The following is a 70993-nucleotide window of genomic DNA, read 5'->3' as shown; positions in this document are numbered from 1 at the left end:
TGGGGTGCACCGCCCACCCATGTGGATGTGTTCGCCAGTCTGGAAGCTCTCTGAACCTTGTGCTTTTGGGGTTTGACAGTGGCTTCATCACATAGGTATCATTTGACTCTCATTTTCCCTCCCTCCGCCTTCTCAAGAGAATGAAAATTGCAAGCTCTTCTAATCATGGCTGGATCTTTCCAGTGACCAGCCTCCACCCAGGTGCCATCCAGGAGTTCACCCAAAGTTAACCTGGTTAGAACAAAAGACACTCCTCTTATCACCCAGGAAATTATAAGGGTTTTAAGACCCTGTGCCAGGAACCAGGGGCAGAGACCAGTATATGTTTTTCTAGTATCTCACAGGAGAATTAATGATACAATGAACCAGGAACAGGGGCAGAGCCAGTATATGTTTTCTAGTATCTCACAGGAGAATTAATGATACAATGATGCTACGTCCCCTTTCAGTGAGGTAGGCATACAGTAGGTACTGAATACAAACTTTGAAATACCTACCAAGTCTTCATATGCCTCATCCGTGACATGTTTTGTGAAGATGGTGTATGGGGTAGGGATACAGATAGTTGATAGGACAGGCAATTTCTAAAACGTAAATTCTACAGTTCCACTTGAAATGCACTGTGGTAGCTCATATACAAAACAATTTTCCAGCTTAGGATCACAGGGGAAAAGTGCTGAGATCAGAGAATCAGGACAGTCAATGTAGGGAAATCAAACTCCATTTCCACGGCGGTAACCACCCGTCAGCCACAGTGAGGTATGAGCACACTGGGAGGGAATTGTGTTTCTTGCTGTTCAGTTCACCATGATGTCACTAAGGGGGATTGCAAAAGCACCCAGTTCCAAGCAGAATAGAAAAGCTGTCCAAGTGGTGCAAATGTTGTTTAAAATCCTCGTCATCAGCCGTGAGAAATTCCCTGCAGTCACATCAAAGAATAGAATAGTTTTCAGAGATGGTTTTTATTGCTAAGCTGTTATACAAACATGCTTTCACCCAAATAGAGCAAAGACTCGGCAATTTCCTGAAAATCAGAGCTTGGAAATCACGTTCCCCAGAATACTTATAACTACTGTTAGCAATCCACTTATCAGCATTTCAATATGCGTCTGGAGGGGGGAAGAGCAGCCAACCAGCACAAGCCCGTATCAACACTTAGTGGAGCTACTACTTTTTCTCAAGTTAATTAAAAAATCTGACTTAATAAAGAAAGTTGTCTGATGGCTTGTACCTTTTTTAAAGATTGGATTGGGGCGCCTGGGTGGCGCAGTCGGTTAAGCGTCCGACTTCAGCCAGGTCACGATCTCGCGGTCCGTGAGTTTGAGCCCCGCGTCGGGCTCTGGGCTGATGGCTCGGAGCCTGGAGCCTGTTTCCGATTCTGTGTCTCCCTCTCTCTCTGCCCCTCCCCCGTTCATGCTCTGTCTCTCTCTGTCCCAAAAATAAATAAACGTTGAAAAAAAAAATTAAAAAAAAAAAAAACAAAGATTGGATAAAACTTAGAATTTATTTATGCCTTTACATTATCGTATTTTAAGCCCTGACCTACTATATGGAAATGAAACCTGAGATGCGATAAGTAATAGGTGATCGTGTTTTCCTCACCAGAATATTTGGGTTGAATAAAAAAATTGACACGCTGTTATTTTTTTTTCCTGTTTTAATCAACGCCCGTCTGTTTAGAATGTATGAAATTCAGTTTATTCCAGGGTCTCTACCACCATCATGCTCATCATGAGAGCTTGTTTTAGAACATGTTGATAACAAGTTTGCTGACACATTAACTTTATGAAATCAGAGTGAAAAGTTGGGGTGATCTATGCATCTGGTGCTGATACTGCTAACTTGCTCTGGTTATACTTGGTTAATACTTCCAGTGGACAACTTTGCAGTTGGTAGGGGGCTGAAATCCTTTCCACCAGTCTTAAAAATAATTCATTTTATTAAAAAAAAGTTTTAAAAGTTTATTTATTTTGAGAGAGAGAGGGAGTGAGCAGGGGAGGGGCAGAGAGAGAGAAAATCCCAAGCAGGCTCCAGACTGTCAATGCAGAGCCTGACATGGGGCGGGAACCCATGAACCCCAAGATCATGATCTCAGCCGAAATCAAGAGTCGGATATTTAACCGACCGAGCCCTCCATTGTAGATTCAAATAAAAATTACCATCTCTCTACTTTAGATATCCTATGTATTAAAATTTTTTTAATGTTTATTTATTTTTGAGAGAGAGAGAGAGAGAGAGAGAGAGAGAGAGAGAGAGAGATGAGTGGGGGAGGGGCCTCCAGGTTCTCAGCTGTCAGCACAGAGCCCGATGCGGGGCTCAAACTCATCAACTGTGAGATCATGACCTGAGCCAAAGTCGGATGCTTAGCCGACTGAGCCACCCAGGTGCCCCTAGATATCCTATATATTTTAAATGGTACAACTCCCTGTAACAGTGGGATACACAGCATACAAAGAAATGGACGATTCATATGTTTATTAGGGGCATTAGTAAAGCTACATTCTATGCTTTTAGCACCGACTGGGTGCCAGGAACTTTGGGTTTATTATCGTGATCCTCACAAGTCCATGGGGACAGTTTATTGGCTGGGGAAACGGAGGGTCAGGAAAGGAGAGGAAATTTGCCCAAGATTTCACTGCTAAAGTGGCCAGAGACATTATTGTAAGATACTCCTATGCTGCTGTTGTTTGACACAGAGAAGCTACCCATCAGGGTGAAAAGGAAATAAGAGAAGAAAGGATTGGAAAGGAAGAAATAAAACTGTTCACATATGATCTAAATATCTACTTAAATAATCCAGTAGAAGTAATAAGTAGACTCAGCAAGATTTTGCTGGATATGAGATCACTTAAAAGAAATCAATGGTGGGGGGCGGTGCCTGGGTGGCTCATTCGGTTAAGCATCTGACTCTTGATTTTGGCTCAGGTCATGATCTCATGGTTTGTGAGTTTGAGCCCTGGATCAGGCTCTATGCTGACAGTGTGGAGCCTGCTTGGGATTCTCTATATCCCTTTCTCTCTCTGCCATGCTTGTATGCTCTCTCTCTCTCTCTCTCTCTCAAAAAGAATTCACATACGTAAAAAAAACATTAGAGTGGTTAAGAGCGGCACAGGTGTGTGTGCAAGTGTGTTTAAGTAGGAAAAGGGATCAAAAAGGAAAAAAAAACAAGAAAGGGTTTTGCACTAATCCGTGATGATAGTACATCTTAACTGGGGAACCAGAGGGCATTTCTCTAGTTACAGGCTTAGATCTTTGAGACCAGATGGAGAAAGGCCTTGACCCAGACAAGTAGGGAACCAACTACTCTGGAAAGGAGAAGCTTAGCAATATAATATCTGAGATGAGGAAGGTCCGACAAAGCAATCAATTAATCCATTGAGGAATACTTAGAATTTAAAAGAGCCAGAGGGACTGGCCATAGGAAATGAAACCAAAGTTCCTTGACTGTTTTCTGTGTGTCAGGCACTACTAGGCATTATTTCATTTAATGCTGACACTAACCACAGAAGGTGCTAATGTTTGCTCCTATTTTATAGGTGAGAAAATTGAGTTTGGGAAAATGTCTTTTTCACTTAGGATTGGTTTTAGCGACAGGTACCAGTGGCTTGGACCCACAGGACATTTTAAATTTCATTAGCAAGATTTCTAGAAGTAGGTAGTCTCAAGATTGCTCAGAGGCCCAACAAGATCATCAAAGACACTGTCTCTGTCTTTCTGCTGCTGTCCTCAGTGTAAGGGCTCGTGTCCTAGGCTAGTCTCCCATTATACCTTCTGGTGTCCCAGTCTCACCTGAGAGCCTCTAAAGCAAGATGTCAGAGAAGGGGTCAAAAGCTTTTTTTTTCTCACAAGCCCCTCTGTTATCACGGAGGGAGAGAAACCTTTCTGGGAAATCCTCAACGGCCTTTCCAGAACTAGATCATGTGCTCACATTTAAACCAATTGCTGGAAAAAGAGAATACTGGCCATGATTATTTTAGGAATGGGCGTGTGACCTACGTTTATCTAATGAGATACAATTTGGGGACTTGTGTTAGAGCTCTTGGGTACTAAAGAATTGCTCTTCCCATTAGGGTTGCTGAGAGGGTAGGATCTCCCAGTTTGACGCTGGGGCTTTGGCCCACCATCTTGCCACCATGATAAGCAGAGAGAACCTGCCAGAGAATGCATCCAGTGTGCAGGAAAGCAGAGGTAGGAGACAGAGTGGGATCTCAATGGTGACACGTTCCCTCCCTGAGCGAGGGAACTGCTGTCACTTGCTACTGGACTTCTTATAAAAGAAAACTGACTGTGGATATAATCCCATGCTAATGTAATCATAATTATTGCAATACAGGAGTATTGGAAATGAATATCTGTATTAGTTAGGATTCTTCTGAGAAATTAAGATGAGACATATCTTTCCTGTTGAATAGGGCAAGAGAGACAGATTTGTTGTAAGGAACTGGCTCATGACATTGTGGTGGCTGAAAAGTCTGACATTTGCAGGGCAAGCTGGAAGGCTGGATGTTGAGGCAAGAGTTGATGTTGCAGTCTTGAGTCCAAGGCTGGAAACTCAGGGGGAATTTTTGTGTTGCACTCTGGAGGCAGAATTCCTTTTCTTTGGGGGACCTCAGTCTGGACTTAAGGTCTTCACCTGGTTGGATGAGGCCCACACTATGAAGGTTAATGCGTCTTACTCAAAATCTACTGATTTAAATGTTAATCTCACCTAGGGGTGCCTGGGTGGCTCAGTCTGTTAAGTATCCGACTTCAGCTCAGGTCATGATCTCACAGTTCGTGGGTTTGAGCTCTATGCTGGGCTCTGTGCTGACAGCTCAGAGCCTGGAGCCTACTTCAGATTCTGTGTCTCACTCTCTCTCTGCCCCTCCCCCATTCACACCGTCTCTCAAAAATAAACATTAAAAAAAATAATAAATGTTAATCGCATCTAATACCTTCACAGCAACATCTGCACCGATGTGTGGCCGAACAGCTGGACGCCATAGCCTAGTCAAGTTGATGCGTAAAAGTAACCATCATGGGGCACCTGGGTGGCTCAGTCAGTTCAGCGTCTGACTTTGGCTCAGGTCATGATCTCACGGTTAGTGAGTTCTAGCCCTGCATCAGGCTCTGTGCTGACAGCTCAGAGCCTGGAGCCTGCTTCGGATTCTGTCTTTCTCTCTCTCTCTCTCTGCCCCTCCCCTGCTCACGCTCTCTCTCTCTCTCAAAAATAAACGCTAACAAATCTTTTTAAAAGTAATATAGGCTGTTATAGGCTGAGTTGTGTCCCTGCCCCTCCAGCCCCCAACTCATATGTTGAAGTCCTAACCTCCTGTACCTCATTATCTCCAACTGTACTTGGAAAGAATGTCTTTAAAGAGGTAATTTAGTTAAAATGAGGTCTTTAGGGTGGGTCCTAATTCATTATGACCGGTGTTGTTATGAGAGGATTTGGAAAAGACCTGTGCATGCACAGAGGAACAACTGAACCCCAAAGTGAATACAAAGTGAGGAGGCAGCCATCTGCCAGCGAAGGAGAGCAGCCTCAGAAGAAACCAGGCCTGCTGATACCTTGACCTTGGACTTCTGGCCTCCAGACTGTGAGACAGTACATTTCTGCTGTCGAAGCCTCCCACTCTGTGCTACTGTGATACAACAGTGAACTAATATAATATCAGACAGAACTGAGAAGAGCTGATCTTTTATGCAGGATTTCTTGGAGCAGCTATGAGGAGGTGAGGAGAACAGAAAATGGGGTTTGATATTCCAGACCCACTGGGTCCCCTCAGGGGTCCAGGTGACAGGAACTCTCTGCCAGGGAGGAGGGCTCACATTCTGGGGTTTCTGTGAATCCTGGCTGAATGGGAAGCCCCCTCCCACACACCCACCAGGTACTGGGAACCTGGGCTTGGAAAAATCTGGCGTCTCTGGGCTTAAGGCTGGGGCAGCCTCTTGCTTTCCAGAGTGGGAATTGCCTCTCCTTGCTGGGAGCTTAGGAGCAAGGGGCTTCTCCCCAGTCCAGGGCTGACCTTATGTGGGGAGGGACCCAGTAAATATTGCTCTCCCTGCCCACGTTTCCTGGGTGGGATTGGAGTCCACTAATTAGTTTCACATAGGTAAACAAGCATGGCAGACGTGTGTACGTTTGATTAGTCATTTACACCTTACTGAAATAAAAATGCAAATCTAGTTTGCTTAGTTACAACTAGCTAAAAAGTGCACAGGAAAGGAGGGCCTCACCTCCAATGGCCTTGTGATGGGAGAAGTCCCTATTCCTGAGGGGAGCATGCTGTCTCTCTGTGCAGCAACAGGGCCAGCCCTGGGCCCCACCATTCCCCAGCCTCAGCCTGACCCCTCTTGCTCTGTTCCCCAAGGTTCCCCATCTCCCCTTGTGCATCCTGTGGTGAGCTATTCAGAAATCTAGAGAACATTCAGGATGACCTTATATGGACGAAAAGAGGTTATGGGCTGAGGTTAAAAACCAAAGCCCAAAAAACATTCTCCTTCCCGGCTGGCCCAGAGCCCCCTGGGGGGATTTGTGGGAACTCTAATGGCGGCATGGAATGTTCCCTGAGCAGTCCTCGGGAAGGGGCATGTTCTGTGCCTCCTAGAGAGTTCTCATCTTGTTTAGTCTAAGAAACACCTCATGACAACAGCCTTCTTCTCTCTGTTCTGCATTAAGGAACCTGAAGCTCAGAGAGCCTGTGTTCAAGGTCAGTGCCTGGATCAGAATTCTCGGTCGGGTCTGCCCCCAAACCCTTCTGGGCTTCATCCTCTACGTAGAGTTGTTGTGAGAGGATCACAGAGCCACTGGAAGGTGGAGTCAGAGGATGGTAGACCTCAGGAAGGTGAGGTCTGGTGGGGATGGGTGGGGGGGGGGGGGGAGAGAGGGCTCAGTAGTGATGAAGTGACTTGGCCAAGGACCCATAGCTGTTATGTGACAAAGTAGTCTCTACCTGTGTTGACAAAGCAGACTTGGAGCCCAGGGAGTGTCCCCCACTCCAAACTGCTGTTGCTGACCTCTGTATGACCAGGGCAGGACCTGACAGTGCCCCCAGATGATTCCGATCTGTCACCACAAGTTTCCAAACCAGGAAGGAAAAGATCATGGAGGACAGACAACAAAGACTGGAATGATTTTTGTCGTCTCTTAATTAGGTATAAAATAAAGCTAGATAAAACTGTTGATGCTTACAGCTCTTATACACCTGTAACCTCCCCCACCCCGCTCCAAAGTTATAAATTAAAAGCAAAAGGAAGTGCATAGGCACAACATCTAAATAAACGGTATTATTTTGATGGGATTTATGGTCAGGCTCTACTAAAAATAAATCACGATTGCTGGCTTAATAATGGAAAGACGTAGCCTCGGGTCTGGTTTCTGTATTTCCACTTCATATTCCCAATGCAGAGACTCTCTCTTCTCATAAGAATAGTCACAAATGGTATCAGTCGCACCCAAGCTGTATTTGCTAGTGCTGGACAATCAGACACTGTATAACCACCAGTGAGCCAGTGAGCAATTCTCAACTGCTGATGGTAATGAGGTTTTAATGAAGTGAATCATTATTTTAATGATCTGTAGATCACTTACGTTCACTAAAAGATATGGTTAGCCTTACTAAAGTCTATTTTATTTTAGAGAGAGAGGGCATGAGCTGGGGAGAGGGGCAGAGAGAGAGCATCTTAAGCAGGCTCCCTGCTCAGCTCGGAGCCTGATGTGGGGCTCGATCCCACGACCCTGGGATCATGAACTGAGCCGAAATCAAGAGTCAGATGCTCAACCCACTGAGCCACCCAGAAGCCCTAAAATCTACTTTAATTTTTTTTGACGTTTTTATTTATTTTTGAGACAGAGAGAGACAGAGCATGAGAGGGGGAGGGGCAGAGAGAGAGGGAGACACAGAATCGGAAACAGGCTCCAGGCTCTGAGCCATCAGCACAGAGCCTGATGCAGGGCTCGAACTCACGGACCGTGAGATCGTGACCTGAGCCGAAGTCGGATGCTCAACCAACTGAGCCACCCAGGCGCCCCCCTAAAATCTACTTTAAATGGGAGGGGCGCCTGGGTGGCTCAGTCAGTTAAGCGTCTGACTTCGGCTCAGGTCACGATCTCACGGTTCATGGGGTCGAGCCCCACGTCAAGCTCTGGGCTGACGGCTCAGAGCCTGGAGCTGCTTCAGATTCTGTTGTCTCCCTCTCTCTCTGCCCCGCCTCCACTCGTGCTCTGCCTGTCTCTCTCTCTTTTTTTTTTTTTTTTTCAACGTTTATTTATTTTTGGGACAGAGAGAGACAGAGCATGAACGGGGGAGGGGCAGAGAGAGAGGGAGACACAGAATCGGAAACAGGCTCCAGGCTCCGAGCCATCAGCCCAGAGCCTGACGCGGGGCTCGAACTCCCGGACCGCGAGATCGTGACCTGGCTGAAGTCGGACGCTTAACCGACTGCGCCACCCAGGCGCCCCTGCCTGTCTCTCTCTTAAAAATAAACATTAATGAAAAAATTAAATGGGCTTTCTCTACCTAGGGTTTTGGAATGGGAAAAAAAAGTATCCTAAATGTATCTTCAGTGCTAATTAGCCGCTGCGAACATTACGAAAAGCCACACACAAACTGGCTTTGTTTCTACAGCTGATTTGACACTAAGGCTACTTCCTGGTCACTTTGAGTCTGTTTTGCTTCTACTGCCTGGTGCCATAGCAGGACGCAGTTTTCTGCTTTGCTCCCTCTGTTAAGACTATTCGGAATCTGTACGTGTGCATGGCCTTTATGTTACAAAGCACAAACCCGGGCACTCAGTTCCTGCAGTGGGTCTCTTAAGACAGGCCGACCAGAGGATGTGCAGTGGTCACATTTTAGATTATCAGCAAGTCGAAAAAGCCAACAAAGCTTTTCTCACGCCAAACTGGTTGGTCCCTGAGAAGATGTCTGTGGAGCCCCTTTTGAGAAATGCTGGCTGGAAAAGAAAACCATCTGTACCCTTAGGGTAGACACAGATAAAGTGACCTCTTTTCATTTCTTTCTGTTCCTGAGAGATCTTGAAGCTGTGAGGAGGCTGAGGGGAAGGGAACAGCAGGGGCCAGGCCAAGGCTTTAGAACCAGGTAGGGTACCAGCCTGGGATGGGTAACAGGAGATGCCAAGGTCAGCTGGAAATTCTCCAGTTCTTGCCCTGAGGACAAGGGAGGGGGACAAAGGGAATTAAGCCCTTTTGACTGCTGACAACAGCTACATTAGGGATAACTATTTGGAAAGACTCAGCCCAGCAATTAAGAGTTAAAGAGTGAGGAACCTGGTGCCCTAAGGCAGAACTTCTCAACCTGGCCGCCTATTAGAATCTCCAGGGGAGCCCTTTAAAGGGGCTGATGTGCGGATTCATCACTGGAGATTTGAATTAATTGGTAAGGGGTTGGGCATCAGTCTTTGTAAAAGTTCCCTAGGGGGTCCTAATGTGCAGCCAAGGTGGCTGACCACTGTTTTAAGGGCTGCTTTTTTTTTCTGTGGCATAATTACACTTAAGGCCACCTGCATTCATTTATTTAATGGCAGGAAGGGAGCAGCCTTTATTGAACGCACTGTGTTAACTCTTTAAATAATAATACATAGGACAATAGTAATAGCAGTTAGCATTTACTGAAAGCTTGTTATGTGCCGGGAGTTATTTGAACCACTTTACATCCATTTAATCTTTGCAACATCTCTATGAAATGGATATTATTATCTTCCATTGTACAAATGAGCAAACAGAGGCTCAGCGAGACCAAGAAATTTGCCTCGAATCATTTGGGGACAAACAAATAAATATATAAATGAAAGTAATAACTTGCCCAAGGTCATGCAGGAAGGGGGACAGGATTTGAGCCATGGCCAATAGCTCTTCTGCTGCCCCAATTAACTGTTATCTCAGTGAATACGTTTAGCAAATATTTATTGAATATGGACCATAAAATTATAAATGTGCCTGACACTAGTCTAGATGTTGGGGATATGAAGATAAGCAAGACAAAATTTGTGCTCTACAATCTTATCAGAAAGACAGCTAATTCCTAAACAATGTGATCGATGCTATTAGGGTGACCAAACGCCCCATTTGCGTAGGACTCTCTGGTTTTAGCACTAAAAGTCCTGCATTCTTCAAAACCCCTCAGTCCTGGGTGAGCTGGGAAGGTTCATCACCCTAGCTGCCATAGAGGGGTGTAACTGGGCTGTAGTAAGTTTGCATGGGATGGTGGGGGGGGGGTGGTGTGTGAATGAGAGATGAGGAAAAGCTTCACAGAGGAGTCTATGTCTTATTTGTAGAATGATTAGGAGGGGAGAAGGGTAGAGAACATTTCTCCTAGAACTAGAGAATAGCTCAGACAATAGCCTGGAGGGGAGGGACAGCAAGTGGTTTAGTAGAGTTTAGGGTCCATGGGGTTGAGGGTAGATGAAGCTGGGGGTGGGAAAGCTGAGGCCAGGCTATGGGATTTGGTCTCTAGAGGCGGTGGTCTCTAGAGGCGGAGTTCACCTACAGGGTTTCAGCAAAGGAGTATTATGCTCGATTTTGCATTTGTGAAGATAACTCTGGTTCTGAGAGTAGGGTTGAGGACTCACCTGAGGGGAGGAGTCTGGACTCTGAGGGACCAGTTTGGGAGATGATATGACACAGGTAGGATCTGAAGACAGGAAAGAATGACAACAATCATATCTAACGCCTACTGAAGCCTTCACGTGTACCTGGCACCGGGATGAGCTCTTTACATGTGTTTTCTCATTTCATCCTGACAATGAACTCTTGAGTCATCTGCTATTTTTATGCCCACATTAGAGATCAGGAAATTCAGACTCAGGGTAAGTCAATTCAGTTTAAAAAGTCACACAAAGAGTAAATGGCAGAACCAAGACTCAAACTCTTGCCTTCTGAATTTAAATAGATATGCTTAACCACGGTGTTACCTGACATAAACTCAGTCATTATGTATTTGTTCATTCAGTGGAGTGACATTTACTGAATATTCACTCTGTGCCAGGCATATTTCTGTCTGGTGGGGATATAGCTGTGAACAAAACAGTCAGTTCTGATTTGATGGCTATTGCATTTGTGTGTGTGTGTGTGTGTGTGTGTGTGTGTGTGTGTGTGTGTGTATGTGTGTGTGTGTGTGTTGGGAAGAGAGATAAGCAGATGAATGTGGGTGGCTTTGGAACTTCATTTTGAGGGAGTAGAGACAGGGTTTGGCAATGTGGCAGTGAGCAGGGGGAAGAGTATGGGAGCCCCCCAGGTTGCCAGTAGAGCTAGGGCGTTTCGGAGGCAGGAGAGGTTGGGGGTGGGAAGATGAGAATCCAATTTTGCACATTTTTGAGGTTTCTGGAATCAGAAGATCTTTTATTTTATTTTTTTAAGTTTAGTTATTTTGAGAGAGAGGGAGAGAGGGAGCATGAGCGAGGGGGGAGGGGCAGAGAGAGAGGGAGAGAGAGAGAATCTCAAAAAGACTCCACACCATCAGCTCGGAGCCCAACGTGGGACTTGAACTCATGAACTGCGAGATCATGACCTGAGCCCAAATCAAGAGTCAGACCCTTAACAGACTGAGTCACCCAGGTGCCCCTGGAATCAGAAGATCTTAAGAATGGTCATGGGGCACACGGAGAGGGTGGTTTAAAGCCGGGGCCATGGTTGAGGACCCGGGGAGAGGGTGCGGAATGAGGAGAGGTCTCGGGTGGAAGCCCTGAGGACTGAGCTACAGGCAGAGGTGCCGGATGCAGAGAGGGAGACGGAAGGTCACAGAGAAGATGGGACACCCAGAGAGAAAGAGGGCCAGGCCCTCCAGGGAGCAGAGACTTCCAAGGCAGGAAGCCCCAGCATCGTTAAAGGCCACCTAGAGGTTCGGGGGAGGAATAGCAAGAGATATTGAGGGACGAAGGAGACAAGCAAAGTTCAGGGATTTTTTTTTTTTTTTTTTTTCGAAAGCAGGGGTGTCTAGCAGAGGACTGAAGATCCTGGAGAAAGTAGAGGCGGTTGGTGGAACAAAAGCCTTCGAGGACACAGAGGAGACGGGATCCAGGGTCAAGGTGGAGCCCTGAGACCCCAGGGGAGCCCGGAAAGGTGGAGAAGGATGTGGAGTAGCCCTTCTTGGGAAGCAGGTGGCAAAGTCATTTTGGAGAAAGAAGGGTCCAGAGTGGAGCCGGGGAGGCATCCACAGAGGGCTGCAGGTTGGGAATTCGCAGTGTGGGGTTTGGGAGAGATGCCGTCCGGGACCATCTCAAAACTTACCACTTCTCTGCCCCAGTCCTTCAAAGAGCTCTGCCTGGGAATCAAAACATGAACTTTTGCAAACGTGCAACCTAATTCGGGCCTCTGGTGGGAAGCTGATGATGCCAGTTGTGGGAATCACAGCAGGACAGGCCTGGAGGGGTGTCTCTGGACACAGGTGGGTGGGTTGGGGGGGTGGCTCCCGCTTGGAAGTGCAGACCCTGAAACACAGAGACAATAGCTGATGTGTTCTCGTCAAGCAGGCTGGAGTTGGCCTCACGATGTTCGCTATTTATTTTATAAACAGCCCCCCAGAGGGTGAGCTGCCCCCCTCCTCACCCTCCACTTGGCTGGAGAAAGAAGTCTGTGGCTTGTTTAGTTCTGCCCAGCTGGTCTTCCCCTCTCAGAATCTTCATTTTGAGAAGAAAGCGAATGGATGTGACCTTGACGTGTATGAGACCAGCAGGGCAGTGCAAGACGAGCCGTGGACAGACGGTGCAGCCCGGGCTCAGAGGTGGGGGCCCCCCCACATCACGCCCCCAGGGCTTTGTGTCCTGTTGAAATCCCATAGAAAGTTCCTCACTGCGTGGTACCTTCTGCTGCAGCGTGATTGGCCGGGAAGGCGCCATCAGCCAATGTTATGTCATCACTGGTTGTTGGGGGGTCTCCTAGGGGACACTGGAGAAACTTTGATAGAAATATTTCTCTTTGGCAACGGCCCACCGTTTCCATGGTTTGACAATACTAACCAGATGGAGGCCAGCAAAGGAGAAGCCGGCCTCGGGGAGAGAAGGCCCGCAGGCACTCGTGTCCAGCCCCGGGCAAGTTACATGACCTCATCAGGCCTCCGTTCTCTCTCTCTTTTTTTTACTGTTTATTTTTGAGAGAGAGAGAGAGAGAGAGAGACAGAGCACGAGTCGGGGAGGGGCAGAGAGAGAGGGAGACACAGAATCTGAAGCAGGCTCCAGGCTCTGAGCTGTCAGCATAGAACCCGACACAGGGCTTGAACTCACAATCTGTGACATCGTGAGCTGAGCCGAAGCCCGACGCTTAACCGACTGAACCAACCAGGCGCCCCTCTAATCTTTGAAATGGAACAACCATGAGAGCCCCACTTATCTTCCGGTGTTGTGAGAGTGAGTATTACAGAAGTTTGCACAATTTTGAGTTCTTTGGGTGAATCATGGTAAAGTCCCTTGGAGTATATATTTTAGGAACTAACGGAATAATAAACGAAGCAGAACTTAAATGTAATAATGTTAATTTTGCACGGGTCTCGTAAACTATCGTTGGCCGTTTGTAGAGGTCTAACTCATTTTAGTAAAGAGCCCTCTCACCTGATAGTAACAGCACATTTTTAAACATGCTATTAAAACATTTTTATCGCACGTCCTGGTAGCACAGACTGCTGTGTGGGGGAAAGTTGGATGTGAAATAACCTTTGCTTCATTCGTTTCCATAATACTTAATAGATCCAGGCCTATACTTTCATTTTCAAAATGTATCATTTTTATTGTTACAAGGCAATACATACCCATTTCAGAAAGATCAGAAAATGCAGACAAGAAACAAAGATACTTTTTTAAAAAAAATTATGTTTATTTTTGCGAGAGAGAGAGAGAGAGACAGACAGACAGTGTGAGTGGGGGAAGGGCAGAGAGAGAGAGGGAGACACAGAATCCTAAGCAGGCTCCAGGCTCTGAGCTGTCAGCACAGAGCCCAACGTGGGGCGTGAACCCATGAACCGTGAGATCATGACTTGAGTCGAAGTCGGATGCTTCACTGACTGAGCCACCCAGGCACCCCAGCACTTTAGTATTTTAGATTGTTTTCTGTTTCTTTTTAAATAAAAGTGAGATCAAAACATGCGTAGTTTGTAACCTGCTTTTAATATATTTATTATTTAATGTGTCCCTTAATATATCAGGAACATATTTCAGGATAAAAGATTCCTCTACAGCATCATTTCGGGCACCTGGCTGGCTTCTGTTGGCAGAGCATGTGAGTCGTGACCTTGGGGTTGTGAGTTCAAGTCCCACTGGGTATAGCAATTACTTAAAAAAATAAAATCTTGGGGCGCCTGGGTGGCGCAGTCGGTTAAGCGTCCGACTTCAGCCAGGTCACGATCTCGCGGTCCGTGAGTTCGAGCCCCGCGTCAGGCTCTGGGCTGATGGCTCGGAGCCTGGAGCCTGCTTACGATTCTGTGTCTCCCTCTCTCTCTGCCCCTCCCCCGTTCATGCTCTGTCTCTCTCTGTCCCAAAAGTAAATAAACGTTAAAAAAAAAAAATAAAATAAAATCTTTAAAATTGTTACATATTATTCTACTGTCTGGACATTATTATTTATGTTCCCAAGCTGCTATTGTTAGATATTTACGTTGTTTCTGTCTTTTTACAATCACTAACAATACTGCCACAGATGTTTTGGTTGCTAAATACCCAAGCTCATTCTTATTTCCTTACCACAAATTCCAAGAGGTGAAATCATGTAACATTTGAGATGTTTCACCTGTCGTCAGATTTAGAGACAATGGCTTCAGTAGGTATCTGTCAACTCAGTTGCTTTTTCGTGGTGCTGTTGTGTGGATTAAACTTGATCAATGGAGCATATACCATGGGATGGAGTTTAATGGTTTGTACTCCTTTGGGCAGGCTCGAGAGTATCACCTTGCTGTAAAACACAGGATGGTGATTAGTACTTAACAAAACATTTTTAACTTATTTTTTGGAACAAGTAATAAACTCACATGGTTCAGTATTCCAAATGTGTGTAAGGGTATATCGTCACCATTTTCTCCCTCGCCCAGGGTCCCAGTGATCCAGAGTCCCTCAGCATAGGTGGGATGTCCAACTGGTTCTGCTTTGCCTGGGACTTTCTGGCTTAGCCCTGAGAGTCCCGAGTTCCAGGAAAACCCTCAGTCACCAACCGAGTTGTTGGTTACCCTGTGTCACAGGCAACCAACATTATGAGTCTTTGTGTGTTCCCCTGAAGATAATATGGCAAGAGTAATCTTAGTAGTTGAAAGATCATCACAGGTGGCAAAAATAAAGATCTTGTAAAAGACATGATGTCAAGGGGAAGGGAGGACCCATGGTCACACGGACGCCCAAATCTTATTGTCTGCCAGTTGTTTCTAAGCGTTTCCAACTCTGGAAATGCTGTCTCTGCAAAAGAACTCTCCCTGTCAGCCTTGGGAAAAAGGCTCACGTAAACATTAACAATCTGTGGCCCCATTTTCCATAGCTGTGGCTGACCCTAGACTCCATTATCCTTTTGTTTATGATTTATTTTTTTTGTGGAGTTAAAAAAAGCATTTGTGTACCGGGGGCCTGGATTTTATAAATATGCTATTTGCCAAGTTGTCTTTTAGATTTCCCTCTGTGAATGTAACTGATTTGGGAAAGCCCGCATTCAGAGAAAGCATAACACTGCCCTTATCAAGTGTGAACTGAGAAAGACATCGGAAGGCCTTTTCCAGGCTAAAAATAGCCCCAGAACTCGGTGTATTTTAGCTTTGGGACTTTCACAAACTGTCTGGCAAACCAGCACATTATTATTTTATGAATAAGGCACCAACGTTCCTTTTAAATGTTCTGGCTTCAGGCTGTTTAACTTTTCGTGCAAAAAAAAAAAAGATGAATTATTTATAAAAATAGGCATGAATATCCTATGATAATATCCTCATTTCTAGCGGGGAGTAAAATGAGCTGCAGCTGGTGCTCTGTCAGCTCCCCCAGAGAGCTGAGTGGGGAGCAAGTCGAGGATGGGGACCGAGTGCCTGCTTCGGAAGGGGTTGCCCAGATGCAGCATGTTCTCCGGGAGGATGATCAAGTCTCCCAACTCACTCCTGCTCTCTCTCTCTTACCCTCCTTCGTCTCTCCATCTTTCTTACATCTGTTCTCCCCCTTCCTTCCCTCTTCTCTTCCCTCCCTTCCTTCTGTCCAAACTTCTTTCCTTTCCTTCCTTCCTCCCTCCCTCCCATCCTTCCTTCTCCCTCCCTCCCTCCCTCCCTCCCTTCCTTCCTTCCTCCCTCCCTCCCTCCCTCCCTTTCCTTCTTTCCTTCCTTCTTTCCTTCCTTCCTTCCTTCCTTCCTTCCTTCCTTCCTTCCTAATTTCCTTCTTGAATCCTTCTTGACTTTCACCCTCCCTCCCTGTCACTCTGGCAAACTTCAGAAAGCAGAGTAAACTTAGTGGTGGGCAGAAGCTGTTTTATGGAGCTATTTGTATATGCGTTGTTTACCTGTCTCAACCTCAGTTTCCTCATCTGTGAAAGGAGGTGATCATTGTAATTTCTCCCTGGTCCTGTGCCGAGGTTTAAATGACACAACTACATTAAGTGCCTGAGCCCGAGGAAACAGTGATGAGGGTGTTAGCTGTTAGCAAAGCCTACCCTCCGGGGACCACACGGAATGGGGCATTCACGTGGCTGGGAAAGACAAGAGCAGGAGGTCACATTAGGAGAGGTTGGGTGAGGTGACCAACTTTTCTTGGTTTGTCCGGGACTAGCTTGACTTTAAAAGGCAAAATCCTGCCTGCTGAGTGCTCTCTGAGATGCCGGTGCCCTGGAGAGCTGGTCACCCTCCTGCGTTAGTTCGGATGCCCACTTTTATGTGCCCTCTCTTCTCAGCTGGAGAGTGTGGCAGTGCCAGAGCTGTGGCACGCATGCGGCCACCTGTCCTCCTGGTGACGAGGACACTGACTGCCCTGGCAAGTGGAGGGGAGGGGGAGAGCCACCTTGCATGCCCCTCCGTCCCTCCCGGCCACTTGGTTGTGGGGCACAGGGACAGAATGGCTGTGAAGCCAGCTCCCTGTCCCCCAGCAGGCCCTCCAGGCCTCCTAACCCACCCACGAGAAGCGGGAGGAAACCGCAAGAACTCAACGGTGAGAGAAGTATGATCCCTTTTATCACATGGGTGACGAAACTGTGCAGAAAAGAGCTTATTGTTGACTCTGATTTGAGCGTGACATTTACTGGTATTCCAGGCGTGTGTTTTATACCATTGGCTGAGGACTGTGCAACAGGGTTCCAGAAGCTTCTCCCACCACACCAGCATTACTCTCCTAAATGCACTCTGATACTCACAGCACGTTGGAGGCTCACAGGACATTTCTAATTGAGTAACAGACATCTGGAGGGGGTCTCAGACTTGATTAGGACTCGGACAGACCGGGGGTAGGGATCGGGCTCTGCCCCTTGGTACCAACTGGTGTGGCTTCAGACGGTTGTCGGACCCCTCAGGGCTTCAGGTCCCCAGGGGGACCACAGGCCACAGAGGTTGCTGCGAGGATGGAAAGAGGGAGTGTGTGAAGTGGGTCTGGCACACAGCTAGCACTCTGTAAATGAGTTTCCTGTCCAAACTTCCCTAGCAGTGATTGTGTAGTACAGCCAAAACCTATTTATCGACTCTCCCTGACCCCTTTCTCTGAGGTCTGGAAACTTTGTTCACTAGTGATTAGATTAGTGGCCGATAGGTCTTGTCTGCGAATCGGAATGGCTTTCATTAAGGCCAAAGGCCACGTGTCACATGCTTCTTCGCTCCCTGCAGCGCCTAGCTCATAACAGGAGCACACGCAAAAAAATCCATTGCCATGGAAAGAAGCTTCCAGATGACCTGAGCTCTGCTGATGGAATAAGGGAAAGTGAAAGACTGGCCGAGACAGCATGGACTGCTCCCCTGGGTTTCTGGCCGAGGAGCGCCGGGCCTTCTCCAGTCCTTTGCTATGAGTGCCCTTCAGGAGGGTAGCTGGTCGCTGCTTCCCCAGCCTACAGGGGACCCCTCACCAGGCCAGACCTTTCTCCTGCTGCCCGAGAACATGTGTCCCTCTCGAGTCCCTAAATTGAGAAGGCAGATGAGCCCCGGGTTCTTCATCTGTAAAACAGGGGTGCCAATGCTTATTTACCCCCGGGGTTGGATGGTTCGGTGCAGTCATGCATGCAAAGCTCAATAAACAGTGGCCATTCTTATCTGGAACTTCTTCATCCTCATGAAGTCTTTTGTTAAAAATTATTTTCAGTGCGCCTGGGTGGCTCAGTCTGTTAAGCATCTGACGTCGGCTCAGGTTGTGATCTCGTGGTTTGTGAGTTCAAGCCCCACGTCAGGCTGTCTGCTGTCAGCATAGAGCCCGCTTCTGATCCTCCGTCCACCCCTTCCTTGTCCCTCCTCTGCTCTCGCTCTTTCTCTCTCTCAAACATAAACATAAAAAAAATTATCTTCACTAACAGGCACCTGGCTGGCTCAGTCGGTGGAGCATGTGACTCTTAATCTCAGGGTTGTAAACTCAAGGCCCGTGTTGGGTATAGAGATTACCTAAAAATAAAACCTTGAAAAAAGAGAGAGAAAAATTATTTTCACTAAAGAGTGTTGGGGGTTGAGCAGCCCTGAGGTTCCCAAGCCCACCTTTCACGTTTTCCTCATACACACGCTCTGAAGTGTGATCTCAGGTCATCTGCATACACGTGTTCCCAAAGTCATATTAAAAAGAATGATTGAGGGGCGCCTGGGTGGCTCCATCGGTTAAGCCTCCGACTTCAGCTCAGGTCACGATCTCACGGTTTGTGAGTTCGAGCCCCGTGCCAGGCTCTGTGCTCACAGCTGGGAGCCTGGAGCCTGCTTTGGATTCTGTGACTCTCTCTTTCTCTCTGCCCCTCCCCTGCTCATGCTTTGTCTCTCTCTGTCTCTCAAAAAATAAATAAACGTTAAAAAAAAAAGAGTGATGTCTTGATCAGTTTTAGACAAAATCATTAAAATATATAGTGTATATTTTAAATGTAATAAATAATATATGAATACATAATCATATATTATTACACATAAAGATAACAAAATTAATATGTATTTATTTTAGAGACTAGAAAATTCTGGTACGGAAAGGAAGAAAATACAAACGCCCCACGACAACACCCTTAGGGATAGTTACTATTAATATGTTGGTTAAAAATTATATAGATGTATATTTTCCTTCAAACTTTTCTCTCTGGTGGCCTGAGGACTGAGATCTGTCTTCTGAAGGTTTAGGGTACTTGCCTGAGACTCACTGCCTCTGGGCTGATAGGGAAATAGGTGAGAGCAAATAGGTGAGACACGTCCAGAAGTTGTCTTGCTCTGAGGTCAAAGGTGGCATCCATGCTGTTACCTAAGGTAACTAGTTTTGCTTCTTAGCCCCTGACCCTGGAGGTGTCCCCAGCAGGAAATCAGAAACTCCCCTCCTTGGCTATTGGTGAGCCTTGAAGGTTGAGAAAACAATTTTCAGTTAAATATATTCTGCCATGTCAGCGCGCCTAGGTGGCTCAGTCGGTTAAGGGTCTGACTCTTGATTTCGTCTCAGGTAATGATCTCGAGGTTCCTGAGTTTGAACCCCACGTCAGGCTCTATACTGATAGTGTGGAGCCTTGGGATTCTCTCTCTCCCCCTCTCTCTGCCCCTTCCCTCTCTAAATAAATAAATAAACTTAAAAATTTAAAAATATTTTCTGCCATGTCAATGTTCCTTCTTCACTGCTCTGGTATTAATAATGAACATTTCTAGACATTGTGCTAAGCATGTTACAAATACTTTAGTCTCTGTAGTATTCTCATGAGGTAGGTTTTCTTATTATCCCTGTATTACAGATAGCAAACAGAGACATAGCAGGTTTAAGCAAGGGCACACAGCTAGTAAACAGTATACTGGAATTAAATGACTTCTCTTGTGCTTGCTATGAATAAGTAAGTAAGTAAGCACAGCTTTGTATGTATATATAAAGTATGTGTATATAAATTTTTTTTAACATTTATTTTTTTGAGACAGAGACAGAGCATGAACAGGGGAGGGACAGAGAGAGAGGGAGACACAGAATCCGAACCAGGCTCCAGGCTCTGAGCTGTCAGCACAGAGCCCGATGCAGGGCTCGAACTCACGGACCGTGAGATCATGACCTGAGCCGAAGTCGGATGCTCAACCGACTGAGCCACCCAGGCGCCCCAAAGTATGTGTATGTAAGAATCTCATCCGTGTCTGTCTGTCTGTCTGTCTGTCTGTCTCTCTATCCATCATCTGTCTACCTATCTATCCTTGTTTGATCTGAGTTATTTCTGAAGAATTTTCATCTGTTCAAAGGGAGTACTTCTCATTTTTGGCCACCTGCATCCAGATGTCCTTATTTGGGTGGCTTTCCTCCAGGGCTGTGAGTCTTGGTGGAAGGGCCACGCCTCTCCTGTGGGAGCTGAAGGGGGTGGGACATGCCCTCTCCTGCTCCTGACAGTGACATGCGGCTTAGGTAAACCAGTCTGATGCTCCAGCCCGGGACTTTGGATTCAAGTGATGCAACTCAAGGTCACTTTTGCAGCGGCGGTAATGGCAGTGGCATCTATGGTCCAGTGACAAAGGAGACAGTAGTTGTGGTGGAACCAGCAGAACATCTGCTGGACAGAGCCATTGGTTACTAGCTTGCTAGCTGGATCCTTCCTGGGGTCTGATTTTGACCTGGGCACTAGCAGCCCAGCCAGACTCACGTCTCTGTTTTCCTGCCCGTTGGAATGAGAGTTGCAGCCTATGTGGCATCTACTTCTTCCCTTCCTCCTCTCTTAAGAACCTTCCCTCTCCTTTAGTTTTCCTCAAAGGGCTGCCCAGACCTCAGCTCCAAGGCAGGTCCAGTCAGATCAGTGCATGGCATTCCCCTGGTGGGTGCTAACTCATGATGGACTGTCAGACCAACAGGAGGGTTTATATTCCGTGGGCAGCAGAAGGTTTTCTCTTTCTTGTTTCTTCTCTGCTGTATGTGGACAAGAAGACATGCCACTCTGATTGTCACTGTCATGATCTTGTGACCACCTTCCTAGGGTTGAAGCCAAAGCGGTGGGCAGCAGAGCAGAGGAGTGGAAGGGTCCAGGGTCCTTGATGTGATGTAGCTGCTGAGTCAACTAACCTTGGAGCAGCCCCATCTGGGACTTTCTTCATGTGAGAGAAGAGATTTCCTTTTCCTTTAAATCAGTTCAAATTGAGTTTCTTTTCTTTAATGCTTATTTATTTTTTGAGAGAGAGAGAGAGAGAGAAAGAGAGAGAGGGAGAGAGAAAGGGTATGATTGGGGGAGGAGCAGAGAGAGGGAGACAATATGAAGCAGGCTTTAGGCTCTCTCACTCTGATGTGGGGCTCAAACTCATGAACCGGGAGATCATGACCTGAGCCAAAGTCAGACACTTAACCAACTGAGCCACCCAGGTGCCCCCAAATGGAGTTTTCGGTTTCCCATAGCAGAAAGTATCCTAACTGATTCGCTTCTTTTCTCCTCCAGACCTGATTCTCTAAGCTCAGCATTTCTCAAATAGAGTTTTAGTCTCTGAATGTTTTGGTTCCTTCTTGATTTCTAGTCTTAATAAAGATGAAGGACCTTAGAGAGTCTTTGTTCATGTAGGTTATACCTATTGATATTTACTGTATTAGAAGTTTATTGTTTAAACATTTTTAAGCAATTTGTTTTATGTTAAGTAATTTCTACCCCCAGCCTGGGGCTCGAACTCATGACCCGGAGACCAAGAATTGTTTGCTCCACTGAGTGAGCCAGTCACATACCTCATTAGAAATTTAAAATGGAGAAAACTTAAAAATACTTATTAATTCATTTAAAAAATTTTAAAGTTTATTTATTTATTTTGAGAGAGACAGCGCAAGTGGGGGAGGGCCAGAGAGAAGGAGAGAGAAAGAATCCCATGCAGGCTCTGTCCTGTCAGCGCAGAACCTGATCTGGGGCTTGAACCCACGAAGCCGTAAGATCATGACATGAGCCAAAACCAAGAGTTGGACAGTTAACTGACTGAGCCACCCAAGTGCCCCTATTAACTCATTTTAAAAACAAAATTACAAATACATTAATATGTTAACATTGATAACACTGTTATGGAAAAATAACTGTTTTCTCAAAAGTTTTCTCAAAAAATAGAAGAGTGGCATTGTTTAACTTTTTGTTTTTTAATTTTTTTAATGTTTATTTTTATTATTTTTTAAAATTTTTTTTAACGTTTTATTTATTTTTGAGACAGAGAGAGACAGAGCATGAATGGAGGAGGGGCAGAGGGAGAGGGAGACACAGAATCAGAAGCAGGCTCCAGGCTCTGAGCCATCAGCCCAGAGCCCGACGCGGGGCTCGAACTCACGGACCGTGAGATCACGACCCAAGCCGAAGTTGGATGCTCAACCGACCAAGCCACCCAGGCGCCCCATTAATGCTTATTTTTAAAGGAGAGAGAGAGAGACAGAGTGTGAGCAGAGGAGGGACAGAGAGAGGGAGAGAAAGAATCCAAAGCAGGCTCCAGGCTCTGAGCTGTAAGCACAGAGCCTGATGCGGGCCTTGAACTCACAAACTGTGAGATCATGACCTGAGCCGAAGTCAGACGCTTAACCCACTGAGCCACCTAGGCGCCCCAACCTTTTTATTTTTGTAGATATTTTTAATATCTGACTCAATAGAAGATAAATGGATCTTTATATTTGCTTTTGCTTTCAATCTGTTGCGAATCTGAAGAATATGAAGGAAATCCAGCCTTACCCAGATACGTGTTCAGACAAGGGAGGAGAATTTTAATAGTCTTCAAATAGTATAGACATTCTTCTTTGATACTGCATCCGAACTTGCAACTAGTAGTTTTTTTTTAATGTTTATTTATTTACTTAGAAAGAGAGAGAGAGAGAGAGAGAGAGCGTGTGTGCACATAAGTGGGGCAGGGGCAGAAAGAGGGAGAGAGAACCCAAGCAGGCTGCACGCTGTCAGCACAGAGCCTGATGCTGGGCTCGATCTCACCAACCTCGAGGTCATGACCTGAGCTAACACCAAGAGTTGGACTCTCCACCGACTGAGCCACCCAGGCTCCCCACAACTAGTCGTTCTTAAACATCAGTTACAATGTGAAATCTAAAACCATGACAATGGACTGCTGCACTTTGTTTCCTCAAAATCTGTTTGTTTACCTTGCACTTTGAATGGATCTGTTACCCACACGTGATTCCCCCACCCCCACCCCCACCCCATGCATGATTTTGTAACATTGCACATTGGCCGTTCAGAAAAATTGGTTTGCTGATTTATGCAGAGCTTCTAAATGTTGACATATATCATTATATAACATCTAAATTCGAAAGCTAATCAGAAAAGTCTTGAAGGATTGGGAAGTGGTCTAGCTCACTGCAGAGAGCATCCTAATTGACAAGTTTTCTAAGAATTCAAATTTTCACTCGAAGGTTTGAATTTTATCATTGGCTACAATGCAGTCAGTTATTATCTGTGAAGTGACAGGCTCATCTCGTTCATTTTTGAGAAAATGCCTGCCAAAAACCAGGTTAAAAGCACTCTTTTGATTGGAAATGGTATTCCATGAAAAAAGTGGCTTGTTCAGTTTGCAACTCTAAGAATGGCACATGTGCTTTTTCTTAAGACAAACATCATGCTTCAGTGTGCAGCAGAAGTGACTTATTCATACTTTCCATTTCATCACATGTAATATTAAAATGTTCTGTTCCCAAGGGTCAAGATTGAATAATTTCATGGCTATAGCTTTTTTTTCCCCCTATCGCGCATGGTTGTGAAGAATTCAATTACTATGGGTATAGTTTGTGTTGATACATGATAAGACACCATCAGTTGTCTTTTTTTTTAAGTTTTTTAATTTTAGTTACTTGATGTGCAGTGTTCTATTAGTGTTATATGTACAATGTAGTGATTCAACAATTCCATACATTACTCCACGCTCATCATAATCAAAGTACTCTTAATCTTCCTCACTTATTTTACTCACCCCCCCACCCACCTCCCTCTGGTAACCATCAGTTTGTTCCCTAGAGTTTTTTTTGGTTTGTCTCTTTTTTTTTCCCCTTTGTTCATTTGTTTTGTTCCTTAAATTCCACATATGAGTGAAATCATATGGTATTTGTCTTTGACTGACTTATCTCACTTAGCATTGTACTCTCGAGCTCCATCCACGTCCTTGAAAATGGCAAGATTTCATTCCTTTTAATGGCTGAATAACATTTCACATCATATATATATAAAACATTCCATTATAATATTATATATATCACATCTTCTTTTATATATATATCACATCATCTTATACATATCACATCTTCTTGTGTGTGTGTGTGTGTGTGTATATATATATATATACACATAACATATATGTATGTAACATATATATACACACACGCACACACACACGACTCACATCTTCTTTATCCATTCATCAATTGATGGACATTTGGGCTGCTTCCATATCTTGGATGTTATAGATAATGCTGCTATAAACATACGGGTTCATGTATCCCTTTAGTTAGTGTTTTTGTATTCTTTGGGTTAAAAAAAATAGTGTGATTGCTGAATCGTAGGGTAATTCTGTTTTTAACTTTTTGAGGAAACTCCACACTATTTTCCACAGTGGCTGAATTCCCACCAACAGTGCTCAAGGGTTCCTCTCTCTCCACATCCTCACCAACGCTTGTCATTTCTTGTGTTGTTGACTTTAGCCTTTCTTGTGTTGTTGACTTTAGCCATTCTGACCGGTGTGAAGTGATAGCTCATTGTAGTTTTGATTTGCATTTCCCTGATAAGTGAGGATGAGCATCTTTTTGTGTGTCTGTTGGCCATCTGGATGTCTTCTTTGGGGAAGTGAGACACCATCGGTTTTTATCACCATTGTTTTTGCAATATTAGTGCAAATGTTAACTCAGTGAAAAAGTCAAATAATATTTTAGTATTATTATGGCATTAATCTTCACTCCATCAGTGAAATTCCTTGAAAGGATCTCAGAGACTTGAGGGGTCCACAGACCACACTTTTAGAACTTCTGCTCTAGTTACCAGTTGATTCTAGAAGCAACCCAACATGCTTCCAATAAACTCCCCTTTTCTGAAATCAGCCAGAGTTTTCTGTTGCCGGTCATCTGTGTTCCATGTTAAAAATGTCACTGTCTATGGATGGTTTAATCTAAATGTTTAAGGAACTCTAATTTAGGGCAATTTATAAATAAGTCCTTTGTTATGATGATTTGTGCAGCAAATAGGAGGAATGAAAGATTCTAAAGTTTCACTTTACTAAAAATATCTAACATTTATACTTTTTACATCCTTGGTGGTAAGTCAATGTTAAATAATCAAAATAAGTCTACACAGGTCCAGGAATTATAGCAAAAGAAGGATAAGGTACTAATATTTTCTCCTTTCTTATGGATACTTCCAGTGACCTTACTGAGTTAAGTATTATTGTCTTTATTGCACACATTAAAAATAACTTGGATTTGATGGTTAAACACCTTGATCGAGGCCACTCCGTGCTTAAACCTCTCATCCTGGCTGAGAGACTCCAGAGCTCAGGACCTCTCTGCTCCACTACACAGGAATTTCGGATAAGGACAAAAATATGAACGTGTGATGTCTAAGGTTTATGCCCTTGAACGCTGTGCTGTAAAGTCATGGGTGTCAGAGTAAGCTCTTTAAGGAACTTCTTTTTATAAATTCTGTCATGCTGATATGATAATGTTGGCTTTCTACCAAAGCAACATTTCTGACATGCCATAACGTGGCATTTTAGAGATGGAAGAGACCTGAATCATGTGATCTGTCCAAATTTATCACCACTGGGGCACGCCAAAATACTCAACATACATTTCAAATAGTATTTGCTGGGTGATAACCCGATTACTGTTCATCCCACTGAATCAAAATGTATCACATACAGTGGCAGGCATCTTCATGGATGGCCTCGATAATCCCTGCTTCCTGACTTTCACACCCCTGTGTAATCTCTTCCTCCTGAGTGTGGACAAGATTGGTAACTTGCCTGTAACCAACAGAATACAGCAAAGGTGCTGGGATGTTGCTTCTATGATAAGGTTTCATAAGATAGTGACTTCTGCCTTGGTAGTAGACTCCCATTGGCTTCCAAGCTTGTACATTTTGATGAAGCAAGCTGCCATACTGGAAGGGCCCACATGGTAAGGAACTGAGGGCAGCCTCAGGCCATCGTCAGTAGGGAACTGAGGCTGTCAGTCCAACAGTCTGTGAAGAGTTGCTTCTGGCCAACAACCACTGATGGAGCTTGGAAGAAGGTCCCTCTCCACTTGAGCCTTCAGATAAGACCCCAGCACCTGCTAACCTGCATATACCCCTGAGAGATCCTAAAACAGAGGTCTCTGTTAAGCTATGCTCAGATTCCTAGCCTACACAGACTGTGAGATAATACACGTGTGCTGTTTTAAGCCTCCAAGTTTTGAGGTAATTTGTTAGGTAGCAACAGCTAGCTGATACACTGTATTATCTTTATCTGTCTCTTTCTCTAGCAGGACCAGGAGAGAGCTGTTTAAGGTCAGTGAATCCTTGTCGTGTGTCCTTACCTGTTCAACTGCCATTAGAGAGTTTACTGCCACATTCGGTCCTCAAAGTGAAAGGTGGCAGGTCTTCAGTGTAGTTTCTAATGCTCCAGGAAAGCCCTCAGTTCCCACCTTTGGGCCTCACACTGGACCCTCCACAATGATCTTTCTCCACTTCCGCATCATGTAGCTTCCAAACCAGAGGCAGCCAATTACTTTTGGAGCCTAAAACTTTGGTCTCGGAGGAAGCTGTCAATGCCCCCAACTACTGTTCCACAGCAAAGTTTTCAAGGCAGGAACGCACTTTCCAATCCAGTTCATAAGCAGAGGTGCAAAATGTCTGAAAACTGATAACATAAGAAACGAGACACAGAGGGAAATCGGGGAGATACTAAAATATACTGCAACGCATAGGGCATGGGGCAAACCCTTCACTCTGGAGGTCTGTTTCCTCATCTGTAAAATGGGGGTTTACCTCTACGTCCCATAGGCTTTGGTTCTTAGTCTGACAGAATCTGGGTTACTGTGAGCTGGCTCTCTGGGTCCTAAATCAACGATTAAATGAGGATAAAGATTTACCTGCCTCCTAAAGGGGCTTTAGGATTAAATGAAATAAATAAAACGAAAACTCCGAAGCACAGAGCCGGCGCAACAGTAAGCCTGACCGTGATTGTTTCCACGCAGGGGTCCCGGGCTCCCCGGGGTGGGGTGGGGGGGGGATTGAAGCCGCCGGTGAGCGGGGCGCAGCCCGCACCGGGGCCCGGGTGGCCTGCTCCGCCCACGTGGGGCCGCGGCCCGTCGAATGACTCCGTGCAACGTGTTGGTGGCAGCGGCGGCGGCTGCGGCTCGGGCTCTTCCGGGCGCCGCAGCTTCCTGCCGAGCACCGCGCAGCCGCCTCCGCCGCGGAAGCCCCGGGTGCAGGCCTCGGCGCCGGTGCGGGACCCGGGCTCCGCCGCGCGCGCGCCCCGCGGGGCCCGGCGCCGCCCGACCGCACGATGCGCACCGCGCCGCCGCCCGCGCCGCTCCTGCCGCTGCTGCTGCTGCTGCTCGCGCTCCTGGCCGCGCCTGCCGCCCGCGCCCGCAGAGCCGAGTCCGCCCCGGCGCCGCAGCCCCAAGCCGAGCGCCAGCCGCGGCCGTCGCCCGGCCCGGGGCCCGGCAACGCCACCCGGACGGGGTCTGGGGCCGCGGCGGCGGCGGCGGCGGCGGGCGGCGGCGGCGGCAGCTCCAACAGCAGCGGCGACGCCCTGGTGACCCGCATCTCCAGCCTGCTCCGCGACCTGCCCACCCTGAAGGCGGCCGTGATAGTGGCGTGCGCCTTCACCGCGCTGCTCATCGCCTGCCTGCTGCTGCGCGTCTTCAGGTGGGTCCGCACGCTCGCTGTCGTTCCCCCGCGGGCCAACCTGCCCCGCCAACCTGCTGTCACCGCGCGCCCGCCACCCCCGCGCGCACGGCTGCTCCGGGCGCGCGGCTCCGCTCGGGGCCTCGGTGCGCTCCAGCCAGCCCAGCCGAGCGTCTCCGGCCCTACCCGGAGGGCGTGCGCTCTGCCGACCGCCCCGCACCCCCCAAACGTTTTATAAATTTTCTCCCCCCTTTAACGATAGCTGTCGTGAATACTGGATTCCTTTGAACTCTCTGCTAGCGCTTAACGCAAACAGTAGCACTACCAATTCTGGTAATTAATTCAGTATTTATTTTTACACGGAATTTATTTTTACACCCATTTCACAGATGGGGGGAAAAAACCTCCAGAAAAGCGGGGTGGTTTATCCAAGTAAACTTAGTGGTGGAGGTAGAATTTGAGCCCAAGTCCGTCTGCCTTCAACTTTACCCATCTTGCTGTTCTTTCCTTTTTTTGCTTCGGAGGTTCCCCAGTGCTCCACCTGCCCTTTTCCTTTTCCTTCCTTGTGCTACCAAAAAGAAAAACAACAACGACAACAAAAGCATCGAGGATGGAATGCGCCCAGGGCGTGTGTTGGAGGTGACTTTGCACCAGGAATTGGAGCTGGGCACCAGGGTGGGTGCTTGGCGACCCTTGGTGGTCTGAGGGACTTTCTGTCGGGGGATACAAATGGCTCTCCTGTGCTCCTGCCTGACGGGGCTGCCCCAGTGAAGACTTACTAGGGCATGAGGGTCTGGGGGAGGCTTTTGTAGGTTGCTCAAGTTCAGGGGGAAAGTGTATGGGAAATAAGGAAGGAGGACCCTGAGTCCTTGGAGCAGAGATGGAGAAGACCACAGGGAATGCAAGGGGGACATTTTCTCTGAATGCCTGGGAAATCCTGTTTTTGCAGGAAATGATGCAAATGTGTCCTGTTGCTCAGGCGGGCCACCTGGAAATCTGGGTGTGTGTGTGTGTGAGTTATTCCGTGCCCACCCCACCCCCCTTCCAAGTGTACACAGTGTGCTTTGCTGTTTGATCAGCTGTTGGAGGGTTGGGGCCAGGGGCCCTCCTCGGGGGGCTCGTTGGGGCTCTCCTCGGGGGAGCATTTTCAGCACAGGAGTGGAAACCAGACCTGGAAAGGCAGGGTCGGGCTGTCTGTCGAGGTTTGCTGTTGGTGCTGTGCAGCTCTGCGTCAAAGCGTTTCCTTGCGGGTCTGTAGGATTACATGCCAGTGGTCCTGAGAAAATGGACAAAGGGGAATAGTGTTCCCACATCCACCCCCACTCTGTCCCCTGCCCTGGTCCCGGCCATGTTGTTCCTCACTGTTCTGGTCCCCTTGATGTACTTTGGTCATTGAATTGCCCCTCATCACCCCATCCTTTCCACTGCCTTCGCTCCTCTGCTCGCAAACTTCGGTGGCTCCCTGTACTGCTACCTGGGTGTGGCCTTCTGGGCTCTTACAGACTGGCCCCAGCCCACCCGGTGGCCATCAGCCAGCCCTTCTGAGCTTCTCTCCGTCCTTTGCTTATTTCCTTATGCTCCATGGTTGGCCTGTGCCTTCCCACTGCTGCTGGGCCAGCTCCTGCAGCACACCTTCCAGGTCTGCATCAAGCTCCCATGCTCCTTCCTCTGAGTAGTTTTCTGGACATCCGAGTGAGGTCCACTTCCTTTTCTGGCTTCCCCCAGCGCTAGCCTTGCGCATCCTCCGTGCAAGCCTTCTTGCGCAGGGCTGGGTGGCTGGGTTTGCTGTCAAGCTCCCATTCTGAGCAGACAGGCCTGGGAGACAGGGATGTCCAGTCCCCCCTCGTATCTCAGTGCCGGGTGCTGGCCTGGCATCCAGCGGACGCACCAGAGTCCTTCACTGACTCCCTGATCGTTCAGTTGGAGTGAGCTGTTGATGCCCAGACCGGCTCTGAGCACAGAGGTTTGAAACGTTTTGCTCAAAACAGGCCTCTGAGCCTACAAGGCAGTGTGCTTTTTAAGAAGGCATTTGAACTATTTTGCTAGTCTGCTCCTTATTACCAAGGCGTGGGGGAGAAAGGCAGTCAGCATGTGGCCAGATGTGAACTGCCTGTTGCTCAGGCCTCATCTGCTTGTTTGCTTCGTGTAGGAAGAAGGTTCTGATTTTATAGGAGCTGGTCATATATGACTTGCCTCCTCGTCCACGGAAGGTGTCTTTCTTGGGGTGAGTTTGCAGGTGGACCACTGGCATCCCGGTTTCTGATGCCGACAGGAGCTTAAAGCATTGTACAGCTGGGAAGGGCCTTAGTGGTACACAGTCCCCATGTGGTCCTTTGCAGACGAGAAAGTCACATTCCAGGGGGTAGAGTGAGTTGCCCACTAGATTCTAGAATGTGCCATAAATCTGTGGCTGAGGCAGCGCCAGCGCCCCATCTTGCTCGTGGTCTATACCGTGAGCTTTCCTCCTCTCTACAGCCCTTGGCAGGCTTGGTTCGTCGGGCCTCCCCGACCACATGCTGTCCCGGCCGGGTGTCATGCTTTATGTGCTCCCTCTCTCAGATCCTTAGCGTGTAGTCACTGAGTCCTGGCCATTCCACCCTTCGAGTGACCCTGAGGCTATCTCGCCTGTGCCCACATCCCTTCTTGCCCCATGGAGCTTCTCCACCTGCCAGTACTACTACTTTTCCTTCTCCTTCTCCTTCTCCTTCTCCTCCTTCTCCTTCTCCTTCTCCTCCTCCTCCTCCTCCTCCTTCCTCTTCCTCTTCTTCTTCTTTTTTTAATGTTTATTTTTGAGAGAGAGAACGAGAGAGAGAGACAGAGCAAGCGGGGTAAGGGCAGAGAAAGGGGGACAAAGGATCCAAAGCAGGTTCTGTGCTGACAGCAGACAGCCTGATGTGGGGATTGAACTCACCAACTGTGAGATTATGACCTGAGCTTCATGACCTGAAGTCTAACGCTTAACCGACTGAGCCACCCAGGCGCCCCTTCCTGCCAGCACTTCCGCTGGGCTTGCCTCCCTACCTTGTCTCTAAGTCACAGCAGTAACCTTCACACTGGTGCCCCTGCTGCCAGCCTTGTCCCCGCCCCGTCCATCCTCCCTCTCTGGTCTTGTCCTTCCTCTGCCCACCTGTTCCCCCTCTCCCCCCCAAACAAGCTCCTTAGGCTGCAGACTATGTTGGCTCTTCATGAACAGGGCTCTGCCTCTCTCTCGAGTCCCTGTGTCAGCTGTGCCCACCGCTCCAGCCCCGCGGGGCCCCCAGAGGTTCTCCAGAGGTGCCACGTGGCCTGGGACCTGCATGCCTTGTTCCGCTCTGACCCTCTGCCTGGAGTCCCCTCTGCCACTGAGACTACACAGCCAGCTCATGGCTCTTTGCCCTCCTCTGTTGCCTCCTCTGAGAAACCTCCTCCAACAGGGCCCTCCAGGTCTCCCTGAGTACCTCTGGAGTTTGGAAATTCCTACATGGAGTCGAGACAGTCACTGAACGTGACCCTCTGCTTTCCAGCCTGGGGACTCCCAAGAGCAAGGCTGGCCCTTGATCGTCTGTGCCTCTCTGGCACCAGGTAGCCTCCAAGCACAAGCTGGCATCTAATGAAGATGTTGTTAGCAAATGAATGTTGAACTCCTCTAAGTATTTTATATTACTGCTGTTTCTCAAAATGTCCTCTGTGCCCAGATGCCTGGCTCATGCCAGAAGCCTGCGAGGTAGGAATATATTTGGATGGAGACTCTCCATTTCCTTAACAACGCAGACAAGGGAGGAAGAGTATAGTCAGGGTATTGCTTACCAAGCAGCAATGCTAGCCCCTTTGTGTTTTCCCTGAAGGAGCCACCTGGCCAGACAGCAGGAAAAATGTGGAGCCAAGGAAACTGTTAAAATGGAAAGCACAGAGGGGCACCTGGGTGGCTGAGTCTATTAAGCATCTGACTTCGGCTCAGGTCATGATCTCGTGGTTAGTGAGTTCGAGCCCTGCCTCGGGCTCTGTGCTGACAGCTCAGAGCCCAGAGCCTGCTTCGGGTTCTGTGTCTCCCTCTCTCTCTGCCCCTCCCCTGCTTACTTACGCTGTCTCTCAAAAATGAGTAAACATTAAAAAAATTTAAAAAAAGAAAAGGAAAGCACAGAATGTATATTGTAGTGAAATATATAGATACCTTTAATGAAGCCATTCCATTCCCAGGGTACACACATTTTTCACTGTGATCCATCTTTCTTCCAATTTTATTAATTAGAAGAAGCAGCAAAGGTCCATGGGCAGGAAGGTTCAGAGCAGTTCTGTTTGGTAGTAAAAGGATTTAAATAACCTCAGTATTTAACAACTGGGTCTTGGTTAAATAATTTATGGAACATGTGGAATACGGTACAGCTGTTAAAAATGATGGCATATTAAAAATTAAAAAAAATTAAAAAAAAAAGGAAACAGGTGAAAAAAAATGATGGCATTGATCTAATAGCTATTATTGAGTGGGACGGGTTACAAAATAGTATGGATAGTATGATGGCATTTAAATCATAAATTATATACATACAATGAGTGTGCAAAGAAATCTGTGTGTGTGCACATTTATGGATGTGGGTGATTATTATTTTTCAGGTTATGTTTTTACATAACCTGAAAAATAAAAATTTTTACATGCTCTGAGTTTCCTTACAACAGACATATGTTCTTTTCAGCTGTCCCTTGTCTGTGCACTCAGCTTGTTGCTGTGGCTTGGGACGTGTCTTCTCGAGGACCTGTGTGGGGGCATCTGGGGTGTGCACGTGGGGTTTCTGAGCCCCAGGGTGACTCATAGATGATTCTCTGGAGTATATACCAGTTTGCCCTTCCGCCTGTAGTGCCTGAGGGTTCTGCCATCCTATCGAGTATTAGCACCATTTGGCTTTCTCACTGTTCCAATTAGGTGGGTGTAATTGGAATCTCATTGGTTTGTTTTGCATTTTTCCATTTTCTACTGAGGTTGAACAGCTCCCTCTTCCTGGACTTATGAATCGAGCCGATCCTGCCATCTGCAGAATCATTGACACCTTGTTCATGTGTTTGAATCATTAAGCAACACTGTTTTAAGATGAGACAAAATTGGAAGGAGAGAAAGGCAGTGTGGATGCAGGGTGCCTTCACTGTGTGTGTGTGTGTGTGTGTGTGTGTGTGTGTGTGTGTGTGTGTGTCCACACATGCAGTTCTGCCCAGCTGGTAGTGGGGCTGCCTCCCCAGGTCTCTTACTTGATCTGTTTCTGAGAGCTAGAAGAAAAGCAACAAGCAGGCTGTCTAGGAAGTAGAAAACGGCAATTCCTCTAACTTGTGGATGTTTGGAAAGATCTGGTGGGTTGCATGGAGTCAGGGATAACACAACTTAAGCCAGTATTGTGCCCCACATGCTCTCTCAGGTCTGACATTTACCCTTTGCAATCTGGGAGGAATCTGGCTCTCCTCTCCGGTGTCTTATGACCGGGGTGGAGATGAGGCAGAGAAACTACCACCTCAGCCACGACTTTCCTGTCCTCATGGGGATCCTTTCCCCATCTTGGCGAGTCTCCGAGCTCCACTGCCCAGGCCACATTTCTCCCAGATCTCTGCTGGCTGCATTCCCAGCCATTTCTTATTTCAAAAGCTTTGCAAAATCCTCTTATGTTGGAAGGAGGGTTTTGGTGCTTCCTGGAGGACGGGGGAGGAAGATGAATCCTTGGTGGTCTGACACTGCCCGGCTGTCACATTTGCCACAGTGGCAGAGGTGCGTGCCACCACGTCCTGAAGACGTTGGGACCCCAGAAGCTCCGTGAATTTACTAACCCAGGTAGGGGTGCCTGGATGGCTTAGTCGGTTGAGGGTCCAACTTCAGCTCACGTCATGATCTCACAGTTCGTGGGTTCAAGCCTCACATCAAGCTCTGTGCTGGCAGCTGGGAGCCTGGAGCCTGCTTCGGATTCTGTGTCCCCCCCCCCCCCCCCCCCCCCCGGGCCCCAATCACACACTCTCTCTCTCAAAAATAAATAAACATTAAAAAATTTAAAAAAATCTAACCCAGGTCTTTGAAAAGGAATGAAGACTTTTCTGCTTACCCCAGATTCCCCAAATTTCCCATCGTCTGTGTATTTACATTTATAATAAGAACAAATGTTATTTAAGAGAAAACATAGCAGCTTCATACTTTTGGGATTTGGGGAAACTTAACCGTTCTGACATGTTTTTAGTTATTGCTCGTTAGCGTAGGAATATTCTTTTAATAAACTGGGGCTGTAGGCAGAGCATGGTTAGAAAGTTAAGCCCCTTTTTATGACTTTGAGAGAGATCATGCAGTTTGTTTTGCATCAGGTAACTTTTGATTGTTTGACCAAAGTTTTTGAATTGGGGGGAAAAGCTATAGAAGTGAAACGTATTTATCCTAATTTAATCTTAATTTTTTACTGGATTTTCTGTTTCCTTTTCAGTTTCATTGTGATAAAATCGACATACAGCACTGTAAGCTGAGGGTATACAGCCGAATGGTTTGGATTACGTATATTGTGAAATGATTAGCACAATAAGTTTACTTACTCTCTATCACCTCACACAGATACCAAACAAAAAAAAAAAAAAGAAAAAAAAGGTTTTTGTTTTCTTCTTTATGACGAGAACTTTTGGGATCTACTCGCTTAGCCATTCTCAGAAGCACTGTACCACAGTGTGAGCCACGGTCATCATCAGGTTAACATTATACCTTACAGAACTTGTCTTCTAACTGGAAGTTTGCATCCTTGGGCCATTTTCATCCAATCCCCCGCTCCCCCCTTCTCCCGTTTAATTTTATATACCACAGTGAAGAAAGAGTGTTAAATAATACAGCAAAAATTCAGATTAAATTTTTTTAAATGTTTATTTTTGAGAGAGAGAGAGAGACACACACACAGAGATAGTGTGAGCGGGGGAGGAGCAGAGAGAGAGGGAGACACAGAATCTGAAGCAGGCTCCAGGCTCTGAGCTGTCAGCACAGAGCCTGATGCGGGGCTTGAACCCATGAACCGTGAGATCATGAGCTGAGCTGAAGTCTGGCACTTAACCATCTGAGCCACCCAGGTGCCCCTGGAGATATTTTTGATTGTCATGACTTGGGGAGAGGGATGCTAGTGTCATGTGGTATTTCGAGTCCAAGGATGTCCCAGAATCCTCCTATAGCACAGGACAGCCCCTTAACAAAGGATAGCCTGAGACTTCGGTAGTGCTGAGGTTCCCTGACAGTCTGGGCTGGGAGGCTGTTGGTCGCCTCACGTGAGCGGTTTACTGGGCCTTTCTGGGCATTCATTGGAGTACACGCCTCCAAGGCCTGTGGGGATATTTAGAATGACATCAAGTCGACCAAGTCCCTGGCTCCCCTTTCAATAGCGAAGTATCCTCTTGTATTTAAAAATCCGATTCTGAAAACAGATGTAATTTATATCCAACCTTTTGGTCCTGCTTCTGCCTGTAAATGAGGACACAGCCATATGGCCAAAGTAATCAGGCAGGTGCATCTGCCTCTGAGAGCCTCTTTCAGATGTAATTGGTGACTCTAACGTGCGTGAGCCTCCCTGGACACCCAAGACCCTGAGTGGAGGAAGTGTCTCATGGCTGCTTATCCAGTGTGTCTGTGAGGACTGGGCACCTGCCAATGATTTCTTCTCTCAAATCTGAAAGGGAGAAAAATCCCTCTTTAATTTAACCCTGAGCCCTTTGCCTTATATAACTTTACCTATAAACTTTCATGCGCACGTATGCATTGGTTGGGGGGCTGGGCTTTGCAAACTCAGGTCCCTCCTGACACATGAGGCAGGGGTGGGGTGGGTGGGGTCTCCAGTGTTAGTGTCTGTGTAGCACCCTCCTAGCTTTAAGCAGAGAACGCTTGAGGGGTTGAGCTGGTATTTTAGTTTTATGGCTGATGCTTTGGTGCTAACTATTTGCAGAGGTAATTTCTGCAACCATGCATTTGGAATCATGTTGTCATGGTTTCACTTAAAAAAAAATCCGTACTTAATCTAAGGGTGATCTGCCAGGAACCCAGACTTTATTTTCCTCAGGGTGCAGGGGACAGGAAATTCACGTTTATTGGCAGGTGTGGTGCAGGGGAGAGGCTGTGGCAACAGAGAGCTCCCTTGACCTCCCTCCCTTCATACGGATGAGAAAACTGAAGGCCACAAGAGGGGAGGGTTTATTGAGGCCATCCAGTGAGTCTGTAGGAAAAACAGAACTTAAGTGCAAGGAGTTCTGATGCCCAGCTTGGTCCTTTCTGGGCCTCCAGTCTGTGGTGGGCTGGGTTTTGGTCTGGTCCCGCTGTGTCTCCCCAGCATATTCGGCCAAGGACCCAGGAGAAACCATGGTTGAATGGATGGAGCATTCTTCTTCCCAGTGTATTTACCGAGGCCCACTGTCAGCATAGGGGGGACTTACTGTCCAAGGAGCTTCTAGTGCAATCCAGGAGATAGGCTGATGCCCCTGGATGATTCTACTGGGTAGAGAAGAAAGAATCCAGTTCAACTGAGGAATGATATAACAAAAGCCACACTCACAAGCAAAAGCATACACTGCAGAAGGTTGGCCCCAGGGGCTTTGGCCCCAGACTGAATGGTCTGGGAAGGCAAGTGGGGAGGAAGAGGATTTTGCCGTGGGGGGGTGTGAGAAAACAATCACTTGGAAATCATGATGATGACAATAATAGTAGCAACTAATATCCATGAAGCCCTCACTGTGTGCCAGCCTCTGTGCTAAACATTTTCTGTGTTTCCTCATTCCTCCGATTGGTGTGAGGCCAGAGCGCCCAGTTTCCAGATGAGTAAATCAAGGCACAGAGTGATGTAGTCTTGCTCACGGCCATGCCGCTGGTGAAGGGCTGGAATCTGACTTCCGAGCCAGGGTTCTCTGCCTTTCCCTTCTCGCAGCCGGATTTTGGAAGACACCAATTCCAGCTGGAGGATTTGGGGAATTGTAGTGGATGGGAGAATCGTATGGAATGAAATGAAGTGCTGCTTTAATGCTGACCCAGGCTAGGTGCTTAGTAAGTATTTGCTGAGTGACTGAGTGAATAGTGACGTGGCTACAGTGGGGACTCAGGATGGTTGTGGAGACCTGTGGAAGGGGCTGGAAGGACCAGTAGGGAGGGCTGGAGGTCTGAGCCTATGAAGAGGAAGAGGGGGAGGAGAGTGTCAGGAGGCCCTGAAGGACCTGGCGAAAGGGGTCACGGCGGGGTCAGGCAGGGGAGAAGGGGAGAAAGAAGATGATGCAGGAGCACCTGGGTGGCTCAGTCGGTTAAGCATTTGACTGTTGATTTCCGGCTCAGGTCATGGTCTCATGGTTTGTGAGTTTGAACCCTGTGTTGGGCTTTGCACTGTGTCAGTGTGGAGCCTGCTTGGAACTCTCTTTCCCTCTCTCTCTGCCCCTACCCTACTTGCACACACACACACTCTTTCTCTCAAATAAATAAACTTAAAAAAAAAAAAAAAGAAGGTGCTGTATAGGTGACATTTGCTACAGAAATTCCATCCCACACATCTGGACATCTGGGCTGAGCTTCTGTGAGAAGTGACTGCCCCTGAAGTGAGGTGCGGGTGGCAAGGAGTGACATTCCCACGCCTCCCCTACCACGTGGCAGAGACAAGTGGGTGCTGAAAGGGTCATTCATGACATGTGTCCCAAAGCACAGTGACTTCACAGTTTCCAGGCTGTAGTTGGGTCCGCTGGGTCCATCAAAAAGAGTCCCTCTCCGTCATCTCGCCACTGCCCTTGAAACCCATGGAGCTGCCCCTGGAGGCTGCCTGCGTCGCGTTTATGCCTCGCCTCCCTCACCTGGTACCTCATATAAAAACAAAGTGGACCTAGGGGCACCTGGGTGGCTCAGTTGGCTAAGCAACTGACTTCAGCTCAGGTCATGATCTCACGGATCATGGGTTCGAGCCCCGCGTCGGGCTCTGTACTGACAGCTCTGAGCCTGGAGCCTGCTTCATATTCTGTGTCTCCCTCTCTCTCTCTTCCTCCCCTGCTCATTCTCTGTCTCTCTCTGTCTCTCAAAAATAAATAAACGTTAAAAAAAAATTTAAAAAAACAAGGCGGACCCAACCCTTTGCAAACACACCTGGCAGCTGGAGGAACAGGTCTTGCTTGGTGCGTTGGCTGTTGCCGTACCGCACGTGACTCCTCCAACTGGTTAAAGCCGGTGGTGTGCTTATTTTTTGTCTTGGAAGAATGAAAGTTGGAGACAGTCCCCAGGGAGCGACAGACAAACAAGTGTGGAGAGCAGACGGAGGCCAGAAGCTGTGGTGTTACGAAGAAAAGCCCTAAGGCTTGTGATCAAGCTCTTTGGGGTCCTGGGGCCCGTTTTGTATGATCCGTGTTTATATGAACTGTACGCACCCCCGGGGCACAACGCGCAATGTGTGCCGGATGTAGGCATTGGGCTCCGTCAGAAATGACACCACTTCCGTGAACCCCAAGGGGATGGTGCCCAAGAGGGAGGGAGGCAGCTAGGTTGTGTGAATAACAACTGAACTGCTGGGGAGCAGGTATGAGGAAGGCCTTGGTTGAACATGTGAGTCATTCCATCTTTCTGGGCTCATGATTTTTTCGTTGAGTTGTTGAGTATCACTCCTGCTTGGCATCCATGACCATGGCCAGGAGCTAGAGGTTGCAAACTGATGGTCCGCAGATACGTTTTTTGTTTTGTTTTGTTTTGTTTTGATCTGCGCGGTATTTTTGACAACTGAGATGGTTGAGGACACTTACAAATTGGAAGTCTTCATGTGAGAATCGAGGTCTGCTTTTCTCGACAGATGAGAATCCCTGGAAACATAGGGCCTCTGTTCCAGGTGACAGTCGCAGGTAGGCGCTGGGTCGCAGCCATCGCTCTCGGCCGGGGCTGTGAACACCTTGCGTCTCTGAGTCAAAGAGCGTTGGTCGCCGTTTGTCATCCCGTTCGTTCCGATGTTGGTGTCGCACCAGGCCTGCTTCACTGGTTTCCTGTGCCTGCGGGGCTCTGTGGCATTTGCGTTTTTGACGAGGTGCTTTGAGTCACTGCACTTGACCGGGAGCCGGGTGCCGGAGCCGAGGAGCCCTGGCATGGTGGGGAGGGTGCAGCCCAAGGACAGAGAAAGGCGTGGAGGTGCTTGCTTCTGGGTGCATCTGGAAGGCTCTCGAACACCAGTGTTCAGGAGGGCCTGACTGGAGCCATGGTAGAGCTGGGCCGCTGGAGACCTTGAGGCTCACACTGTGCTGGAGGAAAAGCTTTGTCTCATGGACTTGACCATCAGTCCCCAGGTGCCCACCCGGAGCTTAGCACGATGAGGTTCCTGTTGGAGCTTAGCGTGTTTACCTCCTTCAGTGGCTTGTTTCAACTGCTTTAAAAGGAAGGTTTTGGGTGGGGCGCAGGGGCCGGGCCCCAGGAAGGAGGGTTGTACTTGGGAATTGTATCCTGGCCACCGGCCTTAGTGAGCAGTGGCGCTGGCCTTGCCTCCTGAGCTGGGGGCTAATCCTAGACCTATTCTCCAGGGAGAGCACTGTTGTTCCTTCCTGCAGGGAAGCTTGAAGGTGGGTTTTGGAATTGGGTTCTTTCTTCAGATTTACTTAGTTTTCTTTTTTTTTTTTTAATTTTTTAAAAATGTTTTTATTTATTTTTGAGAGAGAGAGAGAGAGCATGTGTACGTGTGCGAGCAGGGGAGGGGCAGAGAGAGAGGGAGATGCAGAATCCGAAGCAGGTTCCAGGCTCTGAGCTGTCAGCACAGAACCCAACACAGGGCTTTAACCCATGAACCGTGAGATCATGACTTGAGCCAAAGTTGGAGGCTTAATCACCTGAGCCACCCAGGCGCCTTACTTTTCTTTATTTTAATAAAAAAAAAATTTATTTATTTATTTATTTATTTATTTATTTATTTATTTATTTATTTAATTTGAGAGAGAGAGAAGGGGAGAGGGGCAGAGAGAATCTTCCTGATGCAGGACTTGATCCCATGACCCTGGAATCATGACCTGAACCGAAATCAAGAGTCAGACGCTCAACTGACTGAGCCACCTGGGCACCCCGAGGTTACTTAGTTTTCTAGGGAAGGCTCAGTAGTTACGTCTTACGCTCTGAGGTTGGAGGTGCAAGGTCAAGGTCAGAGGGAAAAATGGGAAAAGCCCCTGACCCTAGAGCAGAAGCCCCACCAGGCATTAAGGCTGTGTGGCATCTCAGCCAGCTCCCAGCACCTTCTTGGTTCTGTGTCCCCCACCCCATTTCGTTCTTATTTTCTTTATTAATTTTTTTTTGTTTTTAAATATTTTATTTTTATTGAGGGAGAGAGGGCGCAGGTGGGCGAGGGTGGAGAGAGAGAGAGAATCCTACGATGGCGGGGGATGGGGAGTAGAGAGAGAGGGAGAGAGGGAGGGAGAGGGAGAGAGAAGTGGAATTCACCCAAAGTGGGGCTTGAGCTCACCTGAGGCAGGGCTCGTGCTCACTCCATGTGGGACTTGAAACCATGAACCGTGAGATCATGACCTGAGCCAAAGTCGGATGCTCAACAGCTGAGCCACCCAGGGGCCCCTGTTAATTTTTCTAAATGTCAGAGGTGACATGCTCTTTGTGACAAGTAGTGTGGTTTCTGCAGCAAGCTGGTCCTTGAGCTACAGACCTACTTTAATGGGCTTAAAAATGAAATCAGCCAGGGTGGAGGAAAGGTTTGGTTGCTGGGTTTGGCTCCTAAAGTCCCCAGATGAGGGGAGGAAACATGAGGCCTCTGGGCGGAGCAGAGGGGCCCCTGGGCCAGCTCCAAGGGGAGAGCAGGCCTGATGCATTTAAAGTATTTTTTTAATTACTGACTTTGAATTTTACTTCCTCGTTTGTTCCTTTTAAAAATAGATCGTATGTTCACATGGTTCAAAATTCCTGAGGAGCCAAAGAATATATTGTGAATAATGTCCTTCTTACCTCTTGTCCCCTCAGCCACCACGCTTTCTTCTCTGCTTGCCATCAATTTCCTGTGTCTGTTTCCCGGGAGGTTTTAAGAGTAGAGAAATGAGTGTAATGTATGTACAGACACATGTAAATAAATACATATCTTTCCCTATTTTTTAAAAATGTTTATTTATTTTTTGAGAGAGAGAGGGTGTGTGTGTGTGGTGGGGGAGGGACAGAGAGAGAGAGGGAGAGAGAGAATCCCAAGCGGGCTCCGTGCTGTCAGCTCAGAGCCTGATGTGGGGCTCAAACCCACAATCTGTGAGATCAAGACCTGAGCTGAAATCAGCAGTCAGATGCTTAACTGACTGACCCACCCAGGCACCCCATGTTTATGTTAAAAAAATTTTTTTAAATGTTTGCTTATTTTTGAGAGAGACAGAGAGTGTGCGAACCAGGGAGGGACAGAGAGAGAGGGAGACACAGAATCTGAAGCAGGCTCCAGGCTCTGAGCTGTCAGCACAGAGCCAGACGTAGGGCTTGAACTCATGAACCGCAAGATTATAACCTGAGCTGAAGTCAGACTCTTAACCAACTGAGCCACCCAGGCGCCCCTGTCTTTCCCTGTCGTTAGTAACAGCTTTATAAGATAATTCTCATATCCCACAATTCACCCATTTAAAGTGTCCAATTCATGGTTTTTAGTGCATGCACAGACTTGCACACCATTACCCCAATCAATTTAGAAGATTTTCATCACCCCAGAAAGAAACTCTGAGCCCATTAGCAGAACCCCCATCTCCCTCCCAACCCCCAGGCTTAGGTAAACCCTATTTAGGATCAGGTTCCCTTCAAACTCCTCTTTTCCAGAATTTTCCTAGCTATTCTTGTTATCCATTTTTTCCCCCTTCTCTGAGCTTTGGGACTAACTCGTCTAGATCCCCCAACAAAAATCTGTCCATATTTTATTGGATTTCGTTAAACTTGTAGATTAATATGAGAGGCATGACATTGGCGTGGACACTTTGTCGTCGGAAGCACGGCGCGCCCTCCCTTTGCTGGCACGGTCCTCCGTCGGTTGTTTTTCGGTGGTGGAGGAGGCAGGGGGCGACCACAAGAAATTGCAATTGCATTCTTGCTGTCTGACATTGTGGGGATCCCCGGTGTCCCCGGTGCGTCTCCTGCTCTCTGTTGGAGTGTGAAGAGCCTGGGTTCTGGAATGTGGTAGACGTAGCTTTGAGCCCCACTCGCGGGGCAGGTCGCTCAGTGCCTCCTGGCTTTTGTTTCCTTGATTCCACGATGGCCGGAGGCTCCACTAGGAGTACGCAGGTGATGCCTGGCACTGAGTGTTGCCCCGTTGTGGTGGCTGCTATTACTGTCACCCCAGCGGAACAGTGATGCAAGAGGGCCACACGTGGTTCAGAGTCACATGCGGATGGTGCCCCACAGCGGGGGCAGTGTCTGCGAGTGGAGATCACAGAAATCTGAGGCAGCAGGAAAGCTGACCTCTGTGGGGTGTCCTGGGAAGGCCTCGTGGGGGAAATGGGCGTGCTGTGGCCCATGGAGTGGGTGAGGCGGGAGGAACCATGAGGCTCCATCACCAGAACCCCAACTGAGCCTGGCCAGCGGTACCAATGGACATGAGGTTAAGATTCAGGGGCGCCTGCGTGGCTCAGTCAGTTAAGCATCTGATTCGGCTCGGGTCATGATCTCTCCGTTCATGAGTTCGAGCCCCGCGTCGGGCTCTGTGCTGACGGCCCGGAGCCTGGAGCCTGCTGCGGATTCTGTGTCTCCCTCTCTCTCTGCCCCTCTCCTGCTTGCACTCTGTTTCTCTCTGTCTCCCAAAAATAAATAAACATTAAAGTTTAAATTTTTTTTTAAAGATTCAGGGGAGTGAGTCATCCGGAGGCACGTAACAGAGGAATTGGGGAGCCGAGGTCCAAACCCCATCTCTGGATGTGCAGTCTATGGATCTGACTGCTGCGCCCCCAGCTGGATTTCTCATAACAAACTAACCCTTAAGGGTTGGTTTAGTTTTGTTCCTCCTCGCGGGGAAGGGCAGGGACGGAAGGCCCCTCTCCACGTTGGCCCGCTGAGCCCCGATGCTCTGCTCCCCGGCCTCTGTGTTTGCATAAGCGGAACAGCCCCCCCTCACTGGGAAACCCGCTTCTGGGCAGCTGCTGACAGGGCCTCTGCGTAAACAAATCCTCTGGCTTTAGGATCACATTTCAGAGTAAAAGAATCTTGAACTTCTCCTCTGCCTTGTTAGAAATGTGTGTTTTGGCTCCTGTGGAAGGATCCTTTGTCTCTTAGAACTTCTCTGGTCTTGCCTCTTCCTGTGAAACACAATGTGAACATTTACTTAAAGCCACCGCTTGCCATCTCTTCATTGAGGCCATCTGGTTCAAAGGGACCTTGTTCCACGGGCGCCTGGGTGGCTTGGTCAGTTAAGTGTCGAACTCCTGATTTCGGCTCAGGTCATGATCTCATGGTTCCAAGCCTCGGGTCGGGCTCTGCACTGACAGCACGGAGCCTGCTTGGGATTTTCTCTCCCCCCGCCCCCTCTGCCCCTCCTCCAAGCACTCTGTCTCTGTCTCTCTTTCTCTCTCAAAAAATGGATAAATAAAAAAATAAAGGGACCTCATTCACCGAAGAGAAATGGTGTCAACGGGGCCATGCTGTAGAGCACAGGCCAGCTATATCTTTTCCCTTCTTGGATTCTCGAATCTTCTTTAGCTGGAAGTTGTATGCCTGACAGTTTTGGCAGGCTCCTCCCCTGCCTGCCCCCCCCCCCCCCCCCACCGCCCCTGTGTATGACTGTGGAAACAGGCCTGTGTATAGAATTGCTGGGTTATGAACTCAGATCTGACTCTGCACCTGGGCTCTAGAACCAGGTGTCTAGAACTTTCTTCCTCAGGTTGGTGACCGAGATGAGGGCTGTGCCCACAAGCTGACGCACTGTCCCCTGGAGAGACTCAGGGGACTTCAGAGTCTTTGTGGCCATGTGGCCTTGGCCTTTTTCGCAGGCCAGTGTGCTTATAAAACATCCCTGTGGGAAGGAGTCACCAGGATGTTTGTGTTCTTGGAAAACCTGTTCCCCGGTGGCTCTAAGCAGAAATGTTTAGGATATTGTCACTGAGGCACTTTGTATGTATGGGTTCTTTCTTTCGAGAGCAGGGATGAGTCCTGGGGTTTTGAAGGGTTAGAAGAAATGAAATTGTATGTACATGTGGAAGCTTTACCGTTAGCAGGTAGGGAAATCCCAAGATGGTTTGTATTGTTACAGCAATGGTTTCACTTCATGCTGTGCCTGCCTTCGTTCCGTCAGGATCTTGTGACTGTTTGGACTCTCCATGTGGTGTGTGACAGAAACCTCAGCCCAGGCTGGCTTTGGTAGCTGTCAAGGAGGGCTGGCTTTATTTTATTTATTTATTCATTTATTTTTAATTTTTTTAATGTTTATTTTTGAGAGAGAGATGGAGAGAGAGAGAGAGAGAGCGCACGCGTGCAAGTGGGGGAGGGCCAGAGAGAGAGGGAGACACAGAATCCGAAGCAGGCTCCAGGCTCTGAGCTGTCAGCACAGAGTCCGACGTGGGGCTCGAACTCATGAATGGTGAGATTGTTACTTGAGCTGAAGTTAGACGCTCAACCAACTGACCCACCCAGGCGCCCCAAGGAGGGCTGGCTTTATAGTAGATTTGGAACTTGACCTCTCTCCCTCCCAATCTGCCTTCTGCCATATGGGCTTTATTTTCCATTTCTTTTTTTTCTTTTTAAGTTTATTTGTTTATTTTGAGAGAGAGACAGAAAAAAAGCATGAATGGGGGAGGGGCAGAGAGAGAGAGAGAGAGAGAGAGAGAGAGAGAGAGAGAGAATCCCAAGCAGGCTCCACACTCTAAGTACAGATCCGGACGTGGGGCTTGACCCCTGAATTGTGAGATCATGACCTGAGCCACACTCTGACGCTTAACCAACTGAGCTGCCCAGGCACCCCTTTACTTTCCGTTTCCAGAAGGTGGCAAGATGGCTTGCTTCATTTGGGTCTCAAGACCAGTGGATGGAGCATTTTCTGCCCCCGGTCCAGCCTTCCTAGCAAAAGGCCATTGGCTCTGATTGGTCCCCAGTCCCGCCCCTCTTGCCGTGGCCTGGGGATTGCAACACACTGATTGGCTCAGGCTTCAGTCCCACAGCTACTCCTGGAACTGGGGGTGTGGTAGGTGACCAGGTCCCCTCAACCACGGGGGCTACGTGGGAAGGGACTCACCCAGGCCCCTGAAGATGTAGACGCCGAAAGGAGGGAGGAAACGGAAACTGGCCTGCTTTGAACCGACTCACGTCCTGAGGGTCCACGATTTAGAGCGAGTTCATTAGAAGTGTGTGCAGATCAATTTGGAGTAGGAATGTGCGAGCTCTGTTAAGTGGCAGGTTCTAGAAGGGCAGAGAGTTTCTTGGTGTTAACGTGGAGTGGGGGTGGAGTCTGGTGGGGGTGCGGAGTGGGCTTGCGTTTGAGAGTGAGCAGGAAGTATCTAGAGACAGCTGGCGCCTTGCCTCTTGGCAGGCACGGGTGGTTCAAGGTGACCGCCAGGGAGCTTTGTTCTGGGGCAGCCTTTGGCCTTGGCCGTGGGAACATCAACCTCTCTGAGCCCCCTTTTCCTCAGTTGTGAGGCAGGCGGCGGCACCTTATAGAGTGCTTGATAGGCTGTGACACGTGATCGTATGTGTAAACGACTTAGCCCAGCAAGAGCTCACCTGTTGTAGACTGGTATTAATTAGAAAAGACAGGTTAGAGTGTCCAAACTCAGAGAAGACAGAGCAGGACTGGGTGAAGTTATTCGGGCTGGAGAACTATCTGTTTTCTGTTTTCTCCCGTTCTCCCTCCTTGAAGCAGGATGACACTGTTCTCCAGCCCCAAGACCCTTGGAGTCTGCGGGAAATGCTCACTGACTGTTCACGCGTTTCCCTGCTTCTGACTTGGGCACTGCTAGGAAAGGAGGGGTTAGCCTCCTCTTGTGACAAATATGTGGGGAGCCTCCCATCCCGCCCCACCTGAATGCGTGCGTAGCTTGTGCATTGACTGTGACCGCCCCCCTCCACCGAAGGCACTTGTCCCTGGAGGCCTCTGTCCATGCGTCTGGGTCTCTTCAACCTCTCACTGGGTCCCAGTTTCCCTGTTAACACATCCAGCCATGGAACAGTGACATTGCTCCTTGTTTGTGATGTTTCTGTGTCTCAGAGAGCTGATCATTTGAAATGTAATTTCTTCAGCTCATTACGTCAGAACTGGCATTTAAAGCACGCACGAGGGCCCTTGTTAGTGGCCTCTTGTCCCTAGTCAGGGTCCTCCTAGTGAAACAGGACCAAGAGGGTCGATGGATGGGTGGATGGATCGATCTATCTTTCTAAGAGCCATGGAACATATATCAATATGTAACACCTGGGGCGCCTGGGTGGCGCAGTCGGTTAAGTGTCCGACTTCAGCCAGGTCACGATCTCGCGGTCCGTGAGTTCGAGCCCCGCGTCAGGCTCTGGGCTGATGGCTCAGAGCCTGGAGCCTGTTTCCCATTCTGTGTCTCCCTCTCTCTCTGCCCCTCCCCCGTTCATGCTCTGTTTCTCTCTGTCCCAAAAATAAATAAACGTTGAAAAAAAATTTAAATATGTAACACCTGAATTATATTATTAAAACATTAATCACTTGTATATAATCAGTCAATAGATTTATATATATATGTATATATACATGTATACATATACATATATATATATATATATATATATATATTTTTTTTTTTTTTTTTTTAAGTAATTGGCTTACAAGATTAAGGAGGCTGACAAGTTCCAAGATTTGCAAGGAGAACGTGCAATCTAGAAACCCAAGAGCTTGCAGTGGTGTAAGTTCCCATCCCAAGGCTGGCAGGCCTGAAACCCAAGAAAAGCTAGCTTTTCAGCTTAATTGTCAACATAGGGAAGAAACAAACAAAAAACAATGTCCCAGCTCAAAGGCAGTCAGGCAGGGAGGTCAGTCTTTATGTTTTGGTCAGACCTTCAGCTGATTGGATGAGGCCCACCACACCACGGAGAGCAGTCTGTTACTTAGTCTGTCAATTCAGATGTTAATCTTATCCAGAAATACCCTCACAGAAACACCCAGAATTAATGTTTGATGAAATGCCTGAACGCCTTGTGGCAGTTGACATACAGAATTAACATATAGAATTAACCATTACACCTTTGGTGTAATCTTGGGGTTTAAAATTATTTGCTGAGGTCACATGGTTGGAATGGGTGGCGTTAAACCAAGTAGGCCGTGACATTCTAGAAGCTGGTGGTGTTTTCCAGTTTCTCCCCTGGGTAACTGTTCAAGGGTCTTACTTTAAACTAGCTAAGTTAATTTTCTCATGACGAGACTCTATAAACCATCAGGAAGAAGGGAGGTGATTTTAGGGGTGATAGGGATCCACTCCCATGAAGCAGAGCTAAAGTCAGAGCCTCCAGAACCTTCTTCCAGAGTCAGCAGTCAGTCCTGCTCCAGGGCCAATGACTAAATTAGGTTACAAGTTCTGAGTGTACAACGAGGTTTTCAGATCAGATTTCGCATTTTCTAGGCTTCCTTGTACCCGAAAAAGAGCTACAAACAGCACTGTGATTCCTCAGCCCGAAACCATCAGGCTGTCAGTCTCTTTGGGCAAAAACCTTTACAAAGCCAGGCTTTGCAGAGAGCTCTGAACAGCTGTGAGTCATCTGGGTGGAGATGTGGGGCTGTTTTCCTGACAAAGGTGTGGTGTGAGGGTCTGTGTAGATGGGGATGTTGGCCCGTCTTCAGGGCTTGGGGATGGGTGGTTCCTTGTGCCTTTGTCTTGGGTGGCTTGTGGCATCTGGAGCTGTTTCTAATCTCCCCTGTCCAGTATCGGAGATGGAGTTGGTCAAGGATTATGAGTCAGCTAGGGCAGAAGGCAGAGACTTACTTTACTCCTTTGGGGGGAGGTGGATAGAAAAGAAGAGTCTGTTGAGGGTTGAGAATGTAGGACTAGTGGTGTTTACAAGGTTAGTGTTTATACCCTTGCATAAAGCCTCCTTCTAAAATGCCATTGTCCAGGACTGCTGGGGAGGCGACTGGCTGTGCCCCTCTTACCCTCCAAGCTTGGTACTGGTACCATGCCTCATCTCACGTTTGAAATACAAGCAATCACACCCATGCCTCTGTGTGTGTGTGTGTCTGTCCAGGTAGGGCAGATAGCTTTATGGTAGGGTGTGGTGATCACCAGACTTTTTATTTTTAATGTTTCATATCTTTTTGAGAGAAGGCAAATGGAGGGGCAGAGAGAGAGGGGGTGGGGACAGAGGATTCGAAGTGGGCTCTGTGCTGACAGGCTGACAGCAGTGAGCCCGATGTGGGACTCAAACTCATGAACCGCGAGATCATGACCTGAGCCAAAGTCGGATGCTTAACCAACTGAGCCACCCAGGTGCCCCAATCATCAGAATTTATAGCTGGTTTCTCCCTGTCTCTTGAAGTCTCTCCCTGAAAAACCACAAGGAGCAGGTACTAGAGGTTGTATAGGGTGCTTTATGCCGAAGATACAGGTACACATACAGATAAATATCTACTTTTTCTACGTAAGTGACACTTTCATGTTTTTGGTAAATCATACCAGGTAAGACAAGAACAATTTGCTGTTGCTAAGAAATTATGAGAAACCTGACAGTTGGGGCGCCTGGGGGGGTTCAGTCAGTTAAGCATCTGACTTCGGCTCAGGTCATGATCTCATGGTTCGTGGGTTCGAGCCTCGCGTCGGGCTCTGTGTTGACTGCTGACAGCCTGGAGCCTGCTTCGGATTCTGTGTCTCCCTCTCTCTCTATTGCCCCTCCCCTGCTTGTGCTCTGTCTCTCTCAGTAATAAAGAAATAAACTTAAAAAATGATATACAAAAAAGAAACCTTAAAGTGAATTTCTTATTTCATCATTTTACAAACTGAGCAAAGAATTTCTGCATGTGGGGGACAAAGAGGTCTTGCGTGTATCCTGGATATGGTCACCACCTGGGAAGAGCTGACAGTCTGCAGGAGGAATGTGCAGAGTGTACGATTCTTCAGTGCCCCATTTATGATTATTTGCAGGGAGGAGGTTGTCTGGCTTCTCATAGACAGTATCAAATGTAGTCAAAACGGAGAGACACCGTAGAATACAAGGCATTTGGGAAAATAGTCAAGATAGTGGAGAAATAAATGCAAAGAGCATCAGTAGTCATGATAATAGTATTATTCCCAGTGGCATTATAAACTTCCAGCCCTGCCCTGATAAATGTAGCATCCTTCGTGCAGAGTGACTAACGCCAGAGACCGAAGGACGTGTCTTAGCACTTTCCCGGTGGCTCGCGGTGACCCTTTACCATCCCAGAGGTAAAAGCTTCATGTTATAACTCACTGTCCCCATAAATCCTCACGCTGGAAATGATATTGACTTGTTTTTTTTTTTACAAGCCCTTGTCATCTGAGAGAGGCTATAGCACTTCTGTTTGTTTATTATTTTTACTAACAGTAATTTTTGCTGAGAGCCTCCTGTGTGTAGGCTCCTTGAATTCACCATCTCATTTAATTCTCTCTTGGCTGTGAGGGGCAAATACTGTCTGTATCCTATTTTATTTAGGAGGAAACTGAGGCTTAGGGAGATTAACCGACTTGCCCGAGATCACACAGGTGGAGAGTGCCTGAGCCTTGACCCAGATCCCACCTGGTTGGCCTGTCAGTGCTACCTGTGACATCTATGCTTGGGGAGGTGGGGGGAGGGGGCAAGGGGACAGATGTGTCACGCCCATGCAAACCCAGGGCTGGATCCTGTCTTCATTGAACATTTTCAACTTTGGCTCATCGCAGATTTTCTTTGCATTAATTTTGCCCTTTTAAAAATATTGCATTGGGGTACTATTTATTTGCTCACTGGGCTTTTCAGTGCTCAGGGCAGGCATGATCATCTCCACTTTGCAGGTGAGGACCAAGAGGATTGGCGAGGTCCAGAATCTGTAAGAGTTCCCATGGCCGAAAGGGAGGGAGCCTGGACGTCTGCCAGGGCTGCCCGGAGCAAGCGGGAGGGGGCAACGTCACTTACCTCTGGGCATCATAGAGTTCTCAGGAACGTGCCTCCCTTCCTCCAGGTCGGGAAAGAGGTTGAAGAAGACCCGCAAGTATGACATCATCACTACTCCAGCCGAGCGAGTGGAAATGGCCCCGCTGAACGAAGAAGATGATGAGGATGAGGACTCCACAGTATTTGACATCAAATACAGGTACGGGGGTTGGGGGGGCAGCAGCTTCCTCCTTGGGCCCTTGGGTGTTAGGGTGGTGGACGGTTCACCTTGGAAAACAACGCAAAGCCAGGTGTGGCGTCCATGTGTCCTTGTTCTTTGGTTATGTGTTTGACCTTGGGGCGTTCTGCTTATGGGGGGAACCGCTTTGATCCCTTCCTAGAATGCACAGCACCCAGAAAGCTGGCAGAGAAATGGTTATTCCCACTTTCCCCAAATGCGAACGCTGGAGGAATCAGCTTTGCGTGAAGAAAAGGGGGACTGAATATCAGACAACGAGCTTGTCGCGCACTGCCTGCAGGGATCTGGTTCCGGCAGCTGCCTGTGCCACAGACTGCCCACAAATGGACACTTCTCTTTCAGCCACTCTAAAACTGATGGCTGAGAGCGTGGAGTGGGGCGAGGGTTACTCCTTGGCTGGAATTTACCGATGAGAAAGGGAGCCTGTAGGAAAGTCAGAATGACTTTGTGACTTCAGGATTGTAGTTTGCGTTTTGGATTCTTTTGGAGTGTGCTCTTTGGATGTATGAGATTCTCAATGTAGGGACGGGGGTGAGTGTAGATTAGAGATGAGGGCTCAAAGCCTCAGAGAAGAGGAAGTTGTTTGCTTAAGTTTCCAGTTATTGCCGACAAAGGGGAACTACAGGTCCAGGCTGGACCCAATCCTGAGTTTTCCCTGGACAGCTCTCCAGAGAAACAGAACCAATAGGATATGTATCTACATAAAGAAAGATTTATTATAAAGGTCCAAGTCTGAAGGTCTGAGAACCAGGAGAGCCAGGGATGTAAGTCCTATTCCAAGTGAGGGAGGAGACCAGTGGCCCAGCTTGAAAACAGTCAGCAGGGAGAGTGAATTCCCTCTTACCCGCCTTTTGTTCTATTCCGGCCTCCAACTGATTGGACGAGGCCCACCCACATCAGACAAGGCAATCTACTTCATTTGGTCTACTGATAAAATTGTTAATCTCTAGAAACACCCTCACAGACACACTCAGAATGTTTGACCAAATGTCAGGGCACCTTGTGACTCTTGTCAAGTTGACATGTCAGATTAACCAGCACATGCAGCGTTTCCATTCCTGAGAAGGCCAGTCTTCCACAACCTCTCCTGACTTGTTCTTTGTCAGCACAGCTGTTCTTGGCCCTTCTTTATAAATCAGTTGTCAGATTCAACAAAAGCATGTTTGGGATTTTGACTCCGTGCATCAGTTTAGGGGGAAATCAGCCCCTTTGTGAGAATCCTTCCAATCCATGAATATGGGATGACTTTCCATTTACTTAGGTATTTAAAAAAGAATGTCAGTACTTTCAAAAATGTCTCCATAAATGTTTTATAAGTTTCTGTTACGTATATTGCCAGGTGTTTTACAAATATATGTATGTATTTTTAACTTAAAAAAATGCTATTTTCTTGGGGGTGCTTGGGTGGCTCAGCCGGTTTCTTAACTTTGGCTCTGACTTTGGCTCAGGTCACGATATCATGGTTTGTGAGTTTGACCCCTGCATCGGGCTGTCTGCCGTCAGCATGGATCCTGCTTCAGATCCTGTCTCCCCCTTTCTTTCTGCCCCTCCCCCACTCATGCTCACATTTCCCACCCCCCCAAATAAATAAACATTAAAAAAAAAATCACACCTACATTTTATTAAGAATACACAAACATTAAAGCATGGATTAATTATAGTAGATAGCAGAGCAAAACCATTAGCTATAATTTGCATGTTAGGTAAATAGTAGCCCTTTGAGTAGAATGGGAACAGTCAGTGATGTTCATCCATACTATCACATAATATACACGTAAGAAAGTTCATGGTCATACTGGTTTTATTGCTTAGCCATTTCATCTGTCTCATGTTCAATGCACAGAAATAAAACATAACGTGAAGAAAACTCTGTCCTCGTTATTAGTCACAATGAAGAGGGTTTGCTGTGTCCTGCGGGCCTGGAAGTATTCTACAGTAGGGAGCCCTTGTGGGCTTACGGGGCTCAATGTACTGTTTTGATGCTGAGACACTTAAATAGAATCTCATCCATACTTCATGACTGAACTAGCTGTGGAAGCCTTGCATCTCACTAAATAGGAAAAGACCCTAACAAAGAAATACATCAATCAATCTGTCCAGATAGTCTATCTTCAGGCTTGTACTTTAGTGTAAGGTAGGAAAAGGGGCCGTTTCTTTCTTTTATTTTTTTTTAACATTTTTTTAAAATGTTTATTTTGAGAGAGAGAGAAGGAGAGGGTGAGCGGGCGAGGGGCAGAGAGAGAAGGAGAGACAGAGAATCCCAAGCAGGCTCTGCATTCTTAAGCGCAGACCCAATGTGGGGCTCGAACCCATGAACTGTGACATCATGACCTGAGCTGAAACCAAGAGTAGGATGCTTAACCACTGAGCCACCCAGGCATCCCCAAAGGGGCCCTTTCCTGAGCACATGGACACAAGTATTATTGTGGCTTAAAGACTGCTGGATTGGTATTGTGTCTGGTATCATGAAAAGAAGTATTGAAACCACTGTCAGATTAAGAAAATTCCACGGCTCATCTTAGTACTTCAAACAATGGAGCAAGTGCCTCTTCTAGGCTGACCGTACGTGCTGAATTGACATTGGTACTTTGTTAGCAATTTCCAGGTACACCATAAGGCAGTGTTAGCCACAGCTATCCCCAGTACGTATTATCTCTTAACTGGATGCTTGCACCTTTTGACCATCTTCACCCGAGTCCCCCAACCCCAACCCTCCACCTCTGCTAACTACAAATCTGGTCTCTTTTTCTTATGAGTATGGTGTGTTTTTTTTGAGATTCTACATATGAGTAAGATCATGTATTCGTCTTTCGCTGTCTGGCATATTTCACTTAGCATAATGCCCTCAAGGTCCATCCATGTTGTTGCAAATGGCAGGATTTCCTTCTTTTTTATGCTGAATAATATTCCATTACATATATATATATACCCACTACATTTTCTTTATCTTTTCATCTGTTGATGGACACTTTGGTTGTTTCCATGTCTCGGCTGTCATAAATAATGCTGCAGTAAACATAGGAAGGCAGGTATGTCTTCGGCATAGTGATTTTGTTTCTAAAAGCAGATGATTAAATTGAACCCCCTGGTAGGTGTTAGGTAACAGATAATACGTTTTTTTTTAATGTTTATTTTTGAGAGAAAGAGCACGTGTGAGCAGGGGAGAGGGGCAGAGAGAGAGACACACACAGAACTTGAAGCAGACTCCAGGCTCCAAGCTGTGTGCACAGAGCCCGACGCGAGGTTCGAACTCAAGAACTATGAGATCATGACCTGAGCCGAAGTTGGATGCTCAACCGACTGAGCCACCCGGGAGCCTCACGTTTGCTTTTACGAAAGTCTGAGTATGCTCCCTGGTTTGTTTCAAGGGCAAGAACAGGTAAAAAACTGGGTCTGAGGGGTGCCTGGATGGCTCAGTCGGTTGAGCGTCCGACTTCGGCTCAGGTCATGATCTCCTTGTTCCTGAGTTCAAGCCCCACGTTGGGCTCTGTGCTGACAGCTCGGAGCCTGGAGCCTGCTTCGGATTCTGGGTCTCCCTCTCTCTCTCTGCCCCTCCCCAGCTCGTGCTCTCTCTCTCTCTCTCTCTCTCTCAAAAATAAACAAACATAAATAAAATTAAAAAAAAAAAAGAAACAGGGTCTCAGAGCATATGCTGTGGAGTAGGTCATTGGCCACTTTCATAGTGGGTGACTCCAGCTCCACATGACACAGCAGTACTTGGGGCCCCTCAACACGTGGTGACTTTTTAAAAAGATATTTCTTTATTTATTTTGAGACAGAGAGCATGAGCAGGGGAGGGGCAGAGAGAGAGAGGGAGAGAGAGAATCCCAAGCACAGACCCCACTCGGGGCTTGGTCTCCTGAACTGTGAGATCACGACCTGAGCCAAAATCAAGAGTCAGACGCTTAACGGACTGAGCCACCCAGGCGCCTCTGCCTCTAAATCATTGTTAAATAGAAGCGATAGACATTCTGCCTTATTCTTGACCTTAAAGTGTGTGCTTTCCATGCTGGCCACTAAGAGTGGTGGTGGCCGTAGGGTTTCGTAGAATTTCTTTCCTGCAAAGGTTCCCTCTGTCCCTAGTTTGCTAATGTCAAATTTTATTTTAATGCCTTTTCTAGCTCTGTTGAGAGGGTCAGTCATACTGTTTATTAACCTTCCATCTGTTAAGGTGGTGAAATTGTGTCAGATTTTTCTGATATTAAACCAACTTTGCGTCTGTGCAACAAAAGGAGCGTGATTGTCATTGTGTTATCCTGTCATGCACGTCGCTGCCTCTACTTTGATGATAGTTATTTAGGGCTTTCTTTGGTTGTCTGAGTGACCAAGATTGCTTTGTCAGGCTTTGGTAAATGTTTTACCAGTAAGACACGTTTTCCTTATAAAGCAAGGTAGGGTAGGTTCCTTATTTGCCGTGTCTCTGGAACAGTTTGTATCAGATTAGAATTATTTGTTTCCTAAATGTTTAGTAGAACATGCTGAAACTCACCGGATCCTGATGTTTTCTGTGTGCAAAGAGTAAAAAAAAAAAAAACAAAAAAAACAAAAAAAAACTATTGATGTTCAGTCCTTTGAACAGTGATAGGACTACATAGTCTTTGTTTCCTCTTGGGTTAGTTTTGATATGGGTCGTATTTCTGGGATTTTTTTCCACTTCATCCAAGTTTTCAATTATTGTCCCAACGTTGCTCACAGCATTCTCTTACTATCTTTTTAATCTTTGAATCGTGTAGACATGGTCCCCTTTTCATTCTTTTCTTTCTTTCTTTTTTTTGTGTTTTTCAGCCCAACATGGGGCTTGAACACATGACCCTGAGATCAAGATCTTAGCTGAGATCAAGAGTCAGACATGCAACCAACTGAGCCACCCCGGCGCCCCAGTGTTTATTCTGTAACAATCTACTTTAGCTGCCTCCCACAGGCTTTCCTCATCACCAGGCACCATCCTCCTGTCTGTCGAACTTCAAGCAGCTCCTGGTTGTGTTGTTTGTGGTTGAAATGATACCAGGATGTGAGCGAACTTGGAGCTGGGTCACCAGACACAAGACTGCTCTAGCCCTCAGGCCCAGAGATGACCGACCATTTAGGAAGACTGAGAGTGACAGCTTTCCTTATTACAGATGTCATGTATGCTATAGACATTACAGAGAAGAGAAAGGAAAAATCAAATTGCTGTAATCTCACTACTTAACGGTAACCACTAGAGTGTGTGTGAGTACATATCTGTGAATTTTTTTTTTTGTAGAAGTAGGACCGTGTTACACGTGCTGCTTTGGAACAGTTTTCCACCTGGATGGAATGTTACAAACAACTTTATAGGTCAATAAGTTTGAAAGAACACGAATTTTAAGACCAGTTTTATGTTCGGGTTAGTGTTTTTTGAGAACTTCTCTGTCTGCCCCTGATAATCTCTTCACAGGTACTTGTCTTTCCTGTTTAGACCTAGCTCAGCGAAATATTGGGGTTCCCTCTGGGAAACAGACTGCATTTAAATCGATGCAGCCGAATTATGACCTTGGGTTATTTTATGAGTGACTGCAAAGAGGAAAATCGTGTTTTTGGTGCCCAGGGCAGTGAGGCAGTAACTTGGTCCATACTATTACACGTGCTGTTCTTTGATGACATTTTGGGACGCAGAGCCTGGCCGCATCAGCCAGGCAGGAAATGGAGAGAAGGTGGCTAGGGCTTCCTGACTTGTGTGCGTAGCCCTCTTTTTAGGCTCCTGGGCAACTGGTATGTTCAAGTCCATGAGATAAGACCTCCAACGTTTAGGGCCAGATGGGGCGGGGGCGTGGAGGGAAACAAAGTCTGTGGAAATGTGTTCCCCGTTCTGTCCTTAAAAAGGCTAATTAGAAGAAATAAATGACGGCTAACCGGAGTACAGAGAACCCTGGGGTTTTGGAATGGTTCCATGTTTCCAAAGGCGTTTGAACCCCGGCTGTTTGTGCTTTGAGCATGGTTGGCCTGGCGTGCGGCTGTGGCTGATGTTCTGGGTCTTCGTGCATCCCCGCTTTCCTACAGGAGACCCCTGTGACACCCGTTGGGCGTGTCCCCCAGTGGCGAGGCAGGTGCCGCCCTTCCTCCCGGTTGTCTGTAGGTGGTAGTGGCGGCTGTGACACGTGGGGTGCAAAGGTGGGTGCTGGGAGCTGGGGAGACCCACTGCTCCTCCCGCCCAAGCTTGCGTGCTACGTCCCTCTGCTTCTTAGGTTTGGAAAAGATGTGGCCTGTGGGAATCCAGGCATGCATTCTACAAGTGCCCGCCTCCCACCCTCTTGTGAATAGAGCTTCCTGTGGGAATCTCATTAGAAAGCCATGAGCTTTCCGCTGGGATGCCAGGCGCTGTGCCTGGCATCTTGTCTTTGGAACAAAGGGCATTAGGTGGCTGTTTGCAGCAAGAGGCCCCTGGAGGCAAGGCTGGGAGCAGGAGAAAGCAGATTGACTTACTTGTGCTAGACTGAGCCCGGGGCTCAGAGTCCTGGGCACCTTATGGAAGTTGCTAAGCACAGAGTAGTGACTTAAAAAAAATTTTTTTTTAATGTTTACTTATTTTTGAGAGAGAGAGAGAGTTGGGGAAGGGCAGAGAGAGGGAGGGAGACAGAATCTGAAGCAGGCCCCAGGCTCCTAGCTGTCAGCACAGAGCCCGATGCGGGGCTTAAACTCATGGACCGTAAGATCATGGCCTGAGCTGAAGTCAGATGCTTAATGGACTGAACCACCCAGGTGCCCCAGAGCAGTGACTTCTTGAAGGTTGGGCTCAAATGGCCCTTCTGTTCCCTGCTTCCTTGTCTTCTGGAACGAAGGTTCTAGAGTGAGGAACGAAGCTGTTAGGAGCGTCAACATGTGGGCAGCTGTGGGGGCGATGGGGTATGGTGAGCTTCTGAGGCCGGGAAGGAATCGGCGACCCACAGGTTCCCCTGAGGATGCCAGAGTAACCTACCTGGACATCAGACAATAGCAAGGGTCACCCCCCTACCTGCTTGGACGATGCTCTGCCAGCCCTCTTCTGTACAGGCTGAGCCTCTGTCTGAAAGATGGGCATGTCAGGGGACGTTTCTGACAGATGGCGCAGTATTGGCCATCTGGGGGCAGTCCTCTGCTAAGGTATCATGCACCGTAAAACTATTTGAGTTTTAGGTCTCTGAGCAGAGAACCTATACCAACAGGAATTTGCGTGGCGATGAAAATTTACCACGAAGTGAATGTGACTTGTCTCCTGCCTACACACATGTGCACACACACACACATACACACACACACACACACACACACACACACCAGAGCTTATAGGGCTACAGAAGAATCAAGTGAAAAGAACAAAGGAAAAAAAAAAACCCACGAAACAACCCAAAACCTAGCACAAATAATCTTAGCAATGCTTTTGCAAAAGCTGGCCACGTTGTTTGGTTGCTCCTTACTGTGGTTGGTGTCCTGGATGAAAGCGGGAGCACGGTTGACATGCAGTGGTGGTCCTCGCCTCACCTCCCTGAGGTGTCCTGGACCGCTGTGTGGAGAGGTCGGCTGCTAGGTGCTCACAGGTACAGAGATGCAACACCCTGTGTGTTGAGGGCTCTTCTTTTTTAAAATGTTATTTATTCTTGAGGCGGGGGGGGCAGTGAGAGAGGGAGACACAGAGTCCGAAGCAGGCTCCAGGCCCTGAGCTGTCAGCACGGAGCCCCATGCAGGACTCGAACCCACAAACCCTGAGGTCATGACCTGAGCCGGAAGTCGGATGCTTCACTGGCTGAGCCACCCAGGCGCCCCAAGGGCTTTTTTCTGCTGACAGACAAAGCACGGGACACAGACAGGTTGGGACACGCCCTTCTCCTTCTCCAGGATGGTTACAACCCAGTGTCGTTGCACAGGACGCTTGGAGGTTTGAAAGGAATAAGCATGGGGTATGGAGCCCAAATGTGTCTTCACTTCTCAGAGAGCTGCCAGGGAGGGCGGGGGGCTCAGCTCTGAGACTCTCTCGGGTTTCTCTTCTTGATGAAGCAGGAGTGTTGTTAGCAGTTTGGCTGTTCTGGGGGAGAGAAAGAGGCTGAGAGGGTCCTTCTAGAAATCTCTGCGCATCCCCCACCTCTGTGTGTCCGGCTCGCGAGCCTGCTAATTCCATTCACTGTGAGTGAGGTTGGGTGAACCTGGCCTGTGCCCCGGGAGCTTGTGCTGAGACCGGGGCAGGGGTTGGGGAGGGACAGCCAGAAACCTGGGAACCGCTGGGAGGAAAGAACGGGGTGCCGTGGACAGCTAGGAGGGTTACCTCGCCGGGGCAGGAAGCTCTTTCCAGAGGAGGTGAAGCTCATGGTGGGTTTGAAAGGAAGCACCCCAAGGCGGACTGAGGGGCGGGGAGGAGCGAGGGGGAGAGTCGACAGCATGTGTGATGTGTGTGGGTTTCAGCGAGTGGAGGGAGAGCCGGGGGAGCTGCAGCCGTGAGCCTGTCCCCCACCCCACGGGGCCCTCTGGGGGAGAACCCCAAATCTGCATGGCCTTGGGGAGGCAGGGAGATGAAACAGAGAGCTCTAGTGTCCGTGTCCACGGTCTCCTGGAGCTTCCTGAGTCACAGCGTCACCGGAGAGTCTGAAGCCAACCCCACGGCCCAGACTTGCGATGGGGCTCGCCTCCTTCTGGAGAGCTGGTGACCCCCCTGAGGGCGATCGCAGGCACCCAGGGTGACTGCTCCCCTCTGGAGGTGTGTGTAAACTCTTGTTTCCTTTCCCCCCTGTCCCACTGTGCTGTGGAGGAGCTGAGTAGTTGTGCAGAGCGTGGTGATTCATGGGGGGCCCCCTGCGCCCGCCCCGTCCCACTCCGTCCTTCGAGCACATTTATTCTATAAGCATAGGGGTGTTCGCGGCTGCCCGGGGGCGTGGGCACAGACAGGGGCCTGGCGGACCACCCTGGGTGTGGTCTCGCGGCATCCCTGAGATGTATGTCCCCGGATCAGAAGGTGAGTCTCCGTCCTGTGTGCCCTACGTGAAGTCCGTGCCTCTGTGACTCCTCATGCTCTGCTCCTCCCAGATTCAGCAGGCCAGCGCCCAAGTCTGCTCCCCTTCCTAGGCACGGCCGCGTCGGTGGAGCCATTGGGAATCCAGTCCCTTCACTCGGGTCCCTTTCTTGGTCTTTGGAAGCTTTGAAAGCTCGGTCCCCAGTCCCTTGGCCCCCCTACATTGAACCCGCAGTGGATGTAGCCTGACTCTTGTGGGAGGGGGGCAGCCCTGGTGGGAGTCTTTACACCTGAGGTCCTCAGGCTGCATCTGTAGATTGGGGGTGAGCATCTGGGCTCCGTGGATCTCAGTTGGGGGAGATTAGCCCCCACTCCCCAGCCCAAGGGAGGAGGGCGCATGTGGATGCTGGAAAAAAGCCACCCTGCGCAGATTGGACACGGCTGTGGCAACTTGTCTTTTCCGCCCACCAGTCTGCCGCGTAGGGTATCCTAGTGGCCAATATGAGTGTATCTTTGTGTTTTTTCTTTTTTTAAAAGTGTATTTTTTATTTGAGAGAGACAGTGGGGGTGAGGTAGAGAGAGAGAGGAGAGGGAGAATCCCAAGCAGGCTCTGTGCTGTCAGTACAGAGCCCAGTGTGGGGCTCAAAGTCGTGAACTGTGAGATCACAACCTGAGCTGAAATCAAGACTCAGATGCTTAACCGACTTAGCCACCCAGGAGCCCCTGCTTTTTTTTTTTTTTTCTTGAAAGTTTTTGTTAAATAATTTCAAGCCTAAAAGAAGTTGCAAAAACAAAAATAGCATACTCTTTTTTAAAACATTTTTTTGCTAATGTTTATTTTGGAGAGAGAGACAGAACTCAAGTGGGGGAGGGGCAGAGAGGAAGGGAGACAGAGAATCTGAAGCAGGCTCCAGGCTCTGAGCTGTCAGCACAGAGCCCAATGCGGGACTTGAAGTCTCTGTGAGATCATGACCGGAGCCGAAGTCGGATGCTCAACCGACTGAGCCACCCAGGTGCTCCCCAAAATAGTATACTCTTTACCCGAATTTTCCTGGTATAATGTTTCACCTCAGTCGCCTTATGATGGCTCTGTGTGTGTGTACATACAGATTTTTTTTTTTCCTGAACCATTTGAGGGTAAGTTACATATATCATGTTCCTTTCTGGCAAATACTTAAGTGTGTATTTCCTAAAAATAGGATGTTTGTTATCTATTAGAAAATAGTTACCTGATGATGATGATAATATTTATATTTGGGGTCATGTAACATTATGAAAAGAAATTCATTATTTTGTAAATTCTCCTAAATCCCCACTATTTTTACATGTATGATTTTTTGATGCCCATGATCAAAATTGAGCAGAGGACATTGGTGGCTCTGACCTCACAGATTTTCCCTCCTCTCCTGAGTCTCTTTGGATGATGTCTTGAGTGGATTTAGTTTCCAGGCTTTCTTTCACTCCTGGTATTGTGGTTGGTGCCGGGGGTTTAAAGATGAGCGAGCTCAGACATGGGTCTTGCCTACAAGGAGCCCCCAGCCTAAGCAAGAGCCAGACATGAATCAGATAATTGCATAAACCAGGGATTTGCAAACTGTGGCCCATGGGCTAAATATGGCTGTCTGCCTGGTTTTGGTACAGCTCGTGAGCCAAGAATGATTTTTACTGGTTGAAAAAGAATTAAAAGAAGGCTACTGTTTCATGACCTGTAAAAATTTGCAAATAAAATCTCAGTGTTGGGGTGCCTGGGTGGCGCAGTCGGTTAAGCGTCCGACTTCAGCCAGGTCACGATCTCGCGGTCTGTGAGTTCGAGCCCCGCGTCAGGCTCTGGGCTGATGGCTCGGAGCCTGGAGCCTGTTTCCGATTCTGTGTCTCCTTCTCTCTCTGCCCCTCCCCCGTTCATGCTCTGTCTCTCGCTGTCCCAAAAATAAAATAAAAAAAAAGTTGAAAAAAAAAAATCTCAGTGTCCACAAATAAAGTTTTATTGGAACACAGCCATGCTCAAGCATGTTCCTGTTATCCACAGTGGCTTTTGTTCCACAGGGGTGGAGTTGAGTAGTTGCCACAGAGAATGTAGGGCCCACAAAGTTGAAAATGTTTACTGTCTGGATTTCGACAGAAAAATTTTGTGGAGCCCTGGAGTAAACACCAGTAGCACTGCTAGGAAGGAGAAGTACAAGGAGAAAAGCAGCTCTGTACTAGGGGGTCTGCATGGGGAGCTAGGATCCTGAGCGAGGAGCTGAAGGGACAGAAGGAGTTACCTTCCAGATAGCATGTTCAAAGGTCCTGTGGTTGGGTGAGTGTGGCCTATGGGATGGAGACTGTGAGGGTCAGAATGGATGCAGGGTTCTGCCGAGGGCATTGACTGGTTCTTCTTTTTCTTTTAGGTAAAATCTATATCCAGCATGTTAGCATCCTGTGGAACGTTGGTCAGCTGCAGCCTGGGATGTGAAGGATCTGGAAGCTGTCTTGTCTGAGATGTTGAAACCAAAACAAACACTATGAAACTCTGGCACAGTTGTGTGTGTCGCACATCAGCTCAGAATATCACTGCAGGAGAGTCGCCTCTACTACCCTCTGGATGCCCCTTTAAAATGTCACCCTGTCTTCCTCAAGAGGGTTTTTGCCTTGCTACGGGGCAAGGGATAGAAACATTTTGACTTAAAAAAAGTAACTTTAATGCAACTGTTCACAAAAGTAAAGAGATCAGAAGTTAACAGGAACCTAAAAAAAAAAAAAAAAGCCTAGAGGATATTCAGCTTCTAATTTCTGATATTCTGCTCTCCTGGATCTACGACATTCTAGACGTCTGACCCTTCAGTGGTCTTTTGGGCTTGGCCAAGTTCTGGCCTTTGGTGACAGCTATGTGAAAGTTCAAAGTTGAAATGTTTAGAGCCAGCCAGCCCTAGCAGAAATATACTGGTGTTTGTGGCTCCTTTTCTCTCCTTTTTCAAAAAAAGGGCCCAGCAGAATTAGACATAGCTAGTTCACAAAGAATTTTGTGTATCAGGGAAAAACCTATATGTATGTGCGTGTATGCCTACATGTGTGTGCACACGCGTGTGCACATGTGAAATAACTTCTCCCTTTCTGGGAGGAAAAGACAGCACGAGGCAGCCTTTGGTTAGTAACATCCTCCGTGTGTTTCTCTGCCCCGTTCTACACTGTTGGGGCTTGGAAATGTAATTTTAGAAAATCACCGTGGTGATTCAGAGGGATGGGGATTTGGTTGCCTGAAAAAAGCACAGTGTCGGGGACCACGTTTGAAGTTGTTCTAGGCCAGACTGGACCAGACGCCCACCGGGACCCAGGATGTGACAGCAGGAAGGCCCCTCCTGAAGGTGTGGATCAGGGGTTTTGGGGGGGGCTGGCTCGTTTCAGAGCTGTGTGCCCAGACATGTGCTGGCTTCCGGAAACAGGGCCTTGGGCTGACCTCTCCAGTGGATGGAGACCTTCCGCCTTGCTCTTTTCCCGAGGTTGAGATTAGCTGCTTGAGCAGTGCCTTTGGGGCTCTGGGATTCTGTTCTCTCTGGAGAGGGGTTTTGCATTTTCTATCCCCTCTTTTCTGGCATTCTGCAGGGTTCGTGCACTTTGCCTGCTTATGGCCTGTACCACCGCTGTGGGTGAAAACTCTGTAGCCGTTTCTGACTCGCCTGTTCTCAGGTTATTCAGTTTCCGGAGAAGGGCTGTCAGTGCTGCCGGGTCCAAGGGTTCCCCAGGCCCTGGCTGTCGGGACGGTGCGATGGCCTCTGCAGGAGAGAGGGGGGTGTCTGGGGAGACTGCTGGGGCAAGGGCGTGGTGCAGAGCCTGCCTGTACAACCAGCTGTGCCTCTGTTCCCTCTTTCGCACGTCCTTTGTTGACTTTCCTCCTGCTCTTCTCCGCCCTGTTTGTCCCTGGGGCGGGCCTGCTTTACCTCTCCCCCCACAGGGTACTCGAGGGCCAGAGCGGTGACTCAGTGGGACCGGCGCCTAGCAGCTGTGTGTCCTCTGAACCTTGGGACTGGAACCCTGTGCGGGGAAGCCGGATTCTTCCGCCTTACACAGAAACCCCGGTGCCGCCTTCCAGGTGCCTTCCACCGGGCCTGGCAGGCGTGGCCGCCAGGAATGACCTTCCAGATTCCAGAGCTGCAGCGCTGCGGGCTCTTAAATAAAAAAAAATTAAAAAAACAACAAACCAAAAAACGACCCTTTTGGCATGACCCATGCATGCGTCGGTTTGGATGTTTTCTAAGCCGGAGGCCAGCGAGGTGCCTTCTGGTGATCAGGGACGCGGGCACAAGGCCTGGAGGAGGGCAGAGGCAGGGGGCTAAGGGGGAGGCACCTGGTCCTGGTGGTTTAGGGAAAAGCTGAGAACGGGAATGGTGCTGGGGGAGAGGCGGGCGTGCGGTGTTTGTGCACGTACGTGTAGGCACATCTGGTCATTTCCTGGGAGCTGCCGCGGGGATTTTGGAGAATCTTGGGGGTGTCTCCAGGGAAGAGAGTGTCAGAACGTGCTGGCTTGTTATTGCCTCCTACCTACCTGGCTTGGAGGGGCAGGAACGGGCCAAGTCCAGGCTGGGTCCGCCCACCCAAGTGAGCGCCGGGAAGGAAAGCTGGCTATTTGCTTCTGTCCTCACGTGGTGTCCTTAGACGTTCTGGAGAAGCTGGGGGTGGGGGGCGGTCTGCCCTACTCTTCACGTCTCTTGCAGCTGCAGTCGTCCGGGGCGGTTCTTTCTCCCAGCAGGGCTGCAGGGAAGGTGCCGTGGCGGAGGGTCTCCTGTGGGGTAGGGTCCTGTGGGCACCCAGGGAGGGGCCGGGCTGGGGGTGCGGAGAGGAGGCGTGTTCCAGAGTCGGCAGGAGGCCCCCAGGGTTGGCCGACACCTCACCTAACCTTCTATTTTGGGGGATTCAGTTGGGGATCAACCCCCGCAGTGCGCCCCCTTCTACACAAAGCAAACCCACCCTTCCCGGTGTGCCGTCGGTACCTACAGAAAGCATGAAGGGAAAGGAGACTCATAATTATCAACCCCTTCCCTCTACTGCCCATGTGTGCTGTCCTGAACGTAGTCATTATATGGCTGTTCTCACGTTGTGGCCGGGGCGGGGGGGGGGGGGGGGTGTGCGGGAAAGTTTGGGGCATTGATGCAAAATGACGTGTTGTAAGGAATTGGCACATTGTCCCTGAAAGTCTTGTCTCTCCTCCCTGCCCTGTTCAGTGGGATTCCTGTGTTTGGATACCATTTAAGTGCGATCAGGGGGAGAGGATCCAGAAGAGAAAGATCCGAGGGAATAGGGTGTGCCCATGCCCCAGACCTGCGGTCAGACTGTGGCAACCATGTCGGCAGAGTGGACATTGGTGGTGTCATTTCCTGAAGAGGGAAGGGGAGGGGAGGAGAGAAGGGGAGGGAAAGGAGTTGGAGAAAAGGGGAGGGCAGGGCAGGGGAGGGGACTCGGCACCGGGCAGTCCTCCGTGATAGAGCCGCCTGCAGCCACTTCCCCCCTGCACACCTCTTCCCAGGGCCCAGGAACCGTGAATTTGCAGGACCCAGTATTCCGTACATTTCTCCCCACTAACAGTTCCCTGGGTCTTCTGAGGGCTCGGGGTTAGGTCTTGTCTTAGGCAATTAGGTGGTTTCATCCTGTGAAACCACCAGGGCCAGGGGTGAGTGAGCTCTGGGGCCTGGGGAGGTGTCTGCTGCAGCCTCCCCCCCTCCACTGCAGACAAAGGATCTCCCCCAGGAAGCCCCCCAGATGGCTCCTGCTGAGACAGGTGGGGGCCAGGGCTGACCTTGGGCCTGGTGGTGCTGGCATCTTGAAACGTTCTTGTGATTTTATGAGTGAATTCAAGAGCACTTGATGTGGACTCAAGGGCACACACACACAGTAGTGAAAACAGGGTCTATTTTGCATGATTTTGGGGAACCAGACAGACTCAGGTGGTTGTGAGCCATACCCTATATTGTTACCCGAGTCTTTGGTCCACCAAGTAGCTGGCTGTGAGTCTCCTTGTAAAGTATACTCAAAATGTGCGCCTGGTGAGGTGAAGGGCGCCCGGGTGGCTCGGTCAGTTAAACATCAGACTCTTGGTTTTGGCTCAGGTCATGATCTCACAAGTTCACGGGTTCGAGCCCTGCGTCTGGCTCTGCACTGACAGTGTGGAGCCTGCTTGGGACTCTGTCTCTCCTCTCTCTCTGCCCTCCCCCACTCGCGTGGTCTCCGTATCTCTCAAAATAAATAAACTTAAAAAAAACGTGCTGAGGTGAGACACTGTTGGGTCTTTTCTGGGTGTGGTTGGTTGGCTTATCTGCAAGCTCCGTCCTCCTGGGGATGGGCTTTCCAGGAGCTTTGCACACAGGACAGGAGCACAGAGAGCTCTAGGGTGTTGGCAGAGCAGGGGGCCTGGAGTCTTGGCTGCGTTGTTTAACCTCCAGCCTGTCCTGGGAGCTGGGGGCAGGTAGGCGTGTGTGGGGTTCTCCTCAGAGTCTGCAGGAAGACCAGCTGAGGCGTTGAGTGTGGTGTGGCGGGGTTGGGGACTGGAAGGAGGATTGGGAGGCAGACGGACGCACCCGAGTGCGATTCCTGGCCTGGCTGCTGACGAGCTGGGGGATCCTGGCCTCACTCCTCTCAACGGCCATATGAGAGCAAAGCTCCTCTGATTGTTGTGATCAAAGGAACGATCTAGCAAAGCGCACGCTGCAGGTGCCTGGCACAGAGTCACTCAAGACAATGTCGCTGCTGCCAGCCACGTCACCAGAGGCGTTCGAGTCCCTCCTGTGGGCCAGGTGCGCTTGCATCCACTCTCTTGTTCAGTTCTTTGGAGAGTCCTTTCTGCAGGTGTCCTTCCTGGAACCCACTTGGGGTTCCGCTGTCCTTCGCACGGACCCTGGGCTGTTCCCATCCAGAGCCACACCTCCTCCTCCTCCCGGGATCCCCGTTGGAAAACAAGTCTCCTGTTGGCCTAGTGCCTTAACAGCCTGGGAGTGCGGCCAGCCACGTGGGGAGCCTGGGGATGGTCTTGGTCTTCTAGAGGACCAGGATCAGGAAGGTCTTGTCACTGCGGGGTCTGCTGGTTAAAGGGGACAGATCTTGGGCTGTGAGTCTCCTGGGCTCTCTAGCACTTTCCCCTGAGGGAAGGAGGCAGGGAGCTTCTCTTCAGAGGCCATTGCAGCTTACTCGCGGGATGGCCTAAGACGTCTGAGCTCTGGGTCAAGAACACTGGAAGGCACACGTCCCAATAGGCACCCCACACTCTGGAAGGCCCCTTTCTGTCTGTGGCCTCTTCACGGGCCCATGACCTTCCCTTTTCAGATCTCACGGTTGAATTCTCTGCCTGAATGTCCCTGGCTTCCGGGCATCCTGCCTGGGCCCCTGGTGTGCCTACACCTTGGCTGAGCAGCTAGGGATGGGGATGTGCAGGCTGCAGTGTCCACAAGTGTGCACAGGGCCCCTCACGATGCGGACCAGGCGGGGATGCAAGACAAGGGGAACAGGCTGGGGGCCGGGACCCTCTGCTGAAATCCTGACCTGGACGCAGCAGACGTCGGCAGTGGGTGGGCCCAGTCTGGGGGACTGACACCGGCTGCGCATCGGGGAAAACTGTGTGTGTGGTCTCCATCCTTGTTGTGAGCGTTGTTGTGCAACATGAGAACCAATGGCGGGGAGACCAGCGGACGCCCACACGCGATGACGAGCCTGCTCTGGGTGCCCGTGCCGTTAGGATGCACCATTTGCTAGATTGGAGTCGGGTTCACAAGGGATCTTCCCAGTCTCCTTTTTTTTTTTTTTTTTTTTTTTTTTGGAAATCAAAGATGTAGTAGGGTTGTGCTTTGACATTGCCACTGTTTTGAGATAGCGCTGTTTTTCTTTATAATGACTCTCTCACTATAAGATGTGAGACCATTATTGATTCAGCTGGCCTTGACATCAGCCCTTGTTTTCTGATGCCCTCACTCTCCCTCCCAAGTCCCTCGAGGTCTTGGAGGGCAGCTGTGTACTTTTCTCTCCTTACTTTACTTGGAATCACTATCCGTGGAAATAATTGCTGGGCATGTTATGGAATAGAAAGTGAAGAACAACGGAGTTGTATGCTATAGAAATGGGATCATCTCATTTTCATTTGAAAGCTACCCCAGGGGCACATTGCTCTGCCTCGAGAATCCCTCCACGTTCACCCCTCGCTCGTGGAGAGGCTGTAGGGTCAGGCAGGCCAGCCTGGGGGTGCCCAGCACCTAGCTTGGACCCTTTGGCTGAGGCAGTTCTCAGCTGCCCACACCGTGTGTGTGTGTGGGGGGGGGTGGGGGAGGGAGGGAGAGAGAGATTTGAATGAGATAAGGTGCATGTGGTGGGTGCCTGATAAATGTGTCATTGTATTACCTGTGCAGCGGGTGTTCAGGGAGCCACAAGGCACGATGGGGGGTCTGCTGGGCCACGGAGGTGAACGGTCCAGACATGCTTCTGTCTTGGAAGGCTGGTAGAGTAGAAGGAAGCGGTTGGCACACAGAGCCCCACCTTGGCCACCCTCTGCTTTACTAAGACATCTGCAACACCAGAGCATCAGCTACTATTGGTCGTGCTTTAAACAGCTTCTAGACGCCGTCTTGCGAGCTCAGGCTCTGGAGCCAGACTCGAGTCCTGGTTCTAATATTTACCAGCCACGGGACCTCGGGGGCACTGCTCTGACCTCCCCACGAGCCCCTCTGCTCATCTGTAAAAGGGGCACAGTAGCACCCGCCTCATCGGGGCGCTGCAAAGTGGGCGTGTCATCAGCACTAATGTGTTCGTGTGTCTGGCACCACTCAAGTAGCTTCTGGTATCCTTTCTGCTCTACAAGCTAGGAACCCGAAGTATGGTAGTGGACGTGCCCAGGTCCAAAGCCCCGAGTGCTGTGCACAGTGCTGCGTCGCTACCCGGTGCTGGGTCTCGGTCCCAGCCCGGGAGGCCACGTTCCAACCAGGGCCTGCTGCCTGGAGGTCCCGCTGCAGCCACACGGTTCCAGAGGCCCAGAGAGGGTGCGGGCCCCTAGGGCTCTCCTGAGGCCGCTTTCTTTCCCCCTGGGCAGGGCGTTCGTGGCCACAGGTGCTCATGCTTGGGACAGTGGGGTCCACAGGTGTAGCACCTGGGCAAAGGGGAGAAGGGAGGGTGGGGTGGGGACTGGAGGGTCTGTCTTTACTTGGAAAACCCAGCTCCTCCTCTGGGATGAGAGTGATTTCCTAAAAGCAGAATGAGTTCGGCCTTGGGGACACAAAGTAGGTTGGAAGGAAGATCGGACCCGGGTAGGGTGTCTTCTTCCTTAATGTCTCCCTCTCTCCATCCTTGCCATGGGCCTTTCAGAGCAGCCGACCTCAGGGTGAGACTGGCCCATCGTCCCAAGGGATCCCACAGCCCGCAGGGGTACTACTTTCTTTCTCGAGGGGCATGCCTATTCCTCAGATGTGGGGGTCTTGCCCAGAATCCAGCTACTCCATTCCGTATCTTTTCTGAGCATTTGGGAACTTGTGGATCATGTGTTCCAGTATTGGCTCTGGAACATGTGGCCACCATATAGACATCACCTAGCACCAGTGTCTTCTCGACTCACCTAAAATAGGACTTGGAATGTTATGAGAAAGCATTTCAGAACGACTTAAATAGAATTTTGATAAAAAGTAGATTTATTATAAAAGTGATTTTTAAAAAAAAAAAAATGGTGACATTTTGGAAGACAGGTAATTGAAAAGGAGGCAAAATAAGTTAGCCAGAGAATAGTAACCCTCGACATTTTGGTTGTGTTTTCCTCTGAATTTACCCCTGTCTCCTCCCCTCCCCCACTTCTTCCCTTCTCTCTTTCCCTTCCCTTCCTTCCCTTCCTCTACCCTCCTCTTCATTCCTTTCTGGCTCCTCCTCTCCCCTCCCTCCCTCCTCACTCCCCTCTTCCCTTTCCCTTCCTTCCTTCCTTCCTTCCTTCCTTCCTTCCTTCCTTCCCTCCATCCATCATTTATCCACTCATCATTTGCAAACATTTATTGAATGCCCACTTATGCCAGGCTCTGTGTTAGTTGGGAGGTTCAAGAAGTTGAGTCTAGAGAAAGACCAGATGTAGGACTTCCGGGATGATGGAGAAGAAAGGGCTGTGACAGGCACTGGGGGCTGGGGTGGGGACTCAGAAGCCCTGACAAGGGAGGGACCAGCTCTGCTTGGATGATGAGTGACCTCTGGACTTGTGACCTTCACATTCTTCTTTACAACATTGTGGCATAGCACTGGATTTTTGCACTCAGTATTATGAGCATTTTTGGTGCTGCTATTATGAGCATTTCTGGCATCCGTAAATATTTAAGACAATTATTTATTAAAAAAATGTTAATGTTTATTTTTGAGAGAGAGAGCGAGCATGTGCGCAAGAATGGGAGAGGGGCAGAGAGAGAGAGGGAGACATAGAATCGGAAGCAGCTCCAGGCTCCGAGCTGTCAGCACAGAGCCCGATGCAGGGCTTGAATTCACTTGACTGTGAGATCGTGACCTGAGCTGAAGTTGGACGCTCAACCGACTGAGCCACCCAGGTGCCCCTAGACTCAATATGATGAGTGTTTCCGGTGCGTCCGTAAATAGTTAAGACAATTCTTTAAATGGGAGCCTTAGAATTGGATTTTGTAGGATTGCCACCGAGTGACCCTGTCCCTAACCTCCATTGGCTGAGGAGGGAGAGGCCCCAGCACCAGGTACAGGGAGCGAGGCCTCTGGGGTCTGCACTGGCCCCCAAGTGGAGCCCAGATAATGGCTAGTTTCCTTTCCTCCTCCTCTTTCCTCCCCTTTATGCCCCTTCCAACTATTTCAGCCTGGCCAAGAGGAGGCGGAAGCCTGTGTGAGCGTGAAACTTGGCCCACCACTGTCCGTCCTTACCTCTGCGTGACCAGGGGGCTTCGGCTCGCTGCCGGGCCCACAGTCACCACTGGGTTGTGTGTGGTCCTGACCCTCTTCTGTCCTTCCCCTGGTGGACGGCCACTCAGTGGCCATCTGTGCCTCACTGACCGGAGCCCGTGGAGGGTCAGCTGCCAGCCACGTGGAGCCTGCCCAGGGAGGGCTCTGTGGCCAAAGTGAGCTGAAGCCCCCCAACCCCTCAGAGCTCCGCCGGCCTTGTCCCCCTATAGGTATCGCCCCATGAGGAACGTGTGGTGGTTTTGATGTGCATGCTGGGTTCAGAACCACCAGTCTTCTTGGGCTCTGCCTGGCCCTGAAAACAGCTGTTGTGTGAGGTTGGGATTCCATCTTACCTGTTTTCCATCTAGTTGTCCCTCAGCCACTGACTTGAGACAGTCACTTCTGTGGTAGTATATACTAAGTTCTATGTCAAAGTTTTCTGTTGAAAGCTTTTGCTTAGCTTAGCTCCATGGTGTTGGTAATTGTCCTGGTACTAGGTCCTAGGTCCCACCTGAAGTCTGTGCTAGAGGGTCCCGCACTGCGGAACAGGAGGACATGGGGGGATTTGTCACTTGGGGTCATGGAGTCCAGTGTCCTCGTGCTACATACACTTGAGGAGACTTGGGGTCCTAGAGTTTATGGGAATTCCAACTCTTACCTCCACAGGAGGGCAAGCTCCCTCTGAGGCCCAGCTACCTGCACCCAGAGCCCTAAGCAAGACTCAGCAGGAGGCCCCTCCTCTTCTTCCAGTTCTTTCTTCTACACCTGTGCCTCATTGTTTTCCCACCCTGTCCAGGCAAGGGTGCCAGGGTGTGTGTGTTGGGGAGGGGGCGGTCACAGTACACCTGACCCGTGTCCCGACTGGGAAGGGTGTGGCCACTGCACTCGGGGCAGAGAGTGGATATGGGCCCATCTATAAAGAACCTCAGATTCACAATGTGGGGCTACCAAAGGGAAGCACCATAAGATGCTTCCTGAAAGCAGCTCGGTGACCCAAGGGACTCAGGAGTCTGAAAGCCTTGAACTTCGTCCTCAGGGGGACAGAGAAGGACTGGGGAGAGCGGTGGCCCCACCTCACTGGCTGTGGCCAACCATGGTTGTGGCTGCTGGGGCTTGGCGGTG

General features: G+C 48.8%; 1 protein-coding gene across 1 annotated transcript; it reads left to right on the top strand.

The window, feature by feature from the left end:
* The first annotated feature begins 27530 nt into the window (after window positions 1–27530).
* Window positions 27531–61738, top strand: FAM174B (family with sequence similarity 174 member B). Its single transcript, XM_030317457.1, has 3 exons — window positions 27531–27895; window positions 49888–50019; window positions 61384–61738. Exons 1-3 carry the CDS (start codon window positions 27531–27533, stop codon window positions 61385–61387), a joined length of 501 nt encoding a protein of 166 aa, XP_030173317.1. The 3' UTR covers window positions 61388–61738.
* Window positions 61739–70993: the final 9255 nt, after the last annotated feature.

The sequence above is a fragment of the Lynx canadensis genome, chromosome B3, assembly GCF_007474595.2.
Source record: "Lynx canadensis isolate LIC74 chromosome B3, mLynCan4.pri.v2, whole genome shotgun sequence".
Lineage (NCBI taxonomy): Eukaryota > Metazoa > Chordata > Mammalia > Carnivora > Felidae > Lynx > Lynx canadensis.
The sequence above is the reverse complement of the archived record's forward strand: the minus strand, read 5'-3'. Positions and strand labels throughout refer to the sequence as shown.

Coding starts and splice junctions, on each gene's coding strand:
- FAM174B (XM_030317457.1), top strand. CDS start 27,531: ATGCGCACCGCGCCGCCGCCCGCGCCGCTCCTGCCGCTGCTGCTGCTG. Junction 27,896..49,887: donor CTGCTGCTGCGCGTCTTCAG/GTGGGTCCGCAC, acceptor CCCTTCCTCCAG/GTCGGGAAAGAGGTTGAAGA.